The sequence below is a fragment of the Cetorhinus maximus genome, chromosome 26 (assembly GCF_964194155.1).
Source record: "Cetorhinus maximus chromosome 26, sCetMax3.hap1.1, whole genome shotgun sequence".
Taxonomy (NCBI): Eukaryota; Metazoa; Chordata; class Chondrichthyes; order Lamniformes; family Cetorhinidae; genus Cetorhinus; species Cetorhinus maximus.
In genome coordinates, this window is record NC_135904.1 from 25,375,103 (window position 1) to 25,447,191 (window position 72,089).

At 43.0% G+C, this 72,089-nt stretch overlaps 2 long non-coding RNA genes across 2 annotated transcripts; one reads left to right on the forward strand and one right to left on the reverse strand.

Annotated features, from left to right (window-relative positions):
- Positions 1–1,996: 1,996 nt before the first annotated feature.
- On the reverse strand, positions 1,997–25,485 carry LOC144668184 (uncharacterized). The gene is made up of 4 exons (XR_013573443.1): positions 25,386–25,485; positions 10,358–10,543; positions 3,629–3,759; positions 1,997–2,398 (listed from the first exon to the last, which is right to left on the reverse strand). It is a non-coding gene; the product is annotated as an uncharacterized LOC144668184 (long non-coding RNA).
- A 1,684-nt stretch (positions 25,486–27,169) lies between these two features.
- LOC144668185 (uncharacterized) lies at positions 27,170–48,773 on the forward strand. The gene is made up of 3 exons (XR_013573444.1): positions 27,170–27,290; positions 46,388–46,428; positions 48,697–48,773. It is a non-coding gene; the product is annotated as an uncharacterized LOC144668185 (long non-coding RNA).
- Positions 48,774–72,089: the final 23,316 nt, after the last annotated feature.

Genomic DNA, 72,089 nt, shown 5'->3' on the forward strand with positions numbered 1-72,089 from the left:
CGGGGGATGGAGGAGTGAAGTGAGAAGGTCTGGTGTCCTGGGTGCGGTGGGGTGTGGGGTTGGCAGCTGTAAGTTAAGCAAAGAAAATGAGGGGCCTATAAAGGGCAGGGTCAGTACTGTCCACATGAGTGTTCACCTCAGGATGTTGGCTGGCAGAGTCCCCGCTGAGAGTGATCTCGGACAATATTCTTTACGATGCATAAAAGGGAGGGCCAGCTGAGCCTGTAAGTTCAACCATGTCCCACAGAGTGTAGGGTACAACACTGGACACTAACATGAACATTCAATAGAGTGTGAGCAAAAAAAAAACACAACCTTGTTTCTTTCACAACAAAGGAAATGTCCCTAATTGGTGGTGGGTTTCACCAATGAAATACTTCCTCTGCTGTGGTATTGCAGGTGTCTTCCATGCACACCGCCAGTAAATTTTAATTGTAATCGCATAGGAAATGGGAAAAGGCAAGAAAGCAGAAATGGCGCACACTTCTGGATCCGCCATTGGGAATGGTGCATCATAGATAAAATTCCACCTTTCATGTGTGGTCTCTGAAGGCTCTCTATATGAGACGTTAAGTCTGTTCTCGTTACAGGTGTCGTCTTTATCCAATGTATGTGTTTCCAGCAATAACTATGTCTCTGGGCCAAATATTATTATGGGGTGGGGGTGGTACAGGTGGCTCACCCACCCTTGGTAGCGAAGTTGGCGTGGAGCCGGCCCAGCACACCCTGCAGCCATAATACGCTGCCAGCAGGATAAACAAGGGTCAAGTCAGACGTCCATCCCTCACTGGAGAGCAGATCCTGCCCTCGGGAGCTGCCATCCAATCCCTTTAGCTGGCAGCTCCATCAGTCCCGGCAACACGAAGGGCACATTAATTGGCGCTGCCAGGACTGCAAAAGTAGGAGCAAGAAGGCCCAATGGATCCCCGGAGCCAGGTAAATCCAGGGTCTTGGGCAGGGAGGGTTTGGGCAGTTCGGGGTGGAGAGATGGTGGGAGTGTTTGGGATGGGTTGGTTTAAAGCTTTGAACAGGTAGGAAGAAAATGGGGGGCTCTATCTTAGGGGGGGGGCAGAAGGGCAGAAGATGGAACCCCCTCTTCCTTCCCACCCTTTGAAAAGATTATTTTTAAAAATCAGGCTGCCCATTCCCACCTGACTGCCCATGCCATGCGTTTTATGGCATGGGCAACGTATTATCAGTGCCAATTAGCTTGGTAACAGGCCTAATTTACCCTTGATTAGCTATTTAAGTATGGCAGGCAGGCTGCCAATTTCAGCGTCCACCCACTGCCCGTATAATGGGTGTGAGCACGAGGGTGCCGGGAAGGTGGTGGGGTGGGCACCCGCCCTATTCTGTGGGCCCCACCCTGCCAAAAACATGCCCAGCGGGAGCATGTAAAATGCAGCCTTGCTTCAGTCAAGACATATGCCTAAAGCTCATGGACCCATCTCCCTATTATACCATGAAAATACACTCTGGACCCACCAGGAGATCATTAAGGAATCCCATCCCTACTGCACTGCAAAATAGTTTCTATGTTTTCAAATAATTAACTCCATTCCTTTGATGCCAGCCTTTCGCTCAATAGGCAGTTGGTTAGGTAGCTAATGCAGCAGGACACGTACACAATGGGGCACCTTGTCCTCCATCACACAGATGTCACTATTTAATAAAAGCAGGAAGCACACTTGAAGCCGAGTCTAATCTGGAGTAATCTATGGTTTAACCCAAAAATAAAACAAGAGCCCATTTTGTCTGGCTCTTTCTGCTGCATCAGACTTAGTTGTTTTTTGATGCTTCACCAATTGTGCTACCGCTAACATTTGTACATTTATTTGTTGGATTAGCTATGCCCTCTGGATAAACTGTGGTTCACATTTAATCCAAAAGCTACCCAACATTTGTCAGCTGTGAAAACGGATAAATTACGTTAAAAAAAAAATTAAAATAAGACTCTTTTCGATATTTAATTTTGGTGACATCTGTTTTAGTTTGAAATGTCAAATATCTGCAATATTTTGCTGTTTACTTGAAAGGTACAGTGAATAACTGATACTCCACATTTAATAGGATTATAAGCTTCAGAGAAGTATAGCTGTAAAGAGGAATGCTATGAAAGTGGAAGTAACTTTGGTATAGAAATACATTGTTGTATTTATTTTAAGGAGAGAGCCCTGTAGTTGACGAGGAAAGTGTACATTTTTACACAGTGAAAGAGAAACCAAATTGGTCATATCCCCAAAACCTGTTGCCATGTTCTCATTTCAATTTCGGCTGGTTCAACTGGCGGCATTCACACCAGAAGGTTGTGCATTCAAAAACAACTCCAGTGCAATACTGAGGGAATGCTGCCCTGTCAGAAGTGCTGTCTTTCAGGTGGGATGCTAAAGCAGAGCACCTGTGAACAGAGCAGAAGAGATCTGATGGAGGTATTGGAAGAAGAGCTCTTCCGGTATTCTGGTCAACATTATTCTCAAAACCAACACTAGCAATAAAGTAGAACCAGTAACAGACTGAATGCTCATTCATCAAATGTGCTTGTTTGTGGGGCCTTACTATGCACATATTTGGTTTTGCCTAAATAAAAGCAGGGACTGGGTATCATGGCCAGGACTTCCCCCTTGTCGGGCAGGCTGAGCAGGGGGTGGGCGGGAGAGGTCGGGAAGCTGACTGCCGCCCGCATTCAGGGCCAGACTATGATTTCACACTGGCGAGCCAATTAAGGCCCACCCAGCGTGAAATGCGTGCTTCAGTGCTCAGCGCTGCCTGTCTGTGGGGGGGGGTGTGAGGGGGTTGGAGGAGGGCAAACGCACAAGTTCGCGCATGCGCACAACTGCGCACAGGAAAAGCTCCCTGAGGTACCGAGCTGCCTCAGGGAGATGAAGAGTTTTGAAAGTTAAGAATAAAGATTTTTAAAATGTTAAAAAAAACATGTCCCCGCTCATGTGACTCTGTCACATGAGCAGGGACAGGTTCGAAATTAGGATGACATTCCTTTTTAAATCGAAACCTTGACCCGCCCGTGGCTGAGGTTTCGCAAAATTGCAAAGGCCGCTTGGCCTTTTCTCCTGCCCGCCAACCGTGAGGTTAATTTTAAACAAAAACAGAAACAGAAATACCTGGAAAAACTCAGCAGGTCTGGCAGCATCGGCGGAGAAGAGCACAGTTGACGTTTCGAGTCCTCATGACCCTTCAACAGAACCGATGCTGCCAGATCTGCTGAGCTTTTCCAGGTATTTCTGTTTCTGTTTTTGTTTTGGATTTCCAGCATCCGCAGTTCTTTGCTTTTATCTCGTAAGGTTAATTTAATTCAATGACATTGTTAATGGCCTTAATAGGCCTTTTAATTGTCTGCGGACGGGCTGCCATCTCCCGCGCGTGCCCACCGAGCGAAATATTGCGCGATGAAGTCGGGACACTTGCCCGATGTCATCGTGCGTCATTTTACACTTGAGCGGGTCGGGCGTGCGCCAGCCCACTGAGCGATAAACCCTGCCTCTTAATTAACTTAATGGTGGTGAAATAGTGGGTGCCTTAGCATGTGATAAGATTCTGTATAAATGCTGGTTCTTTTTTAAAAGTAGTTTTGTTTTAATATTTACAATAATAACTGAAGTTTTGCACTTACACCAGCTGAAATCCAGAACTTAGTGAATAAGATTAAGATGAGCGTTTGTAAAAGTCTGAATTCAGGGTATTGATTTGTAAGGTGCACTGAAATCAATCCTTAGCTTATACATTAAATGGCACAGCAGGTTTCTGTAAAGATAAACAAATGAAACAAGAACCTGCATTCACATAGCACCGTTAACTTAGAACAATGTCCAAGGGCATTTCATGGAAACATTATCAGACAAAAATGTATGCAAAGCCACAGGAGGAAGTATTAGGTAGTGTGAAACAAAAATAAAAATACCTGGAAAAACTCAACAGGTCTGGCAGCATCTGCGGACATCCGCAGTTTTTTGCTTTTATCTTAGGTAGTGTGAACTTGTTTGAAGAAATGAAAGGTTCAGTTGAGTAGTACTGATTTGGCCCTCGCTTCGAGAAAGCTTTATAACTAAAACTACATCTTAAGTTAATCTTTAATAACTCTTACTGTACAGTTCCAGCCGGGCAGAAAGTGTAAAGAATGCTATTGCCTTTAACCCTTAGGTTGTTGGCGTCTCTGGGGAACTCCAGGACCCAGGTTGAGTCAATTAAACTAAGCATTGTGGTGTGATCCACTTGAGCCGTGGCATTGACCAGATGAAGGGTTTATTCTCTTTTTGGACAAACATTCAAAACACCAAATCAGCCCAAACGCTTTGCAAGATAAAAGGCAAGAGGAACCATCCCCTCAGCGGTATTTTCAAGATTAAATAAAACAAATTTCATGCCGCACATATAGGATTGATCACTAAGCTGTATTTTCTGCAAGCAATCACTTAGAAATCTGTACATTCTAATCTTTACAGCACGCAGATTATTTGACCTGAAATCCAGTATCAGTGGTGAGCTAAGATTCTGAGAGAATGCTGTTTATGACCAACCCACTCTTTACCTGTCCAGGCAGCTTACTCTGACTTAACCAAGCATATGTCTTCACCAAGATGAGCTAGAGGACAAGTTATCTCTTGTCTAAGTTACTAAAGATCACTGTTGTCTAGGGGAGAAGTAGAAAAGTGTTAGAGATTCCTGCTTCAGTTCTAATTTGTTCTGGACGTCTTGAACTCATTCCCATCTTTTACGGACAGGATTTAGGTTTCTTTTAAAAAAAAAACCTGTAGGGGGTGACACTGAGTTGTTTCAGTATCAACAGAACGGGAAAAAATACAAGTTCCTCACAGCACCATAACCAAGTTACAAACAATAATAACTCTGTGCAGTCCAGTGACATTACATAAATCACGATGCAACTGTGAATGTCAATTCAAAAACAAAAATACCTGGAAAGACTCAGCAGGTCTGGCAGCATCTGCGGAGAGGAACACAGTTAACGTTTCGAGTCCGAATGACCCTTCAGCAGAACTAAGTAAAAATAGAAGAGAGGTGAAATATAAGATGGTTTAAGGAGGGGTGGGACAAGTAGAGCTGGATAGAGGGCCAGTGATAGGTGGAGATAACCATAAGATGTCACAGACAAAAGGACAAAGAGATGTTGAAGGTGGTGATATTATCTAAAGGAATGTGCTAATTAAGGTTAGAAAGCAGGACAAGCAAGGTACAGATAGCTTTAGTGGGGGTGGGGTGGGGGGAAGGAATCAAAAAAGGCTAAAAGGTAGAGATAAAAGAATGGATGGAAATACATTTAAAAATAATGGAAATAGGTGGGAAAAGAAAAGGGTGGAATGTTGAAATGGCAAGCGACAGGGAGGTCTGGGTAATGCCTGCAGACAGACCGAAGGTGTTCTGCAAAGTGGTCACCCAGTCTGCGTTTGGTCTCACCAATGTAGAGGAAATCGCATTGGGAGCAACGAATGCAGTAGACTAAATTGAGGGAAGTGCAAGTGAAATGCTGCTTTACTTGAAAGGAGTGTTTGGACCCTTGCACGGTGAGGAGAGGGGAAGTAAAGGGGCAGGTGTTGCACCTTCTGTGGTTGCATGGGAAGGTGCCGTGGGAGGGGGTTGAGGTGTAGGGGGTGATGGAGGAGTGGACCAGGGTGTCCAGGAGGGAACAATCCCTGCGGAATGCCACCAGGGGAGTGAAGGGAAGATGTGTTTGGTGGTAGCATCATGCTGGATTGGCGGAAATGGCGGAGGATGATCCTTTGAATGCGGAGGCTGGTGGGGTGATAAGTGAGGACAAGGGGGACCCTTTCATGTTTCTGGGAGGGAGACGAAGGTGTGAGGCGGATGCGTGGGAGATAGGCCGGACACAGCTGAGGGCCCTGTCAACCACCGTGGGTGGAAAACCTCGGTTAAGGAAGAAGGAGGACGTGTCAGAGGAACTGTTTTTGAAAGTGGCATCATCAGAACAGATGCGACGGAAGCGAAGGAACTGAGAGAATGGGATGGAGTCCTTACAGGAAGCGGGGTGTGAGGAGCTGTAGTCGAGGTAGCTGTGGTAGTCGGTAGGCTTGTAATGGATATTGGTGGACAGTCTATCACCAGAAATTGAGACAGAGTGATCAAGGAAGGGAAGGGAAGTGTCAGAGATGGACCATGTGAAAATGATGGAGGGGTGGAAATTGGAAGCAAAATTAATAAATTTTTCCAGGTCCAGACGAGAGCATGAAGCAGCACCGAAGTAATCATCGATGTACCGGAGAAAGAGTTGTGGGAGGGGGCCGGAGTAGGACTGGAACAAGGAATGTTCCACATTCCCCATAAAGAGACAGGCAATGTCAATTATTGACTCTATATCCTGTGTTACCCAATGGTCATGGAAGGCTTCAAACGGGCAGTGCATGCTCACTTTCTGGGGCACACAGGGACGGACAATGCCGCAAAAGAAAAGCATGCAGCCAGAGGACCCCCATACCCCATGAGGCACACCCATCTTGGACATACAAATTGCTGTTTTAACAAAGTTCAGGAGCAGGTCCCCGAGAAGATCCCCCAGTGTAGCAAACTCCCCTCCCACCCCCAACATGGAGGAGGACAAGCCTGCAAATGAGTTAGCCGGGCAAATGTAGGGCGCAGGGTTTCAGCTTTTAACGAAAAGTGTGGAAATGAAATTTGTGACCCATACGACGAGCTTCTCATATTGCATCTGCATTGGCCGGGTAATATACCGGCAGAGATTTGTTTTCATTCTTAACACATGAATGTTTTTAATCTGTGGTTAAAATTGCAACAGCAGCTGGTTGCTGAGATGTGCAATGACTCTGTGCAATCCTTGTCTTTTATACCTTTAAGGCTGCTGTTGTTGCAAAATAATGCCCGTGACCTATGACCCAGGATCGTCCAGTGCGTGACACACTGCAACATTGTGGTGCTCAGATGTGTTCCACAGAGGCCGCTCAGTGGAACAACCACAGCCAAAGATTCTTAATAACATCATCTTGAGGGACTTATAAAACAATTCTAATTATACCTTAAAACAGTGATTTATAAATTATGCTTCCCATTCCAGTGCACTTCTATAGCTAGGCCTGTCCTGTATCTTGGCTGCGTCTCTTCATTAAACCATGAACGGATCTGGGGATGATTTCTTTTCATTTTTTTTTCTTTCAGTACCATTGGATCGTCACGTGTGTTGAAACTTAATTCCGAAAAGATTTAAGGACATGTTGCTTTAAGGGTGTATTCTGGGAATGTGCTGAGAAAGAAACTTGGATTAATGAGCAAATGTTTCTATATAGGTCACTCAGGATTAGGGTTTTATGCTGTTTATTGTTGATGTTCTGCTGATTGGGAAATCTTGGATATTTTTTATGAGTGGCTGGAAATCTCCCAGCTTTTGAAAGCATCCTGAAATCTGGGCCAAGTAAGTGTGGGAATCTGTGGATGGGAAACATCTACATTTTTGCTACTCAGTGTATCGTATTCCAAAAGATACAGAATGAGACCTTAAATTAATGGTTTTCTGATACAGCTGCTTTTCAATTAAAAATGGCAATGGACTTTTTGGCTCCACAACATAAAGCAGAGGATGAGCATGATTTATTGTAAATGTTGCTCATTTGAAAGTTATTACAACAGCATGTTTTTAAGAAAGATGCCTTGCTGTGCTATCAACACAAAATAAGTTTTAAGAATTTATTTTACTAAATAACTAAATCGCACTGTCTGAGAAGGTTGTAGAAGCAGGCTTCAATAGTAAACTTTGGAAAAGAATTGGGCATATAAAATTGAAAAGGATTATATAGAAAGAGCTGGCGAGGAGGGTGGATAGCTCTTAAAAAGGGCATGATGGGTCAAATAGTCTTTTTTTTAATTTGTTCATGGGATGTGTCATTGGCTGGGCCAGCATTTACCGCCCATCCCTAAGTGGCCTTGTTCAGGGGGCATTTGAGAGTCAACCATTGCTGTAGGTCTGGAGTCACATGTAGGCCAGACCAGGTAAGGACAGCAGATTTTCTTCCCTAAAGGACATTAGTGAACCAGATTGTTTTTACAGCTATCAGCAATGGTTTTGTTGTCATCATCATCAAACTTTCTAGAGAATTCAAATCCCACCATCTGCTATGGTGGGATTTTAATCCAAGTCCCCATAGCATTACCCTGGGTCTACTGGAGTGCCACTCCAGTGACAATGCCACTATGCCACCACCACCTCTACTGTGCTGTGTGATTGTGTAAGCTTCACATTCATGGTAATGCGTGATATTGTACATTTTTAATTTTACTATGAAAGTTGTTTCATTTTGGGACTCAAAGCTGTTTAAAAAAACATGTGAAGTGGCTGAAAAACTCGTGAGGTGTGAGAATATTCTATACTTCAACTACAAACTACTTGTTACGATGTTGCTTCGCTCCATCAACTGTATTAAGTAGGCGTTTTAATTCATTCAGGTGGTCACAATTATGCACACACAAATCTTGGGTATAATGAGAAAACCTATATTTTGCAGCATCATTGTATACTGTAGTCAAAGGTTCATTTATGGCTAATTTTGCAAATGTTAAGAGTTCAGTGGCTTCCCTGGCCTGTCAATGTCTTACAATAATAATTTTTTGGGGCAGTTTCAGTTTAATTTTGGCTACCAAAAAAGGTATTTTTTGCAATGATCATATCATTACTGTCATTTAGAATATATTACAATACATTGGCGCTGTACATGACAGGCTCTATATTTGGGCGTCAGCGTATAATGATGTATAGTCACACCTGCAGCTACACTCTGCCACCAGTAAATGGGGCTTCATAAGCTTCAGAAGGTGCTGATCCCATATCTAAATCTATAGTATCATAATTATGCACTGAAGGAAGTTCACGTTGGCCTGATTTTCCTGAGACAAAGCCACAGGAGATCCACTTGTTTGTAAAAATTGTGCCATTGTGTTCGTATCCATCTTTGAATAATCAAATATGGATTTTTTTTCTTAACACTGAGTATTTGGCTATGCAATAACAACTGTGGTATTCAACATTTTTCTGTGATTGATGCAGACCTGATCCAGTACTTCTATATTCAAAATAGCCCTTAAAGTTGATAAAGCTGTTCAAAAAGCATACATGATTCTTGGCTTCAAAACTAGACATAGAGTATAGTAGAAAGAAAGTTATGTTAAAACTTTCACTGGTTAGGCCTCACATTGGTATTATGCCAAATTCATGGCATTGCAGGGAGGAACGTAGGAACTGGGTAGGCCATTTAGCTCATCGAGTCTGTGCCACCATTCAATGAGTTCATGGTTGACCAATGACCCAACCTCACGCCTCTGCCCCATTTCCTTCAGATTACATATTAGAAAGGAAGTCAAAACCTTGAAGAGAGCACAGAGGAGATTGATTAGAATGGTACCAAGCATGTGGGATGTCAGTTATGTGGAGAGACCAGAGAAGCTGGGATTATTCTCCTTACCGCAGAGAGGATCAAGGAGAGATTTGGGATAGAGGTGTTCAAAGTTAGGATGGGTTTGGATAGAGGATAGGGAGAAACAGTTCCTACTGGCATATGGGTCAGCAACCAGAGGACAGATTTAAAATAATTAGCATAAAAGCCAGAGGGGAGTTGAGGATTCTTTTTGCACAGCGAATAGTTATGATTTGGAATACACTACTTGAAAGGGTATTGCAATTGGATTTGACAGTAACTTACAAAGTCAATTGGATTTCTACTCAGAAAGGAAATATTTGCAGGGCTACAAGGAAAGGGCAGGTGAAAGCAACTAATTATATCTCTTTCAGTGAGCCAACAGAGGCATGATGGGCTGAACGGCCTCCTTCTGTGCTGTATGATTTCCTAAAGAACATGCGACAACATAACGAAGCAATTTTGATTAAAGGAAAGTCCTGCAAGTACTGGAATTTGAACATAAAAAAGAGGCAAATGGCTTTGAAATGGCACAACATTTCCAGTCGAGAAAAATCATTTGGATGTGAGGTTCTGCTGAAGACAATATATCATGAAAGTTGACTCATCTTTTCTCTTTTCAGAGATTGACGCAGATGTTATGTACAACCAGAATTTTTTTTTTAAAGCACAGATAAACTGAAAGGCCAAATGTGTCAGACATAGGCCATGTATTGGGGGGGATGGTGGCATAATGGTAATGTCACTGGATTAGTAATCCAGAGGCCCAGGCTAACGCTTTCGGGACATGGGTTTAAATCCCATTACAGCAGCCAGTAAAATTTAAGATCAATTAATAAATCTGTAAGATAAAGTTAGTCTCAGTAATGGTGACCATGAAGCTATCATCAGTTGTCACTAAGACCCATTTAGTTCACTAATGTTCTTTAGGGAAGGAAATCTGCCGCCCTTACCTGGTCTGACCTACATGTGACTCCAGACCCACAGCAATGAGGTTGACTCTTAACTGTCCTTTGAAATGTTCAGTTCAATGGCAATTAGGGGTGGGCACCAAATGCTGGTTTTGCCAGTGGTGTCCACACCTTGTGAAAGAATAAAGGGGAAAATGTTGCATGTTCATAGCAGCAAAGATGATGCTTCTGCAAGAATAAACAAATAACATTTATAGTTAAAATGCACGTTTAAGGATTAAAGAAAAGTAACATATAGGTAACAGGCTATAACTCTGAAGTTTGAAAAAAGGCTTTACATTATCTGCAGTCACAGTCTGATGTGCGGTTTACTGTGGGTATTGGTTTTAGCACCTTTACAATCACATGTGGAGGGAGTCAGATGGCTCCCCTCATTCCCCTTGCCACGTTTGACCACAACAGGTTTTTTGTTAAAATGGATATCCTTTCCAGTTCCGTGAGTCTTTAACTGTTTGTGTGCTGCAGCCGTAAATGACATGATCAGCCAGGTTTTCTTGAGTTTTTACACAGAAAAGAAGATAGTTTTTATGTACTTAACCGATCTAAGTAAAAATAAATTTTAAAAATGCACTAACACACACTCAAAGTTCACATGCACACAAATAGATTACAGAGTGGGGAGGATAGTTTAAGTAATTTAGAGTCCAGTAAAACTAATGGTTCTTGAAGACTGGTGACTCAGTTGGCTTCAGGTTGACCTCAGCAGTCCTGGTGCTTTCAGTGTTGAAGTGGTTTAAAGTTGTAGGCGGATGATTTATCTGTTCTTCTGGAGACAGCAGCGCTGAGTTAAGTTATTTTTAAAATCTCCTTTTGCCACATCAGGGTAGTCAAAATCAGCAAAACATTCAAAACTTGCAAGTTGAGGAGGGAGGGAGGGAGAGAGAGAGAGAGAGAGAAAAAGAAAGAAAGAAAGAGAGCGAGGAAAGGAACCCACTCAGGATCTTGTTCCTTCAGTATTCAGTTGCTTGTTCTTTTCTGCAGAGAAAGCAGATGCTCAAACCCACAAAAGGTTGCCTTGTCACATGACCTTCTCTCTCCAACTAACCAGACTCAAATATGGTCATGGTTAGTGTATTCCAGTTACCGTGATTAGATCATAGCTGGGAATTCCCATCTCAGCCAGCGCCCTATTGTGTCTACTGCTTTGTCTCCACCCAGTTGAGCACCCAGGGGATTGTCTGGATGCTTTGCTAATGGAATAGGAGATAGACCCCATTCATCTCCTCCAAGGCAACTATTCCTGGTGCAGCTTTGCTGACAGGTTATCTCCCCTTCAATAGTTTTGGAATGCAGAAAGTACAATAATGCAAATGTGCAGCCATCTTTGACTGTGATTCCAAGTCACAGAACTTTAAAAATAAATCAATTAGTAGTTTCCAGCCAGTAAACTCAAGAATTTTTTTTTTAATATAGAAAGCATGGTTTCAAAGGAAACCCATTAGTTTCTGCTGATAATTAAGTTGCTAATTTCTCACCCACTTTTCCAGAGCCACCTCATCCAATTCAGGGCCACAGAGCCTATCCTGATTGGCAATGGGTGCTAGGCAGGGAACACACAGGACAGAACACCAGTCCATCAACATGGCACACACAATTTACAGAAGCCAATCCACATAACCAATACAGGTTCAGACAGCAGGAGGAAACAGGAGCACCTGGAAGAAGCCCACACAGACATAGAGAGAAAGTGCAGACTCCACACAGACAAACACCCGAAGTTAGGATTGAACCTGGGTCCCTGGAGCTGTGAGGCCGCAGCTCTAAACACTGCACCACCATGCCACCTGTTACTAATTCCTAATCAAATGAATTCATCTCACTAACAATGAAGGGCTCTCAGAGCAAAAGCAGTGTCAATGCACAAGAATCAAATTTTAACACATTGCATAAGTGAATACAGCTTTGGTTGGGGAAAATGAACGATCACTGCGAAGTATTATGACACGGCCAAAGGTAAAAGCTGAGTCCTAGAGGGAATCCCTCTCTCAATCCTAGAGGGAAACTTGAAACAATTGTCATAATCCATTTTTGCAAATTGTATGTTTTAAGATGCAGGCTTTGAATTCAGTAATAATAAGACCACCAAGTCTCAAGAGGTGTTTTTTAATATAAAACTAAATTAAGCATTTATTAATTTAACAACAAATTAACCACATACACATGGCTACAAATTCCTATTATAATAACTTTTGAACAAATCCCCAAATTATCCACTCCCAGTTAAATCTCCGCCAAGGCAACAGTAACCCATAAGGGAGAGTTTTCTCCCCATTGAGGGGGCTGGGCGGGAGCAGGCACGGGTAGACATGCTGCCATTTTATGTGGGTGGGCCCGGAAGCATGCGCGCGAAAGAGCGCAGAAATCTCCCTGAGGCACAGAGACAATGTAAAATAAAGGATACAATTATAAACGGGGTGCAGGAACAGAGGGACCTGGGTGTATATGTGCATAAATCATTGAATGTGGCAGGACAGGTCGAGAGTGTGGTTAATAAGGTACACAGCATCCTGGGCTTTATTAATAGGAGCATAGAGTATAAAAGTATGGAGGTTATGTTAAACTTGTATAAAACATTGGTTTGGCCTCAGCTGGAGTATTGTGTCCATTTCTGGGCAACACACTTTAGGAAGGATATGAAGGCATTATAAAGAATGCAGGAAAAATTCATGAGAATGGTTCCAGGAGTGAGGAACTTCAGTTAAGTAGATTGGAGAAGTTGGGATTGTTCTCCCTGGAGAAGAGATTGTTAAGAGAAGATTTGATAGAGGAATTCAAAATCATGAGGGGTCTGGACAGAGTGGATAGCACAAAACTGTTCCCATTGGTGGAAGGATGGAGAGCCAGAGGGCACAGATTTAAGGTAATTGGCAAAAGGAGCAATGGTGGCATGAGGAAAGCCTTTTCCACGCAGTGAGTGGTTAGGATCTAGAATGCTCTGTATGAGAGGGTGGTGAAGGGAGGGTAAATTGGGACTTTCAAAAAGGTAATAGATAATTATCTGAAAAATAAATATTTGTAAGATTCTGAGGTAAAGGCATAGAAACATAGAAACCTAGAAACTAGGAGCAAGAGTAGGCCATTCGGCCCTTCGAGCCTGCTCCGCCATTCATTATGATCATGGCTGATCATCCAACTCAATAGCCTGCTCCCGCTTTCTTCCCATACCCTTTGATCCCTTTCACCCTAAGAGCTATATCTAACTCCTTCTTGAAAACTTACAATGTTTTGATCTCAACTACTTTCTATGGTAATGAATTCCACAGGCTCATCACTCTCTGGGTGAAGAAATTTCTTCTCATCTCAGTCCTAAATGGTCTACCCCATATCCTCAGGTTGTGACCCCTGGTTCTGGACACCCCCACCATCGGGAACATCCTTCCTGCATCTACCCTGTCTAGTCCTGCTAGAATTTTATAGGTTTCTATGAGATCCCCCCTCAATCTTCTGAACTCCTACGAATATAATCCTAATCGACTCAATCTCTCCTCATATGTCAGTCCCGCCATCCCAGGAATCAGTCAGGTAAGCCTTTGCTGCACTCTTTCTATAGCAAGTACATCCTTCCTCAGATAAGGAAACCAAAACTGCACACAATATCCCAGGTGTGGTCTCACCAAGACCCTGTACAATTGCAGCAAGACATCCCTGTTCCTGTACTCGAATCCTCTGGCTATGAAGGCCAACATACCATCTGCCTTCTTTACCACCTGCTGTACCTGCATGCTTACCTTCAGTGATTGGTGTACAAGGACACCCAGGTCTCATCGCACATTTCCCTCTCTCAATTTATAGCCTTTCAGATAATAACCTGCCTTCCTGTTTTTGCTACCAAAATGGATAGCCTCATATTTATCCACATTATACTGCATCTGCCATGCATTTGCCCACTCACTCAGCTTGTCCAAATCACACTGAAGCATCTTTGCATCCTCCTCACAGCTCACCCTCCCACCCAGCTTTGTGTCATCTGCAAATGTGGAGATATTACATTTAATTCCCTCATCTAAATCATTAATATATATTGTGAATAACTGGGGTCCCAGCACCGATCCCTGCGGTACCCTGACTACCGACGTCAGACTGACTGGTCTATAATTCCCTGTTTTCTCTCTGCCTCCCTTTTTAAACAGTGGGGTCACATTAGCTACCCTCCAATCTGTAGGAACTGTTCCAGAGTCTATAGAATCTCAGAAGTTGACCACCAATGCATCCACTATTTCTAGGGCCACTTCCTTAAGTACTCTGGGATGTAGGTTATCAGGGCCCGGGGATTTATCGGCCTTCAATCTCATCAAGTTTCCCAACACCATTTCTCTACTAATACTGATTTCTTTCAGTTCCTCCCTCTCACTAAACCCTGTGTTCCCCAACATTTCTGGTATGTTATTAGTGTCCTCCTTTGTGAAGACAGAACCAAAGTATGTATTTAGTTGGTCAGCCACTTCTTTGTTCCCCATTATAAATTCCCCTGTTTCTGACTGTAAGGGACCTACATTTGTCTTCACCAATCTTTTTCTCTTCACATACCTATAGAAACTTTTACAGCTTACTCTCATATTCTATTTTCCCGTTCTTAATCAATCCCTTTGTCCTCCTTTGCTGAATTCTAAAGTGCTCCCAATCCTTGGGTCTGTTGTTTTTTCTGGCCAGTTTGTACGCCTCTTCCTTGCATCTAATACTATCTCTAATTTCCCTTGAAAGCCATGGTTTGGCCACCTTTCCTGTTTTACTTTTGCGCCAGACAGGAATAAACAATTGTTGCAGTTCACTCATGCGTTCTTTGAATGTTTGCCATTGCCTATCCACCGTCATCCCTTAAAGTAACGTTTCCCAATCCATCATAGCCAACTCGCGCCTCATACCATTGTAGTTTCCTTTATTAAGATTCAGGACCCAAGTCTCAGAATCAACTACGTCACTCTCCATCTTGATGAAGAATTCTATCATATTATGGTCACTCATCCCCAAGGGGCCTCGCAGAACTCGATTGCCAATTATTCCTTTCTCATTCCACAATACCCAGTCGAGGATGGCCTGTTCTCTCGTTGGTTCCTCAATGTATTGGTTCAGAAAAACATCCTGTATACACTCCAGGAATTCCTCCTCTACGGTATTGTTATTAATTTGATTTGCCCAATCTATATGCATATTAAAGTCACCCATAATTACAGATGTTCTTTTATCACATGCATCTCTAATTTCCTGTTTAATGCAATTCCCAACATCATCACTACAGTTTGGGGGTCTATATACAACCCCCACTAACGTTTTTTGCCCCTTAGTGTTTCTCAGCTCTACCCATACAGATTCCACATCGTTGGAGCTAATAGCTTTCCTCGCTATTGCGTTAATTTCCTCTTTAACCAGCAATGCAACTCCACCGCCTTTTCCTTTTTGTCTGTCCTTCCTAAGCAGGATATTGGCACTAGGCGAATTGCTTCTTCAGAGGACCAGCACAGATATGGTAGGCCGAATGGCCTCCTTCTGTGCTGTAACCATTCTGGCTGTCAGTTATTATGCTTCAGGACATCATGTAATCACTGTACAACTTTGAGTGGAAATAGGGCAGAACTCAACTACCAGAATTGGAAACCAGCATTAACTGTTTACTCAAAGAGTCAGAATAGACATTTGCCGGTTTAATCAATGTGGCTCATTTTGGATAAACATCAATCAGTTCCAATTCTAGAGAGCTTCAATGAAATTTGAATTCTGCTCTATATTTCTAATAATGATTTCCTGTCATATCTCTAATAGAATAACTTGAAAACCAAAAGGCCTATTGCAGAATAACCTGTTTTTCTTTCTCACATTAGAATCCCTGGAGGAAGGTATAGGCCACTATCTATCCTTCCTGGACTCTATCAGTAATTCCCAATAACTCTGCAGATTTCAGTCTGTTTCCAATGATGGAAATTCAAGGATAATTTGGATAATAAACTAAGCAAAATTTACATGTGTGTACACCTTTTATAAGATCTCTCAGCATTTCACATTGTAAAATTGCGTACAGCATTTTAAAGCATTCTATAGCTATTCACTGTCACTAGCTGCCTAACCTAATGACACATGATACAGTGGAAAGTCCTGTAACCTTGTTCTTGGCATTTTTCTTCTATATATTAAAATGCCTAATCAAACTTTTTGGAAGTGTTTTTACAATGTGTTATGCAAATCTAATCATTTTGATTAATTTTCTACTCACTTCTAATTAAATGAATTGACTACTTAATTGAGTCTATCAATTTAAATTTGGATGTAAAATTTCATTAGCTTCTGTGGAATGCTAGAAGCGAGATGAGGTAAGAGATACAGAACCGGATCAGCAGGGTTGGGACTGCTGTAGTTCATACCTTGTTCAACAAGAGTGCCCATGTCACTTTCATGCCACCTGAACCGACAATTTTATTCACTTTTAAGTATTTTTTTTCCCTAATTATCCCCCCCGTAGGTAACTTTGGAGTATCAAGGTGTTTGGAGGGGTTGGACTGAGTGAATTTCCATGACATTTTGGCCTAGAAATGCAACAACATTACAGGCGCATAGAGTGTTCAACGTGGCAGGTGGCATATACATGCCCATTTGGCACCAGATGTGCCTCACCTATCATGTTGATGAAGTCTCCCACCTAGCTCCAGGACCCATGGTGGAAATGGGCACTAGGGGCTGGATTTTTAGCCCCTGACCGGGCCGAAAACAGCATCGGGCAGGGGCCGAATTCCGCACTCCCAGCCTGCATGCTAGTCCTGTGGCTCCACCCTACCCACTGGCAATTTTCCCAGAGCCAGTATGGGGAAGGGTTGTTGGGGGGGGGTGGTTTTTGTGGGAGGCTGGGTCACCCAGCCACAAGCAACAGGAAGCTATTGACCCAATTAAAGGCCCATTAATGGAGGCAAAGCGGGATTTCCCGGCCTGGAGGAGGCCTTCCAGCAGCAGACCCTGGGGCATAAAGGCCCTCCCTGCCTATTTGGGTACATCTGCAGCCTCAGGCCGCTCTGTAGATAGGCTCCACCTACCTAGTGTGGTGGTCCGGCAGCAAAGGCCACATTAAGTTTGAAAAAGTTGGGGAGATGATGCCTCCATTTTGAAGACCCTCTCCCTGCTGCCGCTTTGAAGCTGGAAGGCCAGTGATTGGCCCTCCAGCTTCGAGATCCCTCCTGCCATCCTTAACCGAACAGCAAGTCCACGCTCATTGCTGCCTTGGGGAAAATCACATTGAGTGACTGTTACCCCACAGTACAGGCCTCTGACCCACATTTAAACCTGAAGCTAGGGATCAGAAACCTCCAGGGAAAACCCTGCCCTCAGCATTTTGTATATGCAAATAGAGGCCTGTAACAGCCTCCTCTACAGTGATTGACATCAATATGCTCTGTACATACTGCAGCTAGTATTCTTGTGTGTTTGGCAACCAAACCAAGAGTCCAGAAACGGAATACTGGAAGCTTCCTCCGGAGATCTAAGTTTGCTTTTTATTAACTAAACACATTGAGGAGTCAGGAGGAAGAGAGTTGTCTCTTTCCATTAAATTTTTAGGCCGCTTTTTCCTACAGCTCACACTCCCCCCCTCCTGATTAAAATCCCTCCCCCGCACCCTTTGCCCACCATTGACCCTCAACACCAAACCTGCAACCCCCTCCACCCCCACCCCTCCCGTGTCTGGTGAGCTGTGTCTGCTTCATTGAGTGCGCGCAGGCCCAAGTGGAGCGCAATCCAATTTCGAGAGTCAATTTTAGGCTGGGTGGTGCAGCGAGACTTTCACTTCTGGAACAGAGCTAATAAATCCAATTCAGAGACAGATGAATTGCCAGTCTATTCTTTCAGGTTGTCTGCTGAGGCTTCTTTCTGAGTCAAGTTTGGGGCGGTCTTAATCTAGCTCCCAGTGGGTGTGAGGCCACAGCACAAAATGCCCTCGCAATACAATACAATTGGAACTAATTGGGCAATCTTACTCACAGGGGTCATAAGGTCACACAGTGTGGGAATGGTAAAGTTGCAGTGGTGTGGCTGGCATGGTTGGGGGAGGGTGGATGGTGTGAGTGTGGGAGTATTTTTCAACTGTTCAGATTTACATAGTTTTGATCCAGCAACATCGTAATCTTGTCTTTCCATGTTTCCTCCCTCAGGCTGATGTATAAACATTGAACAATCCAAGCACGACAAACCATCAGACACCCAACTTACAGTGAATGGTGGGGAACCAATAGACCACAGCTATACTGCTGACGCTGTGCTGCCAGTCGTCAGGACCTCCCAAATGTTGGCTAAGTAAAAAGTGAAAGTCACCGCAGTCCCAGAGAACCATCGGCTGCTCTCTCATTAGAGAGAGAGAGAGAGAGAGAGACGACTGGTGGTGGGTTTAACCTGAGGGTCACCACACCTTATTAGTCGCAGACTGACAATAGGACAGTCTGCTAACTTTTAAAAGTTTAACCAAAATAGGCTGTAAAGTTCCCTGCAGATCCTTTGCACTTGCCTGAAATTTAGTTGTGCAGTGAACTCAACTGTGGTTGGTGCAAAGTTAAAACAGCATGAGACTAACTCCTGAAGGCAGTGTTACATCACTTGACTTATGCCACACATTGAAAGTCCCCTAAAACTAATTGAGGATTAGCTCAGGCGTGCATTACTCATGAAAATATGTTTGCAGCAGCCACAAAAAGGAACGGTTACATCGTTAATAGCAGCAAGGTTTTGCTTAATGATTTTTGTTCTCTTTAACCCGTATCGCTGTTAATATAAGATTGAACAAATTGTTAGGACAGTCCAGTACTATGCCTGGCCTGCACCAAACATGACAATCTTGGTGCTGTCACTGAACACAAAGTAATAAAAAAAACATTCCACTGTTCTATTAGCCCTCACTCCATCAGTCATATATCCTAACCAACACTAACACATGCACACACACACACTCGAACACAAACACACATTTTCCACACATAAGCAGGCTAAAAAGAAAGAAAATTGTTCTTACTAATTACTTTTCCACAAAGCTCCTGTAAGTACGGTGCACAATTAGCTATTGGAGCCCGCAAAACTGGGGAAGGCATGTACAGGAAAATGTTTAAACTGTACCAAATCTAGCATTTGAATTCTTTTGAAGGCTGATATATAATACTCCCTGATGGCCCTGTAACTACCAGATATAATTTGATGCACCATGTCTAAAAGCCACAAAACATGATTGCTTTGAAAGTGTGCATTCATTTATTTAGCTGTAAACTTGTGAGACCAGCTGCAGAATTTCCAACAGCATGGCTGTCTGGAGTGGGAGGAAATGAGAGAATTAACTCTTTCAGCGCCGATCACTGCAATTGTATTCCTCCTTCGGACTTTATGATTTGTTGCCTGTTTGAGGATAGCACCTTTCGTGCACAACTGAAAATATCCTGGGTAATTCACAGATAGAAAACAGATGCCCAGCCTTGGAAAGAAGATTAGGAAGGATAACCAAAAGTTTAGTCAAAGAGATGGGAATGGAAGAGGCTATCAAGGTAAAAACAGTGAGATGAGAAGGATTAGGAGGTTAGGTGGGATTTCCAATCGTAGGACCAGGTTATCTGAAGGAATTGCCTTCAGGTGTGGGGTAAAGGGATTAGGAGGCTGAAGACAAGGGGCCAAAGTCAGGGAATGGAAATTTGAGGGGTGGATATAGAGTGCAGAAGATGGGGAAGGAAGAAGATCACTGAGATAGGTTCATTATCATTTGGTGGTTGCAGAAGAAAACTAATCATTCATCCAATCTTTAAAAAGCTCCAAATTGCCCCATGTTATCTTACAAATAGATAAGCCACAGATTGCAAGCCTCCCCCTGTTTAACATTCCTCATGCCATTATATTCAGTTCATTCATTTAACACAGGGGTCCTAAGGAGAGTAATGCATTTTGAAAGTGAAAAATGCAGCACAGGATAAGATTAAGGATACCTCTGACATGCCTTATTTATCTATGATACACATCTTTGTGCTGCTTATTGATTACCTTGTGTTCCCTATTGTTGAATTAATTACTATGGATGATACACTATTCAAAGTGCTGGAATTAGAGCTCTGCTGAAATTTATTGCTGATGAGGGCCACAAAAGACATCAAGGATATCTCAGCAATGACGGTGAGTTATGGGGTCCTTTCACAAGTGTGAATGACACAGGCACTTGTTAGTTATGATGCTCCTCCAGCACAAGTGAAAGAGCGTCTGGACCTCCCTGTCACCGGTGAGATAATCTGTTTATTCTGGGAGGGAGGGAGGGAGGGAGGGGGAGGGGGAGGGGGAGGGGGAAGGGGGCTGATGAGATGATCTCAAGGGAAGACAGTTAAATGGTAATTCACACATGTAGAATAAATATCATTCTTGTTTCATACATAAAGCAGAATTGTCACTTACCCTGAAAATAAATTATGTTTTCTGATTTGCTAGGTTAATCTATTTCTTTTTATATTTTTTGAGAAAAAAAATGGGATTTCTAACTGATTAATATCCAGCCGCAAACTATATCGTTGACTGAGTTCTGTGGCCTATCAGCCAAGTAGTAAACTAATTAAAAAGCTTTGCATTTTATAATAATTGACTTTCCACTATTTATGACATTTTGAATACAGAGCTCTTTTTTTCTCTTTTCCTCTCTAACTAAATGACAGCACCCACAACTGATATATTACAATAACTTGCCTTGACATTTGCTGCTGGGCTATTTGCACACATTAATCAACAGTGCTTTGTTTTCACATTTCTTAAATCTTTTCTGTCACTTTTTTAAAAAAAAATTTCCAGCCAAACACGGGCTATCAGATAAATGATTGAAGGTGTTGATAAGAGGATTGTGATCGAGATTTTTTTTGCTTCTTGCATTCTTTCCTTGGTTTTGTGGAGGGGACAGGGTGTCCACTGAGACCTTATCCAGGAGCAGATTTCAAAAAAAAAGAAAAGGGCAAAGATATTCTCTAGGCCTGAGGACAGGCCAAAAAGGTCAGGACATCTCACAGACCCTTTTTAGCCTCTTTGTCCAGCACTAGACTGAGTTGCCCTTTATGTTTGGAGGGCACAATGGGGTCTTTTTCAAGCTATAAACAGCCAGAAGAACTCCACAGCATGATTGTGGGTAAGGTTTGATTCCATCATTGCTCTTTAGAAAGCCTGTGTTTGCTTTGCATGCAATATCCAATTATATTGTGTTTTACATACAAGACATTTAGATCGAATGTTTAAAAGGAGATATTAGTAGCAAGTTTACAAGACACGTGTTGTAAAATCCTCTATGCTCTTTCATTTGTACCTGCCAAACTGCACAGATCATGAATAACAATTAAAAATACAATTCTTAACTTTAATCAGAAATCTTACATAAGCCAACGTTTCAGTCAGTCCTATTGATGTTATTTGATATTTTCAATCTCTAGATGTTATTCTCCACAGATAATTTGAACAGTCTGCTACTAAACAATTTATACTGAAAGGTTTACAACAGCAGTTTTGAGCAGTTCCTTTGGTTGTTTTGGTGTCTATTTAACCACAGACCATAAATACTGTGTATTTGAAAATGATGCATATTACAACATACAATAACATCTTTAAACTAAGAAGCTTGTTAAAGTTCTTTAAAACTTTCCTTCACCATAATATTGTCTTGGTGCAAATGTCCAAACATTTTTTATAAATTTAGTTTCTCACATGTGGGAGGCAAACTGTGCAAAGACATTGTCCATTCCCACTTTGTGTGGAGGAACCACCCAACATCACTCTGAGTGAATGCCCAATGTAACCTGAAGCCAAAAAGCCTTAGGTTCAACCAGTGGCCTGTACTGAATTACAGCACAGAACAGAATGTCAGACTAACATTAGCAACCAATATTGTTTTGTGGTTTGTGGACATAGAGGATTTTTGTTAAGGCAACAGTTGGATATGATCAATGACATAAGAACATAAGAAATAGGAACAGGAGTAGGCCATTCAGCCCCTCAAGCCTGATCTGTCATTCAATGAGATCATGACTGATCATCTTCTTCAACACCAATTTCCTGCACTATCCCCTTGATGTTTTTAGTATGCAAAAAAATCTATCGATCTCAGTCTTGAACAATGACTGAGCTTCCACAGTCCTATGGGACAGAGAATTCCAAAGAATCACCACCGTCTGAGGGAAGAAATTCCTCCTCATCTCAGTCCTAAATGGCCTCCCCCTTATCCTGAGAGCAGAATGACATCAGTGCCCTGGACTGAAAACACGGTTGGGGGAGAGGTGGGGGTGTGTGTGGAATTGAGAGAAGGCTTGTAGACTTGATTGCAACCCAGTAACTCCATGTGTAAAAGGCATTGGTGAGGAAATCACGTAGGGTACGGCTATGATGTTCTCTAGAAGCCTACAAGCACTCAGTGCCGAGTTGCACAGTGAAAGAAGGGTCCCTGAGACAAGGTACTGAAGATTGACTGATGTTCATAGCATGGAATTCTTAAATCAGTAATTGTTATGAAGAGAGTTGGGGGAGGGGATGAGGAATCAGAGTTCTCTGCTGAGGCTTGGGGGCTCGTTCTCCTTAGAGCAGAGAAGGTTAAGGGGAGATTTAATAGGACTGTTCAAAATTCTGAGTATTAGAGTAAACAAGTAATGAGCTGTTCCCACTGGGAAGGTCAGGAACCCAGAGGACACAGATTTAAGATAATTAGCAAAATACCGGAAAGGAGATGAGAAGAAATTGTTTATGAACCGAGTTGTTCTGACTGGAATGCGCTGCCTGAAAGGGTGGTGGGAGCAGATTCAGTAGTAAAGTGCTAAAGGGAATTGGATATATGATTGAAAAGAAAACATTTGAAGTGCTTTGGGGAAAGAGAAGAGGGATTACAAATTGGACAACTCTTTTAAGGGGCCTGCACAGTCACGATGGGCCAAATTACCTACTTCAATACAATTCTCAGATAAGTACAGAAGATAAGCTTTTAAAAAAATGTGATTTAATCAAGTCTGTCCAGTAAAATATGTTTCTGACTATGTCTGCACTTGGGCTCCAGGACCATTGCTGGTGATTGTTTGGTCCATGTACTTGGAAATGTGGCCAGATAACTGGGGCATGCTGATTGAGAAAGCATAAACTTGTTTTTATACAGTGTTGAAAATTACCATTCATTCTGTAACTTTCAAAAATTAGCCTGCACCCAGTCCACCAAAGTAGCATTGCCTGTTAAAGTTAATTTGACATTTGTTTTGTGCTGGGCTGAAGTCTGCATTTGACATTCGCAGTTTTGTGAGTAATGTGTTTTATCAGCGTCCAAGGAATGTTTGGCATCAGAATGTGCTGACATTTGTCTTTCCTAATTTGACCATAATTGTGATGAAGACCCATAATTGAGGAAAGAGGGTGTAGAAAGCACAATTACACCCTGAGAGGTGTCATTTGCTCAAGTGTGGGCTTTGTTTTGACAAATCCACACTTACAGAGAAGAAAAACACCAATCTGCTGTTGATTGAAACTGGCCAACATTTGTGTGCATTTGTCTATCTGGTGATTAAGTGTAGGAGGGCCACACTCTTTAATGTAGCATGTGTGTGTCATTACCTCCACCTAAGTCTAAGCTTTTTTTGAGAGGCTGGGAATTATTGGCTTTTACATCTACAAGAAATAAGCTGAGTAAAAGCACATGGGAAATATTATTTATCATATAACAAACCACACCAATTTGCATTTATATAGCACCTGGAATGTAATGAAATGTCCCAAGGTGCTTCACAAAAACAATGTTTAAAAAAAATTTGACATTGAGTTACAGATGGAGATATTAGGACAGATGACCAAAAGCTTGGTCAAACAGGTAGGTTTTAAGGGTTATCTTAAAGACAGAGAGTTTTAGGGGGAGAATTCCAGAATTCTCGGGCCCCAGCAGCTGAAATCTGCTTGCAGATCCTCGTGGTATAAATTGCTGAGTGCCTCCCTCTGGAACATTCATGTCAGGAGAGTACACACTCCCAGCACAACATTTTCCATCTATTAATGCTACAGATGGAGGATCACAGATTGGGGGCATGATATAGCTCGATGTGCAGTGCCAGTGCGTGCCAAGAGAGGGCGCAGTGAAACCTTTGCCCTCCAGTATGACCAGGGCCACTCTTTCGTTGTGTGTGAATGAGTCAAATTCAGTTTATAGTACGTGAGACTTTGAAGCAGAGTTTTAGCCATTCCATCCATTTTCCTGTGCAAACTGCAAATCAAAGTTCTTGGCCGAAGAACGAAATCTGTCCAGAAATTGGCAACACCAGTGAATCCATCCCAGCTGCCCAAGACATCTATGCAGCAAGCCAGAGTGGTCTGTTTTTTTTATTACCCAAGGATGCTGGTGCTGTGACGCATGTCTTGCATAAGCTATGGTATGGATTCTGCAACTGAAGAAGAATATGAATACACACAGTTCTTTCAGAATGAAAGTTTCACACTAAATGAGACCAATTTTAACCTAACTCAACCAGCCAGAAAGCCACAGGATTTGGTATAATGTCCAATGTTGCATTAAACACATCCATTGACTCTAATGGAGTGTAACATTGGGCAGGATGTAAAGCTAGGGTTGCATCTGATCTTGTTAACCTCCCATTGGGACATTAGGTTAAAATTGATTCTACTTCTGTTGTAAAATAGCAGACACCTACTGGGAAGCCCCCTACCAAAGAGGAAAGCCCCCCTCTTTAGGTGGATCTGAAGACCTGGGAGCTCAGCAGCTTCACCTTGATGTTGTTATCGCGTGAGCACTATAAGCTGGAACTGCTGAGAGATACCAGAGCTAAATAACTGGGAGTTTACAAGGATGCGCTGAAGCTGCAAAGCTCAGAATTTGTGCTGCCTTGCCTATCAATGACACTGTGTGCAGTTCTACAAATATTAAATGGTCAGAAAATCAAGGTCGGTGTGGGCCTCAATGCCCACCCTGCAATTTCAGTGAGCACAGATGCTCACCAGTAATGCAAAGTCATAAAATTACCTCTTGGAATAGTTGCTTTACAGGAATTGACTGTGGATTACTCACCCCAACGGCATTGGAAACTAAATGTTCCATTTCTGGTGCTCTGGAAGCAGGGTTAGATTACGTTGTTTGTTTCTCTGGATTGGTTCAAGAGAGGCTGAACTAGGATCCTCTCAAAAGTCAAACTATTTAAATATCTACAGCGGACACCCTGCCCTGATTGACCTTCTGCACTGGTAGCTGACCAGCCCTCTCCTGCATCACAGCAGCACTTAAAGAGCTGCTGTTACTGTTTAAAGGGCAGTCAGTTGTTGTGTGGCCAGACACCAAGTTTATATGAGAACCTTTTCAATTTAATTGAGCTTCATAGAGGAAGCAAAAGGAGTGAAACTGTTTTTTTTTTTGCCTGCTGCAGCTCCAAAAGGGCAGCAGCAGCAAATCCAGAAAAGTGCGAACTAAAACAGAAAATGCTGGAAAGGTTTAGCAGGTCCAACAGGACCTGTGGAGGGAAAGACAGAGTTAAGGTTTCAAGTCCATATGACTCTTCTTCAGAGCTCAGGACTCGACAGACTTGAAATGTTAACTCTGTCTTTCTCTCCACAGGTGTGGTTAGACCTACTGAGTTTTTCCAGCTTTTTCTGTTTTTGTTTCAGATTTCCAGCATCCGCAGTATTTTGCTTTTATCCAGGAATGTAGGGTTACCTGCTTAGGCGCAAAGGAAAAAAAGATTCCCTCACAGGACCTCAGTCAATACAACCAAGCATGCATTGTACACCACAATGGCTAAACAACATATTGGCGCACAAGCTTTGTATAAAAAGAGGTCTTGTATTCAGGGTTTCCAGCATATGATCCTCCTATTTTTGGGAGAGACTTTCTTCAAGTGTCAGCTTCAGTGGCCTGTATTGGAGACAGAGCGAGCAGCTAACTGCGCGTCACTGGCTCCACCTGTCAGCATCAGTTCAAAGAGTGGCGGAAAGAGAGACCGAGGGGCAGTCAGCATCAGGTAGAAGAGCCGTCCAGTCTGTGTCCCCCAAAGCACCCGCCTCCGTTCGGGAATCAAAGTTTGACATCGCAGCAAAGTAGATAAGTGGCTGGTTGGTAGACATTTTGCTCGTTTATCTTTAAAGTTCACCCTTTGACTCGCCTTTAGGGAGCAGAGAAAACCGGACCCGCGGGAGACACCTCCACTCGGGGAGCAGATCAAAGAGAGGGTGAGGCTCGGGGCCTTCACTTTCCTTCAGGGAGAAGAGAGAACGGAACCCGACCGGCTCGGGGGTTTGGGTGAGTTTCCAAAAAAAAAAAAATCGGAGTGAGATGACAGGAAGACGATGAGCAGGATTTTTCATTGAGCGGGCGGGCACAAGCCCGACACGCTCGAGGGTAAAACGACACGTGATGGCGTAGGGCAAGCGTCCCGACGCCATCGCGCACTCGCAAGATATTTCAGTCCGCGGGTGCGCGCGCGGGAATCGGCAGCTCGCCCGCCGACAATTAAAAGGCCTATCAAGGCCATTAAAAACGTAATTTAAATACATTTTTCGCTGCCCATCCAACCTTACGGTCGGCAGACAGGTGAAAAGGCCAAGCGACCTTTGCATTTATCAGGAAACCTCATCCACGGGCGGGATGAGGTTTCCAACAGCAAATAAAAATAAAATAAAAATGTTAACATTTCATTAATAACGTTTCCCTGGCTCATGTGGCAGAGCCACAATGGGGGAAAATGTTTTATAACATTTTAAAAACCTTTATTTTTAATTTTTCATACCTTCATCTCGCTGAGGCAGCTCTGTGCCTCAGGGAGCTTTCCTGTGCCTACCTGCATGCACACGTAAACTTGCATTATTGGCCCACCAGCGTGGAATCGCGGTCCGGCCCCCGTCGTGGGTGGCGGTCAGCTCCCTGACCGCTCCCGCTGAGCCCGTCCAATGAAGGAAAAACCCCGGCCTGTAAGCTCCTTGGCTGGTGAGAAATTGCTGTTAGAGAACGCCCTTAAATAGCTGAAAATGAGAAAAAACTATTATTTTCCAAGAAGTAGCTACTTAAATTTAATTAAGAAACACAAACAAGAGGGAAGTAAAGTTAAGTAATGGAAGGGGTCATCAACAGTGCTATCAAGTGGCACTTGCTTAGCAATAACCTGCTCACTGATGCCCAGTTTGAGTTCCGCCAGGGCCACTCAGCTCCTGACTTCATTACAGCCTTGGTTCAAACATGGACAAAAAAGCTGAACTCCAGAGGCCAACTGAGAGTGACTGCCCTTGACATCAAGGCCGCATTTGACTGAGTGTGGCATCAAGGAGCCCTAGCAAAACTGGAGTCAATGGGATAAAAGCAAAATACTGCAGATGCTGGAAATCTGAAATAAAAACAGAAAATGCTGTAAAAACCCAGCGGGTCTGTCAGCATCAGTGGAGAGGGAAACAGAGTTAATGTTTCAAGTCCATTTGACTCTTCTTCAGAGCTCTGAAGGAGAGTTATATAGACTCGAAACCTTAACTCTGTTTTCCTCTCCACAGATGCTGACAGACCCGCTGGGTTTTTATAGCATTTACTGTTTTTATTATTGGAGTCAATGGGAATCAGGGGCAAGACTCTCAACTAGTTAGGGTCATACCTAGCACAAAGGAGGATGGTTGCGGTTGTTGGAAGCCAATCACCTCAGTTCCAGGACATCACTGCAGGAGTTCCTCAGGGTAGTGTCCGAGGCCCAACCACCTTCAGCTACTTCATCAATGACCTTCCCTCCATCATAAGGTCAGAAGTGGGAATGTTCACTGATGATTGCACAATGTTCAGCACCATTCGCAGATACTGAAGCAGTCCATGTCCAAATGCATCAAGATCTGGACAATATCCAGGCTTGGGCTGACAAGTGGCAAGTAACATTCATGCCACACGAGTGCCAGGGATTGACCATCTCCAATAAGAGAGAATCTAACCATCACGCCTTGACATTCAATTGCCATCGCTGAATCCCCCACTATCAATATCCTGAGGGTTACCATTGACCAGAAACTAAACTGGACTAGCCATATAAATACTGTGGCTACAAGAGCAGGTCAGAGGCTAGGAATCCTGCGGTGAGTAACTCACCTCCTGACTCTTCAAAGCCTGTCCACCATTTACAATGCACAAGCCAAGAGTGTGATGAATACTCTCCACTTGTCTGGATGAGTGCAGCTCCAACAACACTCAAGAACCTTGACACCATCCAGGACAAAGCAGCCTGCATGATTGGCATCCCATCTGCAAACATTCACTCCCTCCACCACCGACGCACAGTAGCAGCAGTGTGTACCATCTACAAGATGCACTGCAGGAATTCACTCAGGCTCCTTAGAGCAACTTCCAAACCCATGACCACTATCATCTAGGACAAGGGCAGCAGATAGATGGGAACACCACCACCTTGAAGTTCCCCTCCAAGCCACTTATCATCCTGACCTGGAAATATATCGCTGCTCCTTCACTGTCACTGGGTCAAAATCCTGGAACTCCCTCCCTAACAGCACTGTGGGTGTACCTACACCATAGGGGCTGCAGCGGTTCAAGAAGACAGCTCACCACCACCTTCTCAAGGGCAATTAGGTATGGGCAATAAATGCTGGCCTAGGCAGTGATGCCCACATCCCATGAATGAATAAAAGAGAAATGGCAGCTCAACATTCCTGGATGTAGAGTTTTCAGACAGGATAGAGGGGGGAATAAAAAAAGGTATGGGTGTAGCATTATTGGTTAAAGAGTCAATTACAGCTGCAAGGAGGGATGATATACTAAATGAATCATCGAGTGAGGCCTAAGGTAAAAGCAAAACACTTTGGATGCTGGAAATCTGAAATAAAAACAGAAAATGATGGAAAAACTCAACAGGTCTGACAGCATCTGTGGAGCGAGAAATGGAGTTAACGTTTCGAGCCCTTATGACTCTTCTTCAGAGCTAAAGAGAAGTAGAAAGTGATGGAATTTGTACAGTGTAAGCACCTTCTTCAACCCTTACCACTACCATTAACACTCCCTTTGTCTTGTATCCATGACATTTTTGTCAATTTTCCCTTAGCCCCCATTTATCACTGACCTTCTATTCTGCTTTACCTTCTACACTCCCCTTACACAGTACAAATTCCATCACTTTCTACTTTTCTTTAGCTCTAAAGAAGAGTCATACGGACTTGAAACATTAACTCTGTTTCTCGCTCCACAGATGCTGTCAGACCTGCTGGGTTTTTCCAGCATTTTCTGTTTTAATATCAAATGAGGCCGTATTGGTTGAGCTCGGGAATAAAAAAGGGGCAGCCACACTGCTCGGAGTGTATTATAGACTCCTAAGTAGTGAGAGGGAGATAGAAGACTAAACATGTAGGCAAATCTCTGAGTGCAAAAACAATAGGGAAATAATAGTTGAGGACCTCAACTACCCTAATATCAACTGGGAGATGAACAGGGTGAAAGGCACCGAGGGCACAAAATTCTTAAACTGCATTCAAGAGAACATTTTTAGCCAGCACATAACAAGCCCAACCAGAGGAGCTGCAACTCTAGATTTAGGGCAGGATATTGAGGTCGGCGAGCAGGGGTTGGGGGGAACACGTAAAATGACAGGGGAAACATCTTAGCTGCATCTACCCTGCCTATTCCTTTAAGTATTTTGTAGGTTTCAGTGAGATCACCTCTCATTATTCAAAACTCTCGAGAATACAGGCCCAGTTCCCCCAATCTCTCTTCATAAGGCAGTCCCACCATCATCGGAACAAGTCTGGTGAATCTTCGTTGCACTCCCTCTATAGCAATAATATCCTTTCTGAGGTAAGGGGACCAAAACTGCACACAGTGCTCCAGGTATGGTCTAATCGAGCTTCTCTACAACTGAAGCAAGACTTCATTACTCCTGCACTCAAATCCTCTTGCGATAAAGGCTAACATTCCATTAGCCTTCCTAATAGCTTGCTGTACCTGCATGTTAGCCTTCAGTGACTTATGGACAAGGAAACCCAGGTCCCTTTGTACATCTACATTTTCTAATCTCTTACCATTTAGGAAATACTCTGCACACCTGTTCCTTCTACCAAAGTGGATAACCTCACATTTTTCCACGTTATATTCCATCTGCCATGTTTTTGCCCACTCACTGAGTCTGTCCAGATCCTCCTGAAACTGCTTTTCAGCTTCCTTAAAACACACATTCCTGCCTAGTTTTGTGTCATCAGCACACTTGGAAATATGACATTTGGTCCTCACATCCAAACCATTGATATATATTGTGAACAGCTGGGGCCCAAGTATTAGTCATTGCTATATCCCACTAGTCACAGCCTGCCAATGTGAAAATGACCTGTTTATTCCTACTCACTGTTTTCTGCCTGTTAGCCAATCCTTAATCCATGCTAGTATATTGCCTCCTATCCCACGTGCTTTTATTTTGTTAATCAACCTCCTGTGGGAGACTTTATCAAAAGCATTCTGAAAATCCACTCTCCTTTATCAATTTTGTTAGTAACATCCTCAAAAAACTCCAACAAGTTTGTCAAACATGATTTCCCAATAGCAAATCCATGCTGGCTATGCCCAGTCAGATCATGATTATCCAAGTATCCATTTATCACATTCTTAATGACAGACTCTAGCATTTTCCCTACTACTGACGTAAGGCTAACAGGTCTGTAGTTCCCTGTTTTCTCTCTCCCTCCCTCCTTAGATAGTGGGGTGACATTTGCTACCTTCCAATCTTCAGGAACCATTCCAGAATCTATAGAATTTTGGAAGATGATCACCAATGCATCCATTATCTCCAGAGCAACCTCTTTCAACACTCTGGGATGCAGAATACCAGGTCCCGGGGACTTATCAACTTGCAGTCCCATTAATTTCTCCAATACAACCTTCTTACTTATACTAATTTCCTTCAACTCCTCATTCTCCCTAGTCCCTTGGATCTCTAAATCTGGGAGATTTCCTGTATCTTCCTCAGTGAAAACAGACAGAAAGTAATCATTTAGCTTCCCCATTATGGATTCTCCTGATACTGCCTGTAATGGACCCACATGTTTCTTAGCCAAACGTTTCCTTTTTACATACCTATAGAAACTTTTACAGTCTGTTTTTATGTTTTTTGCAAGATTGCATTGATATTCTATTCTCCCTTTCTTTACCAGTTTCTTGGCCCTCCTTTGCTGTATTCTAAAGACCTCCCAATCCTCAGGTTTACTGCTATTTCTGGCAACTTTATAAGCCTTTTTAAAAAATCTTATACAATCCTTAACTTCCTTTGTCAGCCACGGTTGACTGACTTGTTTTGGGTTTTTGCACCTTGAAGAAATGTACAGGTGCTGTAAGCTATGCAATAGTTCTTTGAAGACTATCCACAGGGCTCAATGTTGGGTCCCTTGATGTTTGTTGTATATATTAATGATTTGGACTTAAATGTGGGAGGCAGGTTTGGGAAATTTGCAGATGACACAAAAATTGGCCGCATAGTTGACACTGAAGAGGATAACTATCGACTCCAGAGTGATATCAATAGTTTGGTTGAGTGGGTGGAAAAGTGGCAAATGGAATTAAATCCAGAGAGGTGTGAGGTGAGGTAATGCGTTTGGAGAGGGCAAACAAAGCTAGGGAATGCACAATAAATGGGAAGATATTGGGAGGGGTAGAGAAAGTGAGCGATCTTGGAGGGCAAGTCCACAGATCCCTGAAGGTGCCAGACAGGTGGATAAGGTGGTAAAGAAAGCATATGGAATGCTTTCCTTTATTGGGTGAGGTACAGGATGCAAAAGTAGCGATGTAATACTGGAATTGCATAAAATGCTGGTTAGGCCACAGCTGGAATTTTGTGTACAGTTCTGGTTACCACATTACAGGAAGGACATATGTGCTCTGGAGGCTTACAAGAATGTCGCCAGGGCTTCAAAATTGCAACTGAGGAAAGGTTGGAAAGGCTCGGGTTGTTTTCCTTAGAATAGAGGAGGCTGAGAGATGACTTAATTGAAATGTACAAGATTAGAGGGGCCTAGACAGGGTGGACAGGGATGCCCTGTTTCCTCTAGCAGAGAGGTCAATTACCAGGGGCACAGATTTAAGGTGATTGGTAGAAGGATTGGAGGGGACATGAGGAAAAGCTTCTTCACCAGAGGGTGGTAGGTGTTTGGAATTCGCTGCCTGGTTTGGTGGTGGGGACAGAAACCCTCAACTCACTTAAAAGGGACCTGGATCTGCACCTGAAGTGCTGGAGCCTGCAAGGCTATGGACCAGGCGCTGGAAGGTGGGGTTAAAATGGGCAGCTTGTTTTTTATGTTTTCTTTTTCAGCCAGCGCAGACATGGTAAGGCTGAATGGCCTCTTTCTGTGCTGTACCCTCTCTATGGTTCTAATGGTGCACCTTTGGGTAACCTGAGAGGTTTTCTACAGATTTTGTGAGGTCTCACAGGGATTTTCCCCAATTAATTTGTGCAGTGGGGAAGCATAACATTTTCTCACCCACACTCATTTAATCCAGGGCTTGTACCATTAGCAGTGCACATCAGAAACTCAGCCTTCACACACTATCCAACATGTTTGACACATAATCCAAAACCAAACGGACTTGAAGTTCTACTCAAGCTGGACTGTAGTCAAACCAGACAGAAACATGAAACAAACATTTCACTAGGTTTATTTATTCAAATATTAAACATTTTGGGAGCAATCCAGGATAGTTGCACTACACTTTTGGAATAGCATTTCAATTGAATATAGTAACTCTAACTTGCATTTACATAGCCCCTTTAACATGGAGCAGATATGGGTCAGAAGCTCAGTTCTGGATCAAAAAGAATACAGCTCTATGCTAGGTCTAAAGCTGAAGTATAACTGGCGTAAAATGCCTAAAAGACAGCCATTCAAAACCCTTATTAAAAATCGACCTATATTCACTTTCATCTAGTCACTACTTCTAACAAGCTGACAGAGATCAACATTTCAGCAGACAGGAAATCCTAGACGTCAATCCCATGCCGTATCCTTTCTCTGTGGAATGGAGTGTTAGTGCAGTGTCACCAAGGTATCCTGAGGATATACTGCTTTGAAACAAAATGAAGAATCTTCCTGTGACACTTGGGGCCTATTGTTGATCTCAATAAATTAATATTCCCCTATCTCCATAACATATAAAATAAGCTAATTTTTCTAAAAAAAAACTATTTGAATTTCCTGTGGTATCTTATGCTTAGCGAATCTGTTCTTTACATTTAACACCATTACTCTGACTAGGCAAATCCTTGTGATTGCAGCTAGTTATAAACTGATGAGGTCAATCAGAGTGTAACCACAACTATTTGTAAATTAACAGTTACTTGGTAGCGCAGAACTTGACTATTGTTGAAAAGAGAGACACGTTGCCAAAGCTGTCTGTCTTGTACTCATCAGGACAAATGCAAGGATGTCAAATTTCAAACAATCACAACAATTTAGACCACAGGTGAAAAGGATGCTGATTGGTTGGCAAGTTGACGCTGATTGGCTCGGCCAATCAGAGTCAACTTGCCAACCAATCGGCACCCTCTTTTCTTGTAGTATAAATTGTTGTGATTGTTTGAAATTTGACATTCTTGCGTTTGTCCTGATGAGTACAAGACAGAAAGCTTTGGCAATATATCTCTATTTTCAGCAATATTTGCAAATTTCCAGCTGTGGGTCAATGATTGCTGTTGTTTTTGTTTTAAACTGTTTTGCATCTATTGCAAAGTATGTCACGTTGAACTGTGACACCAATGTATAATGGGTATGTGCTAGATGCAATACTTTTAAGCAAAGAAGAGGAGCTGGAGCCAGAAAGCAGGGGATTAGTATGAGCCAATAGTCTCTTGCAATTAATATTCAAAATAAATAATGAAGTGCTACTTATCCTCGATACCAAAACATTGGGGTAAACCAAGATTTTGTTTGGTTTCTCAGTTGAATACAAAAGATCCTAGAGCACTATTCAAAGAACGTCAGGAGGGTTATTTTCTTTTATTCATTCACAGGATGTGGGCATCACTGGCTAGGCGAGCATTTATTGCCCATCCCTAATTGCCCTTGAGGAGGTGGTGATGAGCTGCCTTCTTGAACCGCTGCAGTCCAAGTGGTGTAGGTACACCCAGAGTGCTGTTAGGGAGGGAGTTCCAGGATTGTGACCGAGTAACAGTGAAGGAGCGGCGATATATTTCCAAGTCAGGATGGTGTGTGGCTGGGAGGGGAACTTCCAGGTGGTGGTGTTCCTATGCATCTGCTGCCCTGCTTCTTCTAGATGGTAGTGGTTGCGGGTTTGGAAGGTGCTGTCTAAGGAGCCTTGGTGAGTTCCTGCAGTGCATCTTGTAGATGGTACACACTGCTGCCATGGTTTGTCGGTGGTGGAGGGAGTGAATGTTTGTGGAAGGGGTGTTAATCAAGAGGGCTGCTTTGCCCTGGGTAGTGTCAAGGTTCTTGAGCCTTGTTGGAACTGCACTCATCCAGGCAAGGGGAGAGTATTCATTACACTCTTGGCTTGTGCATTGTAAATGGTGGACAGGCTTTGAAGAGTCAGGAGGTGAATTACTCGCCTCAGGATTCCTAGCCTCTGTCCTGCTATTATAGCTACTGTATTTTTATGGCTAGTCCAATTCAGTTTCTGGTCAATGGTAACCCCCGAGATGTTGATAATTGGGGATTCAGCGATAGTAATACCATTGAATGTCAAGGTGTGATGGTTAGATTCTCTCTTGTTGGAGATGATCATTGCCTGGCACTGGGGTGGCACGAATGTTACTTGCCACTTGTCGCCCAAGCCTGGATATTGTCCAGGTCTTACTGCATTTGGACATGGACTGCTTTAGAATCTGAGGAGCCATGAATGGTGCTGAACATTGTGCAATCATCAGCGAACATCCCCACTTCTGTTGATGGAAGGAAGGTCATTAGTGAAGCAGCTTAAGATGGCTGGGTCTAGGACACTATCCCGAGGAAGTCCTGCAGCAATGCCCTGGTGTCCTGGTCAATATTTATCCCTCAACCAACTTCACTTAAAGAAAGATTATCTGGTCATTTACCTCATTGGTATTTGAGGGATTTTTCTGATTGCAACTTGGTTATCACGTTTCTCTACATTACAACATCACTGTTGATTATGAAGTGCTTTGGAACATCCACAAGGCCATGAAAGGCATTATATAAATGCTAGTTCCTTCATGAATTGGAAAATTTGTCCCATGTCCTCTTTCTGATGAGATTCTGAATTTAAATCAATGAACAGCATAATCAGAATGGAACATTCACAGAGGATGTTTTCATTTGGAAAAGTAAATAATAGATGTCATGATGAATTTTCATTCAGTTTAAATGTTCATGGCTAACACAACTGATTTTTGTTGAGTTATCTGAAATATCTTCTTCAGCTGCTCACCCAAGCTATCTGTTCTTCTGACTCCAGCATCTGGTACATGCCTGTCTTCTATCACACCACCTATGTCTTCAACAGTCTGGCTCCCATGCTCTGTGATTCCCTCTCCAATCAATCCACTTCCCTTCCTTCCATTAAGCTCCACCCTCAAAGCCAACCTCTTTGACCAAGCTTTTGGTTGCTCCCCTTAATACCTGCTTCTTTGGCTCAGGATCCATTACTGTTCATAAAATCATGAGCATACTGTTACGACCACAGCTAGTGTTACTTGCTGTGCAAACCGAATCCCAGAGGGAAACTTGGCTTATGGGTCACAATCTTTTTTTTTGTATTCTGAAGCCGAGAAGCCATACCAGCCTCGGCAGTAAGAGTTCCAGTAACACTTTTAGGGTTTTAAAAATTAAAAGGAGAAGTTTTATTAACAAAAAATAGAAATTAAAAGATTACAGTTACACAATTAAGGTTAGTCTTACAAAACATTTCCCCAAAACTCTCTACTTGGTCAAACCAATTAGTAAACATCTTACAGGCAACACTCCCTTTTAGATGTTTTATTATGAAATCCAGTAATATTACACAAGGCAAACTGCTGTAGCTTCAGTAAAGGTGTACCACATGACCTTTACCCCCTTCCACTTTGCAGTGGAATCACTTCAGAATTAAACTGCTTGCTGCAGCCCAAGACTTTTCTGGCTTGACTGGATAGGTGAGTCAAACTGCATCCTCTCCCAGCCCAGTGTTCCAGCTATCTCAACAGCTCAAACAGCCCCAGCTATCTCCAGGCATCTCTAGCTCAACAGCTATCTAACTCAATAGCTATCACCAGCTATCCACAGTAACTCTAATATACATTTTTCCCTTTCATCTCTTTTCCATTGCTCTCACACCCCTTTGAAACTCCAACTCTTCCAAATATAAGATCTTTCATGTTTCCATCTTGTCTTTGCTTTTGGGTCAATAAAATATCATATTCCCACTACTTGTTTACCTATGAACTCCTGCAAGGTACAAACATCTTCCTTGGTAACTCTGATTCCCCTTTGATATTCAAATCAAACTTACTTACTTGTATCTCAAACTTAACACCTCCAGCCTCCTATCAACCTCTGCCCAGCTTAATTAAATCTCACACACACACACACACACACACACATCCAGCCTTCTTTACAGAATAACACTATATTCCCCACAAATATTAAAATAAAACATCCATTCTTACAATACAAGCATATGAATTAGGAGCAGGAGTAGGCCATTTGGCCCTTGGAGCCTGCTCCACCATTCAATAAGATCATAGCTGATCTGATTGTAACCTCTTGACTATCCCCGATAAATTTTCACCCCCTTGTTTATCAATAATTTATCGACCTCTACCTTAAAAATATTCAAAGACTCTGCTCCCACTGCCTTTTAAGGAAGAAAGTTCCAAAGACTCACGGCTCTCTGAGAGCAAACATTTCTCCTCATCTGTCTTAAATGGGCAACTCCTTATTTTTAAACAGTGACCCCTAGTTACAGATTCACCCACAAGAGGAAACATCCTCTCCACATTCACCCTGTCAAGACGCATCAGGATCTTAAGGGTTTCAATCAAGCCGCCCCATAATTTTCTAAACTCCAGTGGATACAGGCCTAGCCTGTTCAACCTTTCCTCATAAGACAACCCGCCCATTCCTGATATCAGTCTAGCAAACCTTCTCTGAACTGCTTCTAATGCATTTACATCCTTCCTTAAATACGGAGACCAATACTGTACAAGTACTCCAGATGTGGTCTCACCAGTGGTCCTGTACAACTTAAGCATAACTTCCCTACTTTTAAATTCAACTCCCCTCACAATAAACAATAACATTCTGTTAGCTTTCACACAGCAGAGGAGGCCATTTGGCCCATTGAACCTGTGCTAACTATGTAAGAGCTGTCCTGGCTTTTTCCCCGCAATTTTTCCCATCCAAATTTTTGTACTCTTTTGCCTCTATATGTAAAGGCCAGGATCCTGTACTTTTTTTTTTTGCAAGAGTCTTATCAATTTGTCTTCAAAGATTTGTGCATCTGCATTCCTTATATAATTGTGCCATTTTAGTTTATATTGTCCATCTTCATTCTTTTAAAAAGCATCACTTCATAATCTTCTGTGTAGCACCTTGGGAGGTTATTCTACATTCAATGTGCTATATAAATACAAGGCGTTATTAGTTAGATGAATTCTTAAAATAAAGAGTGCTTTAGGATTCACATTTAATTTTATTGTTACTTTTAAATGACTTCTTTGTAATGCTGAACAGCTGTAGAACAGGATTGAAAAGGTTTCATACCATAACAATTTGAGACCACGACAGCAATCGATGATTAGTCACATAATAAATGTCTTGCTGCTATTTTTTCTGCGAACTGATCTTAGACTGTCAGGTATTTACATCTTCCCATTTCTGTCACAAGTTACAGTAATTGGGTTATTATAAAGAGCTGAAATGAGCAGGCAGTACAAGGTAAGGAAATAATAACATAGATTTAAAATAACACCCACTTGTTAATCAGCTACTAATTGATACATTTTGTAATGCTACCAGTTTGTAATTAAGAGGGATTGGGAGAATTTAGTTAAATTGTTATAAATACTGCTGGAGGCTGAGTGTTGACATAGCATATTGCTAATTCCCACAATCTGTGCTACAAAATGCTAAATCATGGGTTAAAAATATAAACAAAATGAGCGTCAGTGCTTAGAAAACCACAAAGGAATTGTTTTCCCATTAACTTTCCCTTATACTTTGTAATTTAAGAGGAAATCACAAACTTTTAAGTTACTGAGTAGGCAGCCCTCTTTCTGCTCATTATACTGAGCCAAAAGCCTTATAAGGGAACCTTTAAACATGTGAGAAAAGCAGCCCAGGAATATTGGGTTACAGGAAATAACTGCTCGTGTTCACCGCAATTGACTTCTAAAATGGGCTGTGTCTGGGAGCTTAGGCTCGATACACGGTGAATTCCTCTCATTTCTAATACAACAGTTGGCTTGATTGGTACCTGCCCGGCAGACAAAGACAGGCCAGACACTGGTCAGCACTGATTGTTCCTTAGGGGGAAATAAGCTTGCAGCAGTCTGGGGCTCCGAGGGCCAGATCGTTTCAACAAGAAAAACCTGGGGACAGATTGAGGGCAATAGTTCACACTTGCTGCAGCTGCATGCAGCCATAACAATGATCGTCTCAGGGCTGGCATCCCGTGTTATGCCTCTGAATCATGCCAGAGTGCTCAGATGGTACCTAACGCCACACTCTTAATACAAGTTTGCTTTTTTTCAGCAAGGAGACGCTGAAAGAGAATTATTGAGGATGTCACCAACATTTTATTTAGCCACTATTTTAAAGCAAGAATTTTCATTAGTATAGAGCCTTTCATGATCTCAAGATGTCCTAAAGCACTTTACAGTCAATGAAATATGCCTGAAGACAGTCAGTTGTTGTAACATAAGAACCATGGCAGCCAATTTGTACGCAGCAATGAGATAATACAAACATGCGAATTAGGAGTTAAGTAGCCCTTTGTGCCCGATCCACCATTCAATAAGATCATGGCTGATCTGATTGTAACCTCAACTTCACATCCCCAATAATCTTTCACCCCGTTGTTTATCAAGAACCCATCTACCTCTGTCTTAGAAATATTCAAAGACTCTGCTTCCACTGCCTTTTGACGAAGAGAGTTCCAAAGACTCACTGCCCTCTGAGAGAAAAAAATCTCCTCAACTCTGTCTTAAATGGGCGACACCTTATTGTTAAACAGTGACCCCTAGTTATAGATTCATCCACAAAAGGAAACATCCTCTCCAAATCCACCATGTCAAGACACCTCAGGATCTTAAAGGCTGCTATCAAGTCACCTCTTACTCTTCTAAACTCCAGTAGATACAAGCCTAGCCTGTCCAACCTTTTCCCATAAGACATTCCGCCCGCTCCTGGTATTAGTCTAGTAAACCTGCTTTAATGCATTTGCATCCTTCCATAAACAAGGAGGCCAATACTGTACACAGTAATCCAGATGTGGTCTCACCAATGCCCTGGACAACTGAAGTATAACAGCCCTACTTTTGTTTTCAATTCCCTTTGCAATAAATGATAACATTTTATTAGATTTCCTAATTACTTGCTGTACCTGCATACTAGCTTTTTGTGATTCATGCACTAGGACACCCAGGTCCCTCCAAAACACAGAGCTCTGCAATCTCTCACCATTTAGATAATAAGCTTCTTTTTTATTCTTCCTGCCAAAATGGGCAATTTCACATTTGCCCACATTATATCCCATTTTGCCAGATCGTTGCCCGCTCACTTAACATATCTATGGCCCTTTGCAGACTCCTTGGCCAAAGTTTTCCAGCCCCTCATGCTGATGGTCCCACCAATGTGAATGCAGATTTCAATGGCTCGTCAGCCCCACCACAGGGGAGGCTGGAAAGTCCCAGCCCTTAGAGTCCTCTCAACAATTTACTTTCCTACCGATCTTTGTGTCATCGGCAAATTTAGCAACCATACCTTCGGTCCCTTCATCCAAGTCTTTTGTGTAAATTGTAAAAAAAAGTTGAGGCCCCAGCACTGATCCCTGTGGCACACCACAGGGATCTGAAAACCAGAAAAAGACTGATTTATGCCTACTCTATGCTTTTTGTTAGCTAGCCAATCTTCTATCCATGCCAATATATTACCCACTACAGCATGAGCTTTTATTTTCTGCAATGATCATTGATGTAGCACCTTATCAAACGCCTTCTGGAAATCTAAGTACAGTGCGTCCACCAGTTCTGCTTTAACCACAACACACGTGACTCCTTCAAAGAACTCCAATAAATTGGTTAAACATGATTTTCCTTTCACAAAACCATGTTGACTCTGCCTGATTGCCTTGAATTTTTCTAAGTGGCCTGCCATAACATCTTTAATAATAGCTCTATAATTTTCCCTATGACAGCTGTTAAGCTAATTGGCCTGTAGTTTCCTATAGCCTAATGACCAGATAATCTGTTCTAATGATGCTTTTGAGAGACAAATATCAGCCAGGACACTGGAAAAAATACCAATACTCAGTTTATATGAGGCTATCCTATAAACTCCTATCACCCTTGACATAAGGACCAGCGCCAGAACCATTGTTGCTCACAATTTACATAAACGATTTGGACTTTGGAATCAAAAACACTTTTTCTAACTTCACAGATGACACCAAATTGGGGCATATAACCCTATGTAATCCTATGTAAAGTAGAATATGTTCCTTTGAAAGTTCCGTGGAGTATTCCCAGTTTTAGCCTTGGCTGATATACCCACACAAACTGCAGAATCGAGTTCTAGCTCCTGCCTGGGTAGTTGTGTTCCTGTATTCAACAAGTACCAAGATTCACTTTGGGCAACACCATTCATTCATTCATTCATCCTCTTGTCAGAAATCTGAGCTGCGAGGACCATCAAGTCAGCAGGGATCAAAATGGGGATAAAGATCCAATAGCACAATCCCACGGATGATCCAATTGCTCCAGGCATCTGATACTGAAACTGACAAGGAAGTATTCTTTATTCTCTGATTAGTGCTGAGTTTGCACAACAAAATAAATTAGGGGCTGATATACCAGTATCCCCAACACTCTTGGCGAGAAAGAGGAAAAATCACGTAGTGGGTGAAGACAGGATCCAGACTCACATGTAATCAGTGGTCATTTGAGTAAAGCATAGACTACAGAGAGTATTCCTAGAACTGACTTGAGTCTCCAGAGAAGGGGCTGTGAGCCATTGAGACAATTGGAAGGGGAAAAACATGAACGAGGCGTTGTAAATTGAACCTGTTGGGGAACATATCCTCGACATCAAATTTAAAGTTTTATGAGTTGCAGATAAAATTTTTCTTAAAACTCTATCTGATGACAGCTGCAGAAAAAAAGCAATAAAGTGGTAGCAGGGCTTTGTACTCAATTACGAAAAGCTCAGGAAAGTGGTAGAACATGCAGGGCACTGGTTAGTTACAGTTCCAAAGGATTAGAGACTTTTTAAAGCACTGCTTTATAGATATTGCAGATTAGATACAGCTCTTTTTGCTACTTTATGGGGATTCCTGATCAGAAATAGGATCTGTACTAATTTGCAACCAGCACCTAATGTATCTGCATCGCCATATGGGAGGGTTTTCAGATACAAAATAGACATCTTTAGATCAGGTACCTTTTAAACATTGCAGTCTGATATCATCTAGCAAGGTATACAGGGTTGTTGCCATGGTGTTAACCCCTGGAGTTTAGGTGCATTAGAACATAATAAAAAAAAGTAGGCCATTTGAGCCCACTCTGCCATTCATTATGATCGTGGGCAGAAAGCAAGTCCATTTTTCTTTCGACAATTTCAGGTTGTGGACAGCATGTTTCTAGAAACAAATTTGAAGCAGAAGGATATTCTTTATCCTTATCCATTACTGAAATGTTCCTGTAGACCTCCAAGAAGTCAGGCATAGAATCTACAGAACAGAAATAGGCCATTCAGCCCACATTCAGTCTATGCTGGTGACATAAGCCCTACACAAGCCTCCTCCCACTCTATTTACTTCATTTTACCCTCACAGCTCAGTTAAAGATGAAGCAACTTTCAAAAGCTAACCTATAAATCAAAAGGAAATTTCTACAAGCTGTTGAGTGAAATGAAGGGGACATTACAATGAATAATTGATCATTGCAATGAAAATATTTGAATATTAATCACTGTGCAAGGGTCACACTTTTCCCCAAACTATGGTCTTTGTTGTCACGTGCAAGTAATATAAAGATTGAAATAAGCCATATTTATATGATATCTTTTATGATCTCTGGACATTCCAAAGTGCTTCACAGCCAATGAAGAACTTTTGAAATGTGGTCACTGTTATTATGTACAAACACAACACACAGCTATATCCCACACTGCAGACAATCAATGTTAGCAAGATTGATTGTGGGATAAACATTGGTCAACACACAGGGAAGAATGCCACTGTCCTTTGAAACAGTGCCACAGGCTCATTTACGTCTACCCGACATCCACCATCTCCTATTTGAGCAAGAGGGGCCTTCGCATCTGAAAGATGACACCTCTGGCAGTGTAGCACTCCATCAGTACTGCACTAATTTCAGTCTAAATTTTCTTCTCAAGCTCTGGAGTTGGACTTGAAACTTCTGACTTCGTAGTGAGAGGTCTAACACTGAACCACAGCTGACACCTGTAGGTTTTGTAATGTGCAGGTTACCTGTTCTCAAGCTGATTGACTAAAAAGGCTTTTATCATGATTACAGCAGAACAAAGTATATCAGAAACTTCTTATTGATGAGTTTTATGTGCCAGTAAAGCTTGGTAAATATGTGGTTAAATAGCTGACTATGTGTTAACTTTGCCATGTTTGATCTCACAAACAAGACTAGACTTTACAATATTTGTTGCAGTTCAGAGTATTTTAACTTTTGAGTGCATTTCAGTGGAATGTTTTGGTCTCATACATTTTACAATACATTTCAGAACTTGATGCTCTCTTACTACAGAAAGAAACTCACCTTGTAGCTTTATAATGATTTGAAGTATTGAATGATTTAGAGTTTGGAAAACAGGTTTGTGACAGGTTGCTTTTAAGTAATACAAAATAAAACAAAACATTGCACCTACTATGTGTCACAAGGCTATGCCCCTTTATTTTTGACAATTTATATATTTCAACTTTCAGCTGACTGGGAATGTTGTAATTTGAAATGAGACAGAACAAACTATTCAAGGAAAGGTGTGAAAAACAAACAAACCACTCTCAGTGGAGCCTGGAGAGAGAGACATTTCCTATAATTCAGAGACCCGTCAAAACTTGTAACTGTCTAAGGAATAGACATTAAAATGCAAAGTGCTGGTTATTGAAACAATGGCTGCTACAGACAGACCCAAACCCTTACAGAAATACACGATGGGTGGAATATTTCAAGGCCAAGTTACAGCCACTGCAAAGAGTTTAGCAAGAAGTCTTTCAGCAGGGGAAACAGGCTGAGGGCTGCTGCCCTCTCCCGCGCTCTCTTGTGCAACAAGCGTATTACCCGACACTACTAGAAGCCTACCAACGAACCAAGATCTCATAATAATTGCAACATCTTCTACATCTGGCCACATCCACAAAACCAGCTAATCCAATCAGCCGCGACATTTAAAAACCTATGCTTCAAGTACAGTCAAAGGACACTTAACCATATATTGTTTTAGCTTTTTTCTATTTTTAAAAAAAAATTCATTCATGGGATGTGGGTGTCGCTGGCTGGGCCAGCATTTATTGCCCATCCCGAGTTGCCTTTGAGAATATGGTGGTGAGCTGCCTTCTTGAACCACTGCAGTACACATATTGTGGGTACACACACAGTACTGTTAGGAAGTGAGTTCCTGGAGTTTGACCCAGCGACAGTGAAGGAACATCGATATGTTTCCAAGTCAGGATGGTGAGTGACTTGGAGGGGAACTTCCAGGTGGTGGTGTTCCCATGTGTCTGTTGCCCTTATCCTTCTAGATAGTAGTGGTCGCGGGTTTGGAAGGCGCTGTTGAAGGAGCTTTGGTGAATTCCTACAGCGCATCTTGTAGATAGTGCACGGTGGAGGGAGTGAATGTTTGTGGATGTGGTGCCAATCAAGCCGACTCTATTAGATTCTAACTTCCATTACTTCTGATACCTGTGTGTGAGACCTCGTGTTTTTAATATTTTCCCCTCCAGTTTAGTGGTTAATAAATTTGCTCTTTCTTTGACTCAAGAAAACATTGTTTGATTGGCTCCTTATTGCTCACAGTTTAAACAGTTAAATACATTCTGATTTGGAGAAGGCACATCCCCGTGAAATTTGTGACCAGCTGAGAAGGTTGAATAGAGGGGAGCCAGTTCACCCTTTCTCACCTGGGCATAACATATGTTAGAGGGGCATTTACAACAAATCAATCTGGCTTCAGCTGAAAAATTACATTGCCTGGTCAGGACTAGTTTGCTGGCCCAGAATTGCTTCTAAGGTGTCTAACACCTCATGGAATAACCTCTTTACGTTACACACTAGATCACCAGTTCATGCCGATCCACCTTATTAATGTAACATAGACCTGAATTTCTCTGGCCCCCGGGTGACAGGAACGCAGGCGCAGAGATACCAATGAAATAGCGGAGTGCTGATTGGCATTGTTAAAGGCCCAATTTGGGGACATTTCATGGGGCCACGTGAGGAGCCCACCAAATGGTGGTGGGTTCCCTGCAGCAGCGTGGGGAGGAATCGGAGCTGAAGGCTCGATAGCCCAAACGGGTGGCCGCCGAGAGGGAAGGTCCACTCATGACCCCACTGATCTCCCCAAGGGGGATTTTCCCCTCCCACCTGGCCCCCCGAATATTTTCTTAGACTTACCTGTCTGAACTCCTGAACTCTCCTGCGTGCCTAAGTCGTGACCAGCTCTCCCACTGGCACTGCCAAGGCTTCAGAGCTGCTGACCCCCTGATTGGGTCAGCAGCATCAGGAGCCTGCCTGCCATCCCTAAATGGATGGTGAGCCACAGGGGGGGCAGCTAGGAGGCCACCTGTGGTAAGGTTGTAAAGCAACCTTTACTAATGCAGGCTCGGGACCCGCTTCTCGCCCCTGCCGTCGGTCAGGCCTGTTATAATTTCTGACTTCACTGTTCTTGATTGTGATAAAGTAACCTTGACTCAGGTAGGTTTTATATCGGGATTATTTCCGAGACAGTACAATGACGGCTGTCAGTGGATTGCAATCACATTTTGTATTCCAGCAGCCTCTCCTGTTGTACATTCATTCTGTAGGAATGTACTGATGTAGTCAGCATCTGTGCATGTGCTAGGGTCACGGAGGGCATGTGTTTGTGAAGGATGCATGGAGCCCAGTAGTGGAGGATCCCACTGAGAGCCTATCAATCTAAATGGAACCAGCTCTACTGACGTTGCAGTCAGGAATGTGTTTTTGACACTAGACTGGGAATTGGGACTTGGTGCTTCCTGCACTATTTCAGACCAAACCCTGCAGGCTGAATTCTGTTCTATTTACGCTGCCACTAGAAATGGCTCAGTTGTGTCAGTCACATTTGAGACGTACATGTTTTGCTGTTTCTGTTTTGGGTGCATTGTGCTGTCATACAAGTGAGCATCAGCTGAGTAGGATGCTTAAATGGAGCACACATGAGATTGTAATGTCTGCAAATAACAGATGTGGTACAATAATGGGCTGATGCCTTTATGCAAGCTCTGAGCCACTGATAATGCGGATGGCAGGAGAAGGAATGATTCCAACCTTAATGATTCCAACTTATTTTTATATTGTAGATGCAAGACAATGCTACCATCATCAACCACCGGTCACTCCTTCTGTAAACATACCATTGATTTGAATCTAGAGTTCTCAAGATTAAATGATGTTGCTAGGCAAAATGGCATACAACATCCCTGACACTCGGTGATGTTTGCCTATTATCTTGCATGCTCTCAGTTAAGATCTGTAGGTAAAGTTAAGAGCCCAAGGTGCAGTGGGGACAAAGCAAGGGCAAAAGATACCTTTTTTTGTTATTGGTGTATAAACTCTTATGGTGAAGCGTTCTTACGAGCAAATCAAGGTGCCTTGAGGAATAACAATAGACATCTCTGACTTATATCCACAGTTGCCCTGATGGGAATCTGTAAACTGCCTGTCAACTAGAAGGTAATTTATCATAGAAATGCTTATTACATATGAACTTTCTGGAATGATTACAACATCTATACATCCCCCCTTTTCCACAACACACCCATCATTGGTAGCCATTAAATTTTGGAAAGTCAGTGAAATGAATGACCAAATAGCAGCTATTAATACACTGCACCATTATTCAAGCTGCTTCAGAATATTAACATTTTAAGTCCCATTTGCTCCAAATCCAGAATAGTATTTTAAATCGTCATGTGACAAAATGGTTTCTTTACAGCAATGGTAGGGCAGTGGTGACAGTACTGGACTGAAAACTCAGAGGCTCAAGTTCAAATCCAATCACATCAAATGTTACAATTGGATTCAACCCTGGCAATCTGTGAGACGGTGTCAAAAATAATAGCAATTAAAGCTGCAAGATTGTCATAAAGAAAAAAATAACTGGTTCATTAATGCCCTTCAGGGAAGGGAGGAGAACCTGCCACCTTTAACCATACTACGTGGCACTTGATGTCATTCTGACATAAAATGAAATTACAGGTACAATACAACTGAAGTCAAGCCCAACCCACAACACTGCAATCTCCACCACAGGTAGGCCAGTCCCAAATTCACCCCAGTCAGAATGGGGATCAAACCTTATGCTGTTGGCACCAACCTATTCCACACTAGCCATCCAACCTTCTAAGGAGTCTGAGTTGCTGTGGCAACTCTTGATGGTAGAGGGACCAATTTATTTCCATCACATAGGTGGCCAGGAATCACTACCACTTTCACACGTTGGAAGGATCCACAAGTTGATAGTCACCTGCTTGAGCCACATTTTGAACACACCTTCGTTGGTCATCAAGTCCTGGAGTGGGACTTGTACCCAGAGCTTCTGACGCAGAGGCAGGTGCACTACCCACTGCACTGCAAGACCTCCTCACAATGTGACTGGAGATATTCATATCAAATGTGGCACATGCCATAAACTAACACACTCAGCAACTGGCAGAAGGCACAGTGCAGCTCATAAAGTGTGCCTGTGCACGGTGGTGTAGAATTTATCTCCCTGTTTTTAATTGTGTGAAGGGTGTTTTGTGAATTGAATTACTTGGTTCATGCACTGCTGTAAAGACTGAAGTACATTCCAGTTATGTATAAATAGAACATATAATGAGCAGAAACAACTAACACATCTGTCATTAATATGCAATCATAGTGCCACAAGTCCTGGCAAGTAAGCCTCCAATATAATATTATCCATAATTATTTACTCGGCATCAACCAAATGTGGCTCGAGCTTTCTTGCATTTATTTGTGCAAAACTAGAGAATAATTAAATTAAGCATTCTCAGGGCATGACTTAATTCAATCGTCTCATTATATGTTCCTGTTGTATTGGCATGAAGGTGTTCTGTTTCAAATGAAGCCCAATCAAATCTATTAAAACAGCATGTTTTTGCATTTACTTTGTTCAAACACAGTGATTGCTCCTTGCACATTACCTTGAAGGTTCATTCTGCAATGGAGAGTTTGTAGAAACCTCACAGAGATTACAGGGGAATACTGAGAGGGGGGAAAAAAAGAAGCATTGTTTCCCAGTGCACCTTTGGACAGGACTGGCCATCCATTTGTAATGTTTAAAGACTCTTTGATGCCCTATGTTATCTAATCAATCAGCCTTCTCTGAGCTGGGATAATACACCGTGCCACATGTTTTTGTAACAAATTACATTTAGACACTTTAAGACACTTTCATTATTTTAAAGCAGGTTATAATTAGTCATTGTCAAGACATGGGCACAGGTTGTGCAAATCAGAATAAATTTGGCTTGCTCTATCAGCAGTCACAAATGAAGCAATAAATTAGGAATAGTGGCTCATGAGGTCTCTGATCAAAATCCTTACCTGAAATCCTGAGAGTTTCTTATTCTTTTAATGAGAAAAATGAACAGAAACCAAAGGTATGAAAAAAATGATAACAATGGCAGGGTATTATCTGTTATAATGAGTATGAAAGGGAAACATTGTTAATAAAATTAACACACTTGTGCTTTCCTTAGCTAAAAACACAGTTGATGTGTCGAGCCTTTTGTGTTTGAGCTGACTTCCTTTCCGGAAAAGCATTACCTATGGAACTTGATGAGAACGGATTGAAGATGTACTTGGAACATAGGAACGGGAGGAGGCCATTCAGCCCCTCGAACCTGATATGGTATTCTATTACATCATGATCTGTACTTCAACCCCATTTGCCACCCATTTTTCTATACATCTTGACACTCTCATTTCTTTTAGGTAAGATGCCTTGTTGCCCCACCGCCTTGACCAACCTGGGGCCACAATTTACAAGAGGCCTTCTATTTAGCAGGGCAAACAAGAACAGACTCAACAGATTCTAGTTAACTGCTAAGAATGTGTAACCTCTCTACGTTAACTAGGTTCACCGTTGCATGAGGTGTCAAATCAGGTGCTGATTATTGTATGACTTTGAGTATGGTGTTATCAAAGATCCCACTATACTATCTGAAGAAGAACAAGGAGCTCTCCTGGTGTTTTGGTCAACATTCAAACATCATCAAAGATGGATTATCTAGTCATTCGCGTTAATACTGTTTGTGGGAGTTTGATGTGGACTAGCTTCTGCATTTGCCTTTGTAACAGAAAAAGCACTTGTAAATATGTTACTTTTCTGAGTGACGTAAGACATCGGATAAACACAGCTCTTTATTCCTCACATGAGCAAGGTAATATAAAGGCTCAAGTTGCCTTTGACAATGTGGTGGTGGAACTGAACATTCCTGAACTGCTGAGATGTGTGTGGTGAACGTGCTCCCTCAATGCTGTGAGGTCAGGGGTTCCAAGGTTGCTTCTACATAGGGACTTTGCTGCCAAAGGCAGCAAAAATCTCCTAACGCAAGTGATGTGACTTACTGCAAAATTCCAGCTTCACAGGTTCTGACTGTGGTCTGCCACCCTGGCTTTGACCCTCTGAATAACCAGGTCAGATTGACTTCTATAGGCTGGAGAGCCTGACAAAACTGGTTTTGCACTTGAAGGCTGGCCAAAGTTTAATGGTCATATCTGCCACAATGGCAATTGGAAGCTTAAAAACAATTCAGAGGGGCAGAAATGTCCTTATTTTTTTCCCAGCAGACAACACGGACACTGCATGGGAAATGTAGGCTTATCTCTGAGATGGGTTTGGAATCATTTCACTTCGTCTTTTCATCGAGCAATCTCTTTTAATGTGAGATAAATTATTTTAAAAGATGCGTACTTTTTCAACTGACAAATTCTTTATTTTTATGCAACACATTTTTCGCTTCAGGTAGAAAGTTTAAACTTCAACAAAGAACAGTGAAGATGAATTCATTTCATGCACCGGCTAGAAATAATTTTCCCTGTAGTTTAGAAATACTAAAGGGTTTAATTTGCTGAAAACATTTGACTTGGAGTGCACAGCTGTGCGCCTAGGTGCAGTGAATTTGTTAATTAGTGTTAACAGGATGGGTGCTAACTCTTGTCCACACTTCTAAATTATTCCTGGGAGAAACAGGTCTAACCTGATATTAATATATTTTTGGTTTGTTAAGTGTAACTCATAGAATCAAACAATTTTACAGTGCAGAAGGAAGCATCACAGCTCTCTGAGACAGCCATCCCTTAATCCTAATGCCCTGTCCTTAACCCACTCTCTTTTGTGAATATTTCTTTTTCAAAAATATATCCACTTCCCTTTTAAAATATAGTACGGATGTTGCTTCTACCACAGTTTCTGGTCCTAACAATCATCTGCCTTAAAAAAACAAATGTTTCCTAATTTCCTGCTTTGTTCTTTTGTTGTCAATCCTAAATTGATGCCCTTTAGTTTCCGAGTCACTGATTGGTGGAAATAATTTATCCCATTTTACCTTTATCAGCGAATGTGCAAACGTACTGTACTCAGGGTTTATTTGATTCAAGCTCTTGACGCTGGCATGAAAGTAACAATGGAAACTGGCAAGAATGTGAGGGGTGAACCACAGGAGATAACTTTTGGTACAGGTCAAAGAGGCATCTTGCTGAAACATGGGCATCACTTGGAACTTCTCACTTCCTGGAGAAGAACAAGCAGGAGGTTTGAGAGGATAGGGAACAAACCACCAAGATGTGCTCCTGCCCAACTCAGTTCAACTCCTGTAGATACCCTACTGTACTTCCCGGCATTGTAGACTTCCCTGCAGATACCAAGCCAAGTTGCGTATAAGTGACAATCAGCAAAAGGAACTCCTTGCTTCACGATGTTATCTAGCTGGGTGGTGAACCCTAATCAGACTGACTTGCATATTCTCAAGAGGCAAGTGGCTCCCTCCCAGGATCGCACTTGTGAAGCATCATATGTCTTATCAGTTGCTCGAGATCATAGTGATTCCAACGACCTGGAGTCACAGTGCGACTCTGCTCTGCAGCAGCCAATCCACCTTTAACTGTGATTTCCGCTACCTCCTGAACTCATAATAGGCCAGAGGTGGTGCTTCATCAAACTCACCACCGCCTTCTCAAGGGCAATTAGTGGTGGACAATATGGCCTAGCCAGTGACACCCACATCGCGTGAAAGAATAAAAAAAACACTTTATTTTATGTTGACCAGCTTCACATGCTGACCCAGTGTGTCTCTGCAAATAAATAAGTGTGGGATAATTGGCAGTGGTCTTTATTATTTACCTCAGCACTTCTCATCAAATCAGACACACACCGGTTGTAGATCGCATACAATTGTGTCCCTTGTGGGGCCCTCTGTTTTGTGCTGGGTTGACCTTTGACCCCTAGAGAGCACTTTGTCATTCCTGCCCACTGCCCATAAGTATCTGTAGAGTAGCCATTTTGGGATAACCTTGATCCCTTTTTACAAACCTGAGCACTTGACCACTGATTGACACACTGAGTACTATTTAGTTTGTTATGCCCATATTAATGGGATTGGCAGGTGATTGACCAGCATTATTAGGTGAGCTCTAATCAGCTTAGTACCACCCGACCTCCAGACTGAGCTTGACAGTTTCTGATGGCTCTGATAAATAAAGGAAGAGAAAATAACACACTTGTAATGAGAACAAAATAAAGCTCTGGGTAGGTGAAAGTGAGCAACTTTGTAAAGGTTACGGTAGATGTTAGTCTGATCCCATTCGCATACCCAAGCTTAGAGCTGCAGAGGCAGCATGTCTGAAGCAAGAGGCGTGAGGATCGGTGAACCTTGGGTTCTCGTCTGAATTGTGGTGAACTGTTGGCATTGCTCCCTTCACTGCAGTAAGCTTACGGAATATGCCAAGTTGGCTGCTGGTGAGGCAGTTGACACTCGGTTAAGTCCTGGGGGCTGGGGAGGCAGGTGGTGACCGGGAGCTGGCTCTGCGCGAGGTGGGACAACCTTGATTTCTGCAGTCAAGGTAGATCTACTGCTCCTTCTGGCTCCTACAGCAAAGAGTTTCTTTAAAAAAGAGGAAGACACTTGACTTCAGTTTTGCAGCTGCTTGGCTGCTGGATAATCCTGCGCAGAGTAGGTGAAGAATTTGTCAAATGGGTCCTTTAATTGGTTTCCTGATGGCTAATACCTCATCAAAAAATGGCCTATAATTCCAGACCTGACTCCAAAGAGAAGTAATATATCAGCTCTCTGGACAAGGCCATGCCCTACAGTTTGGATTTGACAACGCACACAGTATAACTCCTGCACATTGAAAAAATATATATCCTGGGGATATGGATTTGCTGGCACTTATTGCCCATCCCCAGTTACCCTTGAGAAAGCAGTAGTCAGGCGGCTTCACGAACTGCTACAGTCAGTCTACTGAAGGTGAACCCACAGTATGGTTAGGTAGGACGTTCAAGGCTTTTGCTCCACCGACAATGAATGAACGGCAATATACGTCCAAGTCCGGATGGTGTGTGACTTGTAGGGAACTTGGAGGTGAACATTTTCCTTGCCACATCTGCTGCCCTTGTCCATATTGGGTGATAGTGGTTTGTGAGGTATTGTTGAAAAAAAACCTTGGGGAAATGCCGCAGTGCATCCTGTAGACAGCACACGTTGCATTCAGGGCATGCTGGTGGTGGAAGGGCGGAAGTGACAGATGGGCTGCTGATCAAGTGAACTGCTTTGTCCTGGATGTTGTCAAAAGTTGCACCTTATGAGTACATTTTGAGCTTACTTGAAGTTTATTTAAATAGTTTAACGAGTGTAAACACTCTTCCATGTGACCATGAGCCATTTCGATTTAAACCACCGACAAGGAAGCTTTGCGCATAGCTGCAAGCAACTGCGTGCTTAGCTCTCCCCAGAGCAGTAATAAATGAACAACAACAACTTGCATTTACATAGAGCCTTTAAGTCCCATGGCACTTCGCACTCGGCAAAAAGTTGATATTGAGCCAAAGTGGGAGACATGAGGCCAGGTGACCAAAAACTTGGGCAGAAAGTAAGCTTTGCAGGAGCATCACAAAGGAGGAGAGAGAAGGCCCACTGGGCTGGATTTTAGAAGCAGGTTGGAGTCGGGATTGGAGGTGGGTGTGCCCATAATTTCACACCACCGGCTGTTGTGCCAGCTTGGAGCCTTGATCCCAACCCTGAGGCACTTTTGGAGACATTGGATTGGGCTCCGATCAGCTGCATATCAGCATGAGTCAGGTAATCAATTGAGGGCAGTTGGGCCAATTACTGTGCCTATTAGTGCTCCAATCCCATGGGAACAGGACCTTAATAGGCTCTGTAATTGGCCCTAATTGCACTCAATTGACTACCCAACTGGGATTTCGAGTTGGCAATGCAGGCAAGTGACGTCGGTCTGGACCATGGTCAGGTAACCATGGCGGGCTCACTTAGGGAGTGGGGGGAGCTGTGATTAATCTGATGAGGGGGTCCCCACATCTGCACCAGTCATGACCACAAGTCCCCAGCCGCGACTGCGAGCTGTCCTGTGGAGGGGGGGCTGTCTCTCCATGATCATGGCCAGGCAGCTGTGGCCATTTTAAATTAATAAAACCTCTTTTTGCACCCTCTCTATCTCCATTACCAATCAGCAGCTCCTACATCGGCTGGTAGGACTGCTGATGCGTCAGTACTGGAGGTCCTCCCATTGACCCTGCATCGTTGGGAACTCATCCAAGACCATTCTTAATTGGACAGCGAGCCCATTCCCTGCCATTAATTGACTTGCCCTTTAAAAATTTGGAGATGGAGGGGGTGGGGGAAGCATGTCTGGAATACACAGGGCGCAGTCAGGACCTGGAGCTAAACCAGCAGCTGGGCTCCCAACCCCAAAGTGCAAATCCCGGCCACTGTGGGGAACTGTTTGGCACCCCAACACACAGAAACATTTAGTGCAGCAGGCATACCAGAAAAGTGGCCAAAGTAATGCCCAGGGCCTGCAGGAGTTGGCAAGGCTTCAGAGAAAAGATATCAGATCTCAATAAATTTACTAAGTTAAATCATTGTTGTGAATGAAAGCACCAACCTGAAGTACAAACACAGGAATTTCTTCTCTGCTAACAGATTGATTCTTAACTGCCAAAGGTTACTAATCAGTAAGAGATTTACTGGATTTACAGCTGTGAAGACAAAAAGTGCTCTTTTTCAGTGGATCATTTACAATGTATACTAGTTACAGTTAGGAATTCATATGGATTCGCCCAGTGACCATGCATCCCCAATATGTAGCCTGCCTCTGAAGCAGTACAGTTGCTTGATATCGTTAGTGCTCTATATACTTTCAGTACGTTTCAGTTACTCTTCTGCTGGCAAAACAAGATGTCTTTAGTCACTACAAACTGCATTTCGTGTATGGCATAAAACACCTGGCCATTATAGGATTGAGGGAAATGGAAGATTGAAGCTTCCTCCAGGGATAAATACTTACGTTGGATAATTTGGTCCAACTGAAAATCACAAATGCGCTCAACTCGAGTGGCTTCACAGACTTGTACAATATAAATAGTGCTTCAAGGCATTTTTTTTATTGACACCCCATTTTAACATCATCTTCTCTTCCATGTGTTTCAGAATGGAAGGTAAAGTATCTGCCACAGCTGGTATGTCCAAGCGAACCAGCACCCTACTGTACTGTCACCATCACTGTTAAGCACAGGCAAAGCTACATAGACTCCAAAGTAATTAGATAGGAAAGAAGAACTTGCATCTTATTTAGTTCTTTATAAATTGTCAAGAATGCTTTATAGCCAATCAAGTACTTCGCATTATTGCAATATAGGCAAACACAGATGGGGGGGTGGTGGGGAGGTGATGTAGGAACAGAACAGCAGTTCCCATATTTTGTTTACTGCACATCCCCTTCCAGATCTTCCAGCGGCCCATGTAATCCCAACATCATATAGGCCTAATGTTTTGATCCCGTTGATCCTCGAGCATTTTACAAATTATAACATGCACATACAACTTAAACAATGGCCTAATAGTACTACTCACTATTGATAGTGATGGATGAGGTTGTTTGTTCAAGCAGAGTTGCATAACGCCGGGAGTGATGTGTGATGAGTTGTAAATTGTGTTTTGAACAGACACTGACGATAGTTTGACTTTATTCCAGGTAGTGATGAAAATCAACTTTCACGCAGGTAAACTGTAGTAAACAATATCAAAACCTTGACAGCCCTGTCTGACAATTCAGTGAACTCTACTCACAAAGCCCCCGACTTAGTTTTGAGCTCACTTAGATTGGTCAGTTGCTGAGCAACTGAAACCATGCTGTAGTGTATGCTAATTGGAGATAAGGTCTTTGTATGTCATTGTCTCTGTGTATCTTTATTTTCATTGATACATCTTGAAGTAAATTGACTACTTCATTTAATAAATTCCCAGAGAGTTTCAAAGCTTGGTCCGTATGGCCTATTATAAAAAAGCAACATTAAATAATAAAAGTAATTCATAAAATACATCATTAACAATTTCCCCTGCATATTCCCCAGAGACATCTTGCATACCCACACGTCGCACAGTTTAGAAAGGCATGATGCAGTGTGAGGTTAGGCACAGTGCACGGCTCAGGAGAAGCAAGTGATCTTTGCTGAAGGTCTTTGCTATATGCCTACAGTTTCAGAGCAGAGATTGATATCTGCTTAGGATCAACCATAAGACGTGCTTTCTGTGTAGAAATTACATGGCAAGGTCTGAGGGAGTAGGGGGCAGTCTAGCACCCATATCCATGCTGTTGTGGATAAGCTATTATCTGCTTTGTAGTCTGCTATACAAAGGTGGCAACTCTTTTGATTCTGAAGCTGAACTTCAGTGGCATAGGCCATCTGCACAAAAGCATATTTTGCCATTGCCCCAAGGGAATCCCTTAGAAGTGACTGAGTCAGTGTCACTTACCTGCAACAAAGCATTAACAAATGTGACGAACATAGAACTAAAAGAAGAATCATAAGAACCATTCCCGCCCCATATAGTGGATGAACTAACTGCACAATTTGAACATTACCCTGTGTATTTATATCTTATTGGTTAGAAAAAAGCAGGAGTCCTGGAAAAGATGAGAATAGATGATGAAGGGTTTGCCTTATGAGGAAAGGTTGAGCAGGTTGGGCCTATACTCATTGGAGTTTAGAAGAGTGAAAGGTGGAGAGGGCTGAATCGTCTCAGATTTGCACTAAGTGCGGTAGCGGGCGGGTAAAACAACCAGCCAGTTTTTCACGCCGTATTGTCCTAAACCCGCCTCATTACTTATGCATTCCCAGGAAACACACCGTTTCCATGGTGGGCGGGTTCACATTCACCCACCACACCATCACCTCGCCCTTTCATCACGCCGGGCGCCATATTTAAAGCCCAGCCACACGCACACATCTCAGCGTTTCCAGCCCATGACTGCAGCAGGGAAGATGTCCACAAAAGGCAAAAGTTAATAAGACATAGTTGCACGGCCTGGCAATGAGTGTTAATCACTTGTAAATACTGTCCACTATTGTCAATAAACTCCCAAGAATGTTTCCCTGCCTATGGCTCCTTGTTCTGATGAACAGTGTTACTGTCACTCAGATGTGAAACCTTTCTGCACAAGATAAAGGCAGGTGTCTCAGTCCAGGGCCTCTTCCACGTGCTTTGTGCAACCTTCAGATCAAAGTGATGGTCCGGCCTCACACTCCCTGGACACATTACTGATGCCTGCACCTCGATGGTGCTTGTCATTGCTGCCAGAATGTCATGGGCAGGTGTCACAGAGTTCCATCATTCTCTCTGTGTGCTCTCAGCACCTTTAAGGTGGGGCTGGCCCCCATCTCTTCAGCGTCTGTGACCAGTGACGCTGTGCTCCTGAAGGGGCCAGGTGCTGAAGACGGACAAAGAATCAGATGCTTCTAAAGTTTCATGGCTGCATCTCTATAAGATGACCCTGATCACAGAGTGCAAGCAAGTTGCTCATGGCCAGACAGGAGTCAGATATTCTCAGAGGCTATGAGAAGATCTATGGAGTGTCCTCACTGCATGTCATCGTCATCCTTCTGGAATCGAGCGACTGTTAGGGCCTCTGCTGAATATCCATGACAGGAGCATTAACACAGAGCATACATAAGCTGCCATAAACCAGACTGGTGTCAAACAATCACAGGCGCAATGTGAGGATCTATGGTGTCTCCTTACTGCATGTCGTCATCATCCTCCACAAATCTAGTAGCTATGAGGCCCTCCCGAGTGCTCCTGCCTCGTCTAACCAGTTCGAGGGCCTCATTGCCGTCAGCATCGCCCTCGAGGACTTCCTCACCCTTAACCCCGTTGGTATCATTCTCAACGGAGGAGACCTCCCGCTCCTCCATATCCTCCTCAGCCAGCTCCCCTCCCCATTGCAGCACCAGGTTGTAAAGGGCCCAGCAGGTGACAATGACGCGTGACACCCTCTGTGGACTGTATTGCAGGGCTCCACCAGACCGGTCCAGGCACTGGAACCTCATTTTCAACATCCCGATGGTCTGCTCCACCAAGGTGCGAGTTGCAGCATGAGCCTCGTGTTACCTTTGTTCTGCTGCAGTCTGAGGCTGCTGCATGGGTGTCATCAGCCACATCCTCTGCGGGTAGCCCTTGTCCCCAAGGAGCCATTCCTGCAACTTCAGTGGACCCTGGAATATGTCAGGGATCTGTGACTCACTGAGAATGTAGGAGTCATGCAAGTGAGTGGAATCCCTTGCGGTTGATGTAGCCAACCATGTGCAGCGATGGAAATCTGGGCGCCACATGAGCGCAGTCAATCACACCCTGCTCCTATGGGAAACCAGAGATCTGGGTAAATCCAATCGCTCTTGCATCCTGGCTCTCCAGGTCCCAGGCGAAATGCACAAAGTTGTGTGGCCCTCACAAAGGTGGCATCCGTAACCTCATGGATGCATTTTTGGGTGGAGGCTTGTGAGATCCCACACAGGTCACCTGTGGAACCCTGAAACGAGCCACTGGCATAGAAATTGAGCGCCATAGTCACTTTCATGGTCACTGAGAGTGGATGCCCTCCAGGTCCCCAAGGCACCAAATCCTGCAGCATGTGGCAGATGTGATCAGCCAGTTCCCTAGACATGCGCAGTCTTCGGCAACACTGGTTCTCGATCATCTGCAAGAATGAAAGGCAGTGTCTATAGACCCTGGGTGTCACTAAGCACCAACCAGCGACAGCTCACTGTGGCTCTTGGGCAGTGTGTGCGGGAGCCCCAGCCGCCCCTTCCTCCTGAGGTTGCTGCTCCTCCCTCTGCAAAGCCAGGAGCCTCAGTGGCCCTCACCTCCATCGTCTTCACTCTCTGCACGGCACAAGGCGTACAGCAAGTTCACCAGGCTCCATGAACCTGATGTACTCCTGCTACAGGATGAAAGAGAGAGACACATGGTTAAATTGGATGTACTAAGAACCTGTCCTAGTTAAGTGTGAAGGCCCCTTAATGCTTCCCGGAGAGTGCTGGCCACTGCTAGAGATTAGTGCGCTGCATGGCTGCCCGACACCCCACCCACCTCGAACTACCCCACCCGACCAATTGGCTGCAGCTGTGCCCACTGGACTGCATGCTGTGCTCTCAGCTCAGGCGCAAGTAATCTCCTAACCCACACTGCAAGGCAACGCTGTTAACTTAAACCATGCGGGAGACTCATCCAAACCGGAATGTTGACATTGCAAGGGGCTGTGTTTGTTTAATTATCATTCTGATTATATTATCAACTTCAACTGGGCTCTGTGACTGGCACAAGGGTGTCATAAATTATGGCTGCAGATACTTGCTGTAGCTTTCTAAGAGCTATCCGTGCGTTCTCCTTTTCCATTTAAATAAGGGTGGTACAAATGATTTGCCTTAAAGTGAAGACATGAGGTTCAATATTACAACGGAGATGACGCTCTGTAAAGTGCTTTGAGTTGTCCCAAGGTAATGGAAGGCACTATAGAAATGTAAGTCTCTTCTTCTTTTCTTTTGTGTTTGGCATTGGTAGGACATCATGGGATGGCTTGCCTGCTGGACGGCATCATGGCAGCTCTTTCGAGCTCTTACTGGTCCTTGCCAGTCAGTTTCAGAGCTAGTGAAACACTGAATACAATTGCCATGGGACCCCCAGAATTCCTGGTTTCAGTTCCAATAAGCAGCAGCTCACTTTCCATTCAGCAGTGAGGTGACTACAGCCTGGGCCACGCACCTGCTTTCGTCATGGGTTAGCAGCAGAATTTGGCGCGCTTTCTACTTAATACTGTGTTGGAAACAATAAGATTGATGATCCTAATGCACACCTTCATCATTGCACTGCACAGAACCCACTCCTGAAATATGGCAAGCGTGCGAGGAACAAGCAGGGAATGTGCACTGCACAAGGCCCTTGCTCAGTAATCTTCCAATTGTGCAGACTCCAGGCTTCCCATTGATATGTAATTCCCAGGCATGTTTGTGCCCTTGTAGCAATTTCTTTGTGCTGGATTTTTCATTCGTCCCTGGATCATTATTCAAGGTAGAAACAAGACACTGAGAGGAACCTCCAGAATGTATTTCAGTCTCGTCAAACCACAGGTGTATGGATCTAAAACGTGAAGAGGAAATGTGCATTCTATGCTGCAAATCACATTGATTCTTTGAAAGGTCACAATAGCAGTTCTGGTGCCATTGTGCCCTCCTCCTCATACCAAATATTGTTACAATCAGGTGAGAAGGAATAGAATGTCTCCCCTCTTTTCCCACACCTCATTTCACCGTAACAGTTTTTTTTCCAAATGCTATGCTGGCCAACTCAGTGAGTGTTAACTGTTCACATGCTGTGACTGTAAAAGACACACACAGACAGGTTTTCTTGTAAGATTTTTAAAAGAAAATAGAATAGTGTTTATTGCACTTAAGACCCAATGTAAATAAATATAATTTTTAAAAACGCTCCGATTTTCACACAAACATGCATTCAAGAGTTCAGGCACACAAACTTGGACACACACACACACACACATACGTAAATTACAAAGTGGGAGGATAATTTAAGCACTTTTTAAAAGTCTAAATAAAGTCAGTTCTATTCAGATTTGGTAGATTAATGCCTTGGATGATTTCAGAATGTGCCCAGTGGTTTTTCCAAATTCTGCGACAGGGTGATTTAAAGATGTTGACAGATGGTTCCTATTTGGTCTACTGGAATCAGCAGCTGCTGGGTTGGTATTTAGATGCTGCCCAGGGTGAACCAACAGGCAGGGCTCGAGCTTCCAGCTGGATGGAGGGAGCGAGAGAGAGAGAGAGCTAGTATCCACTCAGAGCCCTGCTTCTTCTGGTCCCTGGGCTGGAGAAAAACAGCTTCTTAAGACACAAAGGAGGGGTAGTTGGTTCATCTCATGATCCCCTCTCATCGACTGACCAGTTATCCAAACATGGTCATAGCAAGTTGATTCCAGGTCCATGGTTTAAACATGTATAGATTATGGCTGGATGAGTTCCTTTCTCAGCCAGGATCCATTGTGCAAAGTAATTGTGACTATTTCCATACCCAGTTGAATGCCAGGTGATTTTCTGGATGTTTCGTGAAGGGGTTGGGAGATGAGAGTCATTTACATTTCTCTCAGATGATTGTCTTCAATCTGTTCTTCTAGACAGCCTGCCTCCACTTTAATGGCTTTGGAATTTGTAAGGTACAGTTATGATAATGTTCAACCATCTTAGAAGCTGCTTTTGTAAGTCAGCGAAATGCTATTGTTCAGTCTTTTAAGACTCAACCAGTGGTTTCAGCCCAATAAATAAATAAAGTCATTTTCAATATAAAGCATGGCTTAATAACAATATACAATGGGAAGTAGTTGATAAACCAATTGTCTCATCGTGACTGTGATTTTCACATCATACTCATGGCTGCACCATTCGTGGAAGGATCTACATCATCCTTTTATTATCACCAAGTCCCTTGGAGTTTACAGTCTTTTGACAAGCATGTGCATTGATTATAGGTGATTATGAAAATTCAATCCATTTGTGGGCCAATAGAAGTGACAATTAAACAGTTTTAACTCCTTTTTTAAACCAATAACTTTAAATTATCACTTTAGTCTTTGTTAACAGATGTCTAAGTTACTGTACTTCAGGAAACAAACTCTGCTGAGGGATTTGTATAAAATTTTCTGTCACATGTCAAAAGTAATTTGTGGAGTTAGACAATAGCCTAACCGTGACAATCTTCATCAGGTTATCTTGGCTGTGTGTGTCCTTCAGCTGATAATACCTCATATCAGCTGATACTTACACACAGTTTGATGTTGCTTTTGAACCATGGATGAAATTCTCACCTTTTTGTAATGCACAGAGCAATGTTCTCTCTGTGCATGTTACAAGGTCAGGAAATAAAGGAAAACGACTAATTGAGAAAGACATAGTGCAACATATAACTATGGTGCGATGTGCTGCAAATGCATTAAGGTATTGTTCAGGACTTGGTTGACCTTGGATGATGCTCACAATCCTTTGGGAATAGGTGGTCTCCGTTCCCTCAAATAACAACTTTCAGAGTGTGGCTATTTCATATTGAGCCCTAGCCCCACAATAGCCCATCCATTGAGTTGCACTAGCTTAGCCAGATTTATCATTACTCTTGAGTGGGGTCCAGTAATTAAGTAAAGGAACCATTAGGAGATGATATTGTATTCTAAGCTACATTGTGTATAAGCAGCTCATGCACTTTCTTGTGAACAGGTCAAGAAAGGTATTGTCAAAGGGCCAGTAGCAGCTTTCTTACTGACACGCTAAGCCAGAAAGCCTGGCATCATTACCTATGAATTATATGCTTTTCTTCATAAAATAATGCACCACTACTGGTGCAATACCATGCATTAAATTGCTGCCTGTCACCCCTGTGCTTCACCAAGCTTAATGATGTATCAATGGTGCTGATACAGTATTAATGGACAGTAACCTGATTGAACTTTCCTTCCAATGATAGTCAAAGAGTTGGCCCTCAGGATAGACAGCAGCATTCAGCACTCTGCCCAAATATGAGGCTGGGATATGCCACGATGAAAGTGTGAATTGGCACAACTCTGAAGAGATGGACTCAAATTCATAACAAAATTAACCAGCTACTGTTGATGCAAAGACAGGAACCCGGAAAAACTCAAGCACAGCTTTACTGTGAAAACAAAACCCACAGAGTAAGCTCAAAAAAAAATGAATATGTCCATCTCTGCAGCACACCAACTGTGCACAAAATCCCAAGTTGACCACAGAGGTGGGCAATGTCCACTGGAGGATTTTGATGAGATATTAATATTTAGGCAGATGCAGTGCCAGCAGGAGAAAGTCGCACTTTTACATCCTCACAGAACTCACTGTCAGACTTACCTGCAGAATATGCAACAGCACCAGTGGAGAGGAAAATTGGGGCTTACCTTAATACACAGTTTGACATGTTTACAGTTTAAAACTTTTTCAGGAAACATTGCATTGACTTAGTGATGCTCCATTGGATTAATAATTTAATTTATTTCTGTGCTCGGGCTTATCACTGGATGACTACCTTCCTGGTCTTGTTGTATAATTAACCTGGGTTCTACAATGTTCTGACATGGAACCCACATGGACAATATAACCTTCAGATTACACAGCTGCAGTTAGGTCATCAAGTGTGATCACTTTAATATCCTACACGCTAACATCAGTGTTTTATTTTTGTCATCAAACTCCTTAAAAATATTTCATGCAAAAAGCGTTTTCAGAAATTCTTTCAAATGTTTTTTTCCAATGTCTTCATGTGGGTTTTTTCCCTCCCCCCCTCTTTAATCAGTCCTGGAAGATCTATTCAGACATGTAGTATTGCTGGGCCTTAGTAGGCAGTAATTTTAATCAGTGAATGTTATTCAGTAGCTTAATGGCCACTCTTTGCTATAGAGCATCATGCACACACTTCCAAGAAATAGCTGTTGAATCTTATCAAGGCCTACTTAGTAAGTAGTGCAAAATTGTATCTGATTCAGCTGAAACACCTCTGGCAGGATGCTAGATCTACAAGTTGCTGGACTTGAACATCGCCTCGTCTTAAATTTTTGAATTTGAGCTCCTGAACCTAGATTCTTAGAATTTTTTAAGCTTTTCCTTTCACTTGAGATTTTGGGTGTGTAAAATAAAAACTTCCAGTATGTCTTTTGTTGCTGAGCTGTGCATAATATCTTTTTGCATAATCCTCAATGTGGCGCTGGTTCAGCCAGAGCTCCTACAGTTGGCCTCAGCGCCCTTTGGCCTCATGAAAGGAGACACTGGCCACTATTCATGTGGTGTGGATGTCAAGTGAATGTCAGCAGGACCTGCAGTGGTGCAACCCAAGAGCGAATGTCTTGTCTACGGTCACGCTGAGGCTCACACCTATCGAACCAGACACCAGCAAGGAGTAAATCCCGTCAGGAGGGGAAGTATGAGGATACAATTGCCAAAAATAACCAACAATATTAAAAATACTTCCTTAGCAAAATATTACACAGCATGAAAGTGGGACATCAATCAGCCGTAATCATATATATAAAGATGTCCTTCTCGTTTCCATTCTACACCTCAACACCCAGGTATTGTTCAACTATGGTGCCATTAGAAACAGGCCCAAGGGTCATATGAATGTTGTCAATTGGAGAAGCAAACCTATAAAAATCTATTCAATTATTTCTTTTTTTTTGGTATTCCTACTTACAATCTTCCCTTCACTGGAAGCCAACTTTGTGCTCTTGCAACTTCATGGTTTAAGATTTATTGAATGAATAATGTATCCGTAGAAGTTCACATGGCTAGAGTAATAATGAATGAGCATTAACAGCACCTGAGGGATTGAACAAGACTGTCTTAAAGATGCAAGTCCATATGCAGAGTGTTGCCTCTTTTGAACGTTGTTTCTGGATGTTGCCTTGGTTGAGAATCTGTCTACCTTTTTATCCTTCAAATGGAAGAAGCAATTGGTGAATGTATAAAGCAACAGCAAAAACTTGCATTGATATAGTCTTTTATGTAGTAAAATGTCCATAAGCACCATTAAGTTTGAAATCTGGTACAAGTAAGCAATTGTTCTGCCTGTCTTGTGTGGTTTTCCTCAAATGTATGGTCTCTCAGCATGGTGTTTTTCTGCCTAACAAGCAGATTAAAAGGTACTGTGAGATTCCATATTATTTCCAGTACAAAAGCAGCTTGTTCACTCTGTGGAGCACTAGGCCATATATTTCACCTATCAGCAAAACTTTATATGCCATCAACTCTGACACTCCCATGCAGTACTGAGGGAATGCTGCACTTCCGGAGGTGCAGTCTTATGGTTGAGACATTAAGCAGAAGGCCCATGTGCCTTCTGAGTTGGATGCAAAAGATCCCATGGCATTATTTCAAAGAGACGCTGGGGATTTTGCCCAATGTCCTGGCCAATGTTTATCCCTCAACCAACATCTAAGGACAGGTTATCTGGTCATTATCACATTGCTGTTTGTGGGGCCTTGCAGTGTGCAAGTTGACGGCTACATTTCCTACATTACACACTTTTTTAAAAAAGTACTTAATTGGCTGTAAAGTACTTTAAGATGCCCTAAAGCTATGAAAGGAAGTCTTTCATTTGAAAGCTGAGTTATGTGGTGAATCTGAATAAAGAGTGGGTGAAATTGTAACCTGACCAAAAAGTGGCCACGGGACCTGAACTTTGACCTTAAGAAAGCTGTAGATGTATAAGAGCGGCTGAAGCTGCACAGTGCCCCAGGGAAAGCGTGAGAAATAATGGCATTGTAGACAGGAAATTTGTCTCAAAAACTAACCCTCCTAAAAATGCTGATGCAAATCATTATTTAAATACTGTTAATAATGAGAGCTGAATTTTAAAAGAAACGTTTTCATTCATGGGGCATGAGCATCATTCGCAAGGCCAGCATTTATTGTGCATTCCTAATTGCCTTTGAGTAGGTGGTGGTGAGACATCTATAACTGAGTGGCTTGCTAAGCCATTTCAGAGGGCAGTTAAGAGTCAACCACATTGCTGTGGGCCTGGAGTCACACACAGGCCAGACTGTGTAAAGATGGAAGATTTCCTCTAATGAAGGACGTTTGTGTACCAAATGTGTTTTTATGACAATCCAGTCGGTTCATGATCATTATTCACAAGACTAGCATTTTATTCCAGATTTATTAATTAACTGAGTTTAACTTTGCCCAGCTGCCGTGCTGAAATTTAAACTCGTGCCTCTGGAGCGTTCATCCATGTCCCTGGATTATTAGTCTAGCAGCATCACCACTACACTACCAGGGATGGGCATGGTGATGTGTTTAAAGCCCTTTGTTGCCTACAATGAACATTCTGCATCAGAATAAACTGAGATATTCGGTTTGCTTGATAGGAATACCCGACATCAGACTGATGTGGGAAATGAGCAGCGCACATTCACTGTAAAACTCTCGTGTTAAAGGAATCTGTGAAGAAAGCAGTTAATTGCAATTAGAAATGCTCACTTCTGTGAGTCAATCCATATACTGGGTATTAAATAATGGAGCTTGTTGTAAAGCTGAACAAGCTGAGAACCTACTTTGATCCCATGGATTTAAATTGAGCAATTAAGAGGTCTCATTATCCAATCAAAACAGTTGAAGATTGCCAGAAAAACTCAACAAAGCCAAGATTTTGTTTGTAACAGATGCCAGAAAATGGGTTCTGGCAAGTTAACTTGGGCAGACATTCAAGGGGGATGATTTCCTCTATTTTGTGTAACACAACCATAAACCCATACTTTATAAACAGTTCATAATTTAATTACAGGTAACACATGCACCTTACTCCCAAGTCTGTTCACGGACTTTCGTATGCTTTTTGGAAGGTAACATTGGTACAGCCTGTTTGTCGTTGTCTCAATTCCAGAGAGAGATGAACGTATGAAACCTTTGAGAGATTTTTTGGAGTAGCAGTCAGTATAGACCTCAACAAGAATCTCCGAAGCTTACTTAAAAAGCATACGAGAGAAGTTAAACAGAAACATACTTAATTTGTGGTTTACAGAAGTGCCAGACATAAATCACTTGTCAATTGTTGATGGGTTGTAATCAGATCCAAAGAACGTTGATGGTGGCCTGCAGATGTCTAAACCAAGTAATATCTATTTGTTCAAGCATTTTTTGGGTATGGTGAACTTTTGTTCCAATGTGTTCACCACATGGCCAAATCAAGAAGGAATTTGCACTTGGATAACTTCTTATCACATCCCTGGAGCACCATAAAGCGCTTCACTAATTACTTCTGAATGCCGGCATTACTGATAATGCAAGGTGAACCACTGAGATGTTTAGGAGGTAAGGTGTGCAAAAGCATTGAGACTCATCAGTGAGCTGTGACTGAAGTTTCAAAGCTAATCCAGTCCTTGTGTAGGAACATGGGAGCAGGAACAGGTCATTCAGCCATTTGTGCCATTTCATTAGATCGGGGCTGATCTGTATCTTAAATCCATTTGACTACCATGGTTCTATATTCCATAAAATTGTTGAACAGCAAAAACATATCCATCTCAGTTTTGAAATGTTCAATTGACCAAACCTGCTTTTTATAGGGTTGGGGGGGGAGGGGGGAGCGGTGTGAGGGTGGGAAGTGCAAGCATTCCAGATTTCCACTGCCCTGTGTGTCAAAAAATCCTTCCTGACATGACCCTGAACTCCTTGGCTCTAATTTTAATGTTGAGCCCCTTTGTTCTGGATTTCCCACTGGAAGGAATAGTTTCTCTCTTTCCACCGTATCAAATCCTTTATTCATCCCAAACACTTCAATTAGATCCCCCTGAAATCTTCTGCACTCTAGGGAATAGAAGTCTCGTCTATAGGGTACTGTAGTGTAAAGGGGTGACAATGTATCAGCTCTTTACATACTAGCCGCAGCCTTTAGCCTTAAGGAGCTGCAGATGAATGATATTTTCCCATCCCACTGACAGCGAACTCTGACTGGTGCAGGGACTGAGCAGTGCCAAATCAGATTTAAACCCCAGAGACTACGTCTACATCGAAGTGATCCAAAATATAAATGTCACATCATACAATAATTCCTTATTTGTTTCCCTCAACATGTTTCTGCATGAGAAGTTAATGGTTAGAGCTCCGAAGGGAAGCTTATGTACGTGCCACCAGAGGCTATGGGCTAAAAATTTGTTCTGGCCCATTTTTGTCCCTGGGGGTTGCAATCACAACCTGTCCACACCTATTCACATTGAAGCAGGCAGCACACAAACCTGGTGCTGCCTCTTCATTTACCTGATTGTAGCATTGGTCTGACCAGGGCCTATGCTGCTGGCTTCCAGAATGCACAGCAGGGGGCCGGGCAGCCTTCACTCACCTCATAGGGTACAGCCAATCTGCTCTACTTAAAGGCAGTCTGCTCATATTAAAGGGGAGCTGCACACATTGGAAGACAGCTGCAGTTTGCTACCTGTACTGACCTGTACTGGTTGTAGGAGCCACACTAATGGAACACCAGGAAAGAGAGAGGGCTCCTAGGTTCACAGATGTGGCACTGGAAGCAATAGCCATGGAGGTGGAAATGCAGAGAGGGGTCATGTTTCTGAGGCGCTAAAGGACTACCCTCTGAAGGGAATTGGGGGCAGGTGACCAGGGAGGTCAATGCAAGGAGTCTAGCAGCGAGGACCTGAGAGCCATTAGAAGTTTAAAGACCTTAGGTGGTGGTCAAGGTAAATGAATGCACCTTCAATGGACTTCACACCCACAGCACCAGCAATATCTCACTGCTCAATACACCACACCACCATCAACAGTCTCTGGCACTCAGAATTTATGCATCATATCCATATACTGCACCTCACCTTCACTCACATTCCCATGATGCCAGCGTCACACCCAGCTCCCATTGCTTTCAGCTATTCAACTATGGCAAGCCACATCACCCAAACACATTGCAACATGATCACTGACATTCTACCCCCTCATCCTTTCAGGACTCATCACCTTTAACCACCGGATGCAGAGCAGAACTGGTAGGGGGTCAAGGACAGCTGCCTCTCCTGAACCTGACAGAGGAGGTGGTCATCCCATCATGGGGTCATTTGTGACAGACCTTGTGGTATTCAGCATCACTGAGAATATTAAGGATACCAGTACGTTCTTGCTGATGACCCTCCTTAACTCCCCACTCACCCTCATTGTGCTGTCTGGCATGATGAGCAAACTACAGTTGGTGTCACCATGGACCTCTTCCTTTCCATTCAAACCCCTTCCCTTCACTCCAAGCCATTGTTTCCAGGACTGTCACTGACCTCATCTCCTCTGGAGATCTTCCCTCCACAGCTTCCAACCTCTTAGTGTCCCAACTCTCATCAGCCCACTTCTACCTCCTTCCCAAATTCCACAAACAGGACTGTCCTGGTAGACCCATCATTTCAGCCTGTACCTGCCCCACTGAACGTATTTTTTCCTATCTTGACTCTATTTTTTTCTCCCCTTGCCCAGTCTCTTCCCACCTATATCCTTGACTCTTCTGATGCCCTATGTCATTTCAACAATTTCCAATTTTCCGACCCTAACCACCTCCTCTTTATTATGGACATCCAAAACCTCTACAGGTCCATTGCCTACCATAATGGTCTGAGGGATCTCCACTTCTTCCTTGAATAGAGGCTCAGCCAGTCGCTATCCACCGCCAGCCTCCTCCACCTGGGTGAACTCATTCTCTCATTGAGTAATTTCTCCTTTAATGTGCCTCACTTCCCCCAATAAAAGGTGTTGCTGTAAGTCCTCACATGGGTATGCCTGTCTTTTTGTGAGGTAAGTGGAACATTCCTTGTTCCAGTCCTACTCAGGACCCCTCCCCAAACTCTTCCTCTGGTACATTGATGACTGTATTGGTGCCATTTCCTCCTCTTGCCCGGAACTGGAAAATTTAATCAACTTTGCTTTCAATTTCCACTCTTCTCTCACCTTCACATGATCCATCCCTGACACTTCCCTTCCTTGATTTCTCTGTCACCATTTCCAGTGATGGACTGTCTATTAAGATTTATTGTAAGCACGCTGACTCCCACAGCTACCTTGACTGCATTCCCTCACACCCTGTCTCCTGTAAGGACTCCATTCCATTTTCCCAGTTTCTCCATTTCCATTGCATCTGTTATGATGATGAATCTTCCACAATAGCACTTCTGATATGCCTTTCCTCAACTGAGGGTTCCCCCACCCACCCTGCCCAACCCCCATCCACTGTGGTTAACAGGGCTTTCCACTGTGTCCGACCCATTTCCTGCACTTCTGCTTTCACCCCTTTCCCTCCCTCCCAGAACCACAATAAGGTTCCTCTTGTCCTCACTTTCCACCCCACCAGCCTCCACATTCAAAGGGTCATCGTCCATCACTTCATCCACCTCCAGCATGATGCCGCCACCAAACACATCTTCTGCTCCCTATCCCTGAAAGCATTCTGAGGGGACTGTCCCCTCCATGACACCCTGGTCCACTCCTCAATCACCCCCCAAAACCTAGTCACCTTCCACAGCACCTTCACATGAAATTGCCAGAAACCTGCCCTTTTACTCCATCTCTCCTCACCGCCAAGGCCCCGAACATCCCTTCCAGGCGAAGCAGCAATGGCACTTGTACTTCTTTCAATATTGCATTTGCTGCTCACAGTGTGGTCTCCTCTACATTAGGGAGACCAAACATAGATTGGGTGATCGCTTTGCGGAACAACACAGCTCAGTTCACAAGCAGGATACCCAATTTCCAGTTGCTTTCCATTTTAATTCACCACCTTGCTCTCAAGCTCACATTTCTGTCTTCGGCTTGCTGCAACACTCCAGTGAAGATCAACACAACAGCAACTCATCTTCCGATTGGGCACTTGAGGGCATTCTGGATTCAGCATTGAATTTAACAAGTTCAGGCCATGGACTCTGTCCACCATTTGGATTCTGTTTGTTTGCCATGTGCTGTTCTTAAAATTTGTTTTTCATGTTTTTGCTTTCAGACAGAGCTGTCCATTATTCTGCCATTTACACTCACTCTGGTCAAATGCTTTATTTCTTTACCATAACCATTACCACTCCCTTTGCCTTTCATTCCATGACATCTTTGTCATTTAATCTCTCCTATTTTCTACCCTATACCAGGCCTTTGCTTTTGATCTCATCCCCTCCCCCCTTTCAATGGCATAAAACCTATCACATTTCAACCATCCTTCAGTTTTGAAGAAGAGTCCTAATTGACTCAAAGCATTAGTTCTCTTTGCCTCTCCTGAGATGCTGCCTGACCTGCTGAGTATTTCCAGCACTTCCTGCTTCTAATTCAAATTTCCAGCATCCACAGTATTTTGCTTTTATTGCAGCAGCATACGTTAGTCTAAATCACCTTACCTGCATGGTGGGTGCCTAGCCCTTTAAATAACACAGGTAGTGGGTCCATCTTGTATCTGTACAAATCTTCATTGGCGAGTGACAAGTGAGTATGTTGAATGTACCTACATGACCCAGGTTTGTTAATTGTGCATCAAATCAGCTGTTTGAAGTCACGGTTTGGTAAATTGAGAAGTTCCCAGCATTCACATGGCAAGCCTGCGTAAGCGCCCTTCCAAGAATAGGGCATCGCACGGGTTGTGTCAGAAGTGACTGGAAGCTCTGCACACTCCACTCAGAGGGTACCCAGGTCCATAGCCCCAACTCCAGTGCCAAATTTCTCAACCTGTATATTTCTAAGAGCTTGACGAGAGAAACTGTTAGGACTATGAACTCAATTAAATCATTTAACCCAGTCTGTACATAAAGCAAGTGTGGTTATTGAACTGTGCAATGCTTCTGCTGTTGCTTCCATACATCATTTTCAGTAAATCTGAACAGTAGTTTTAGTAATAGACGGCAATGTGATGTTGTCCTTCACCTGAGGTGATAAAGGGTTGTGGGTGGGCACTTTATATACTGTCATAAGCCTTTAACCAAGGTGTGGGGCTCAGTATTAGACATGGGGCAGGATTTTGCCCTCGGCGGGGGCGCTCAGCGGGAATGGGTGGGGGCGGTTAGGAAGCCGACCACCGCCCGCGATCGGCACCGCATTGCGATTTTGCACGGGCGGGCCAAATATCGCAGGACGTCGGGACGCTCGCCTGATGTCATTGTGCGTCGGCCGGGTCAGGCACGTGTCCACCCGCCGAGCTCAACATTCTGCCCCTGGTGTATATCAGCCCATCTTTGACAAGGAATAGAGATTTAAGTTTCAGTTCAAAGGAGGGTTTTCTTATGAAAATTGCAGTGACCAACCTGAACTCCCGGAAGCGCAGCGTTAAGAAACCTTTCCTATCTACACCTGAACCATTCCAAAGAATGCGGTTACAACTCCAGAACTAAATGAACGTGAAATGCAGGAGAAGACATATTCCCTGCGGACACTTTAGCTAGATCTCACTTGCCTGGGAAACACTGTGATTGTGAAGCCCACCAATGAGTTGATTGAAATGATTGGGAGCATCAACATACTGGGAGAATTTTAACCTAGCTTACCTGGTGGGAATGGGTTAAATAATTAAAATAGCTGTACAAAGACTTAATGTCCTTCTCCTTTTCAGTTCCCACCAACCACTATTTTAACTGGGTTTTTTTAAAGATATGAATACATCTTACTTGGAAAGGCAAGGGGATATAACAAAACTAGATATAGTTAAAGAGGTTCAACAGAGGTTCACTAAATTGATTCCTGAGATGAGGGGGCTGTCATGGGAGGGGACGTTGAGTATATTGGGCCTATACTCTCTGTAGTTTAGAAGAATGAGAGGTCTTCTCATAAGATTCAGAGAGGGTTTGACAGGGCAGATGTTGAGAGACTGCTTCTCCTAGCTGGAGAGTCTCAATTGGGCCATTCAAGGGATGTGAGGATAGGGCAGGAAATTGGAGTGGATGTAAGTGTTTAGCCATGATCTTATTGAATGGGGGAGCAGGCTCAAGGGGCTGTATGGCGTACCCCTGCTTCTATTTCTTCTGACTTGTTTTTAAAATTGATATGCTTAAAGGTAACCTTAGACTTAACTGGGGGACATTATCTCCTCTTGTAGCTGCTGAGATTAAGCAGCTGCAATGCCAGGAACTTAACTAAACACTGCATTAATTATCTTGTTGGATAGAAGCACTTTGATAGATAACATGTTTGGGGTTTGTGTTTTGGAAATCTTAATTCAGAAATGAGGAAGCACAAAGTAGCAAAGAACCCACTAGATATGTTGTCAATAAGAGACTTGTTGCAACTGGCAATT